General features: G+C 36.6%; 6 protein-coding genes across 8 annotated transcripts in view; 4 read left to right on the top strand and 2 right to left on the bottom strand.

The window, feature by feature from the left end:
• Positions 1 to 6724: 6724 nt before the first annotated feature.
• On the top strand, positions 6725 to 11967 carry LOC121417399 (myb/SANT-like DNA-binding domain-containing protein 3). 2 transcript variants are annotated; one of them, XM_041611088.1, is made up of 6 exons: positions 6725 to 7425; positions 9358 to 9420; positions 9906 to 9968; positions 10503 to 10565; positions 10884 to 10949; positions 11708 to 11967. In XM_041611088.1, exons 1-6 carry the CDS (start codon positions 6968 to 6970, stop codon positions 11964 to 11966), a joined length of 972 nt encoding a protein of 323 aa, XP_041467022.1. In that variant the 5' UTR covers positions 6725 to 6967; the 3' UTR covers position 11967. The 2 variants fall into 2 exon arrangements, with proteins under 2 accessions (XP_041467022.1, XP_041467023.1); XM_041611089.1 differs by lacking the exons at positions 9906 to 9968; positions 10503 to 10565.
• A 14642-nt stretch (positions 11968 to 26609) lies between these two features.
• On the top strand, positions 26610 to 28105 carry LOC121417752. Its single transcript, XM_041611483.1, has 3 exons — positions 26610 to 27452; positions 27991 to 28056; positions 28091 to 28105. The coding sequence occupies exons 1-3, from the start codon at positions 27057 to 27059 to the stop codon at positions 28103 to 28105; spliced, it is 477 nt and encodes a 158-aa protein (XP_041467417.1). The 5' UTR covers positions 26610 to 27056.
• Positions 28040 to 35090, top strand: LOC121417400. Its single transcript, XM_041611090.1, has 7 exons — positions 28040 to 28136; positions 28724 to 28811; positions 30677 to 30838; positions 31119 to 31337; positions 31603 to 31777; positions 32446 to 32549; positions 33886 to 35090. The coding sequence occupies exons 1-7, from the start codon at positions 28117 to 28119 to the stop codon at positions 34225 to 34227; spliced, it is 1110 nt and encodes a 369-aa protein (XP_041467024.1). The 5' UTR covers positions 28040 to 28116; the 3' UTR covers positions 34228 to 35090.
• Positions 35091 to 35112: 22 nt separating this feature from the next.
• Positions 35113 to 36554, top strand: LOC121417401. The gene is made up of 3 exons (XM_041611091.1): positions 35113 to 35390; positions 35521 to 36232; positions 36361 to 36554. Exons 1-3 carry the CDS (start codon positions 35195 to 35197, stop codon positions 36446 to 36448), a joined length of 996 nt encoding a protein of 331 aa, XP_041467025.1. The 5' UTR covers positions 35113 to 35194; the 3' UTR covers positions 36449 to 36554.
• A 2693-nt stretch (positions 36555 to 39247) lies between these two features.
• On the bottom strand, positions 39248 to 46900 carry LOC121417402 (putative nuclease HARBI1). 2 transcript variants are annotated; one of them, XM_041611094.1, is made up of 7 exons: positions 46532 to 46900; positions 44284 to 44381; positions 43548 to 43770; positions 42142 to 42428; positions 41593 to 41670; positions 41522 to 41547; positions 39248 to 39967 (listed from the first exon to the last, which is right to left on the bottom strand). In XM_041611094.1, exons 2-7 carry the CDS (start codon positions 44329 to 44331, stop codon positions 39613 to 39615), a joined length of 1017 nt encoding a protein of 338 aa, XP_041467028.1. In that variant the 5' UTR covers positions 44332 to 44381; positions 46532 to 46900; the 3' UTR covers positions 39248 to 39612. The 2 variants fall into 2 exon arrangements, with proteins under 2 accessions (XP_041467028.1, XP_041467027.1); XM_041611093.1 differs by having other exon boundaries at positions 41522 to 41670.
• A 25134-nt stretch (positions 46901 to 72034) lies between these two features.
• The window catches only part of LOC121417753, a 19726-nt gene continuing 19671 nt past the window's right edge, over positions 72035 to 72089 (bottom strand). Inside the window, exon 3 of the mRNA XM_041611485.1 lies at positions 72035 to 72089. This exon is cut by the window's right edge and continues 281 nt beyond it. Coding sequence (XP_041467419.1) covers positions 72035 to 72089 — 55 coding nt within the window.

Genomic DNA, 72089 nt, shown 5'->3' on the forward strand with positions numbered 1-72089 from the left:
TATTCTGACTCCCCATGTAAAATCACTGCTCAGATCCAATTGAAAAAGTCAAAATGCTGCACTGAAAATTGAAATTCATGTTCATTTATGCATTAAATACCAATTCAATAATTCATGAAAGTTGTTCAAACAACTACATTGATTATGATTGATCATTATTTTATCACGACACCTTTAACGTTTTCCCCAAAGTGACATTTTTGTTTGTTTGGCATCCATTTCAAAAGTGTATAGTGTTTTAGACGCAATGTACATTGGTAAAATGTATTGAATAACTATATTAACATTTAAAAGATATCCGAGTTAAGTTCACATTTCTGACCCTTCACCAAAGCTTTACAAATGCTTCGAATAAATAATACAGATATTTTCACAGACACAGATATATATTTATTAATATAAAAAACGTCTGCACAATATATTAAAAAATCAAAGAAGATTACGTTTAGAGAGATTCTGTTTCGAAAATCTAAACATAAAATATTTCAAATAAATTTGAATAATGCTACAATGATAATAGTAATATACAGTAAGCACTAAGCATATACAAAAACGTTTAGAGAGTGTCTCTTTCAAAAATCTGAAAATAAAGTATTACAATGGCATTTTGGCAATGATGCATCCCCATCAATCATATTTTTCAATATTTTTAATTTATTTTGTTAATTTTTGTTTGCTTTATTTTTCACTTTGCATAATAAAAAATAGATTTGCAAATAGAATGTTACGTTGATAATAGTAACAAACAGTAAGCACTAAGCATAAACAAAAATTGTTTGAAGTGCAGCGCCCTATAAAAAGAATCGTGTGTAAGTAAGTATTTAACTTATGGCTCGCAATAAGCACTCATTACAAGTGGAATGTCTCTGGCGGTCTCACCTGCATCACACGATTCCATATAGCAGCAGTGCTGACTTTGAAAACTACTATACAAATTATTCACCAAAAACACCATTAATATAATGATACAATACTAAGTTCATTGACATTTGACCTTGATCATGTGACCTAAAACTCGTCAGTGATACTTGATTACCCCTATATGCATATTTTATACACTACACCTATTCACTTTGAAAGTTATGACAACAATCTAATAATTACCTCTAAAAGAGCGAAAGTTGAAGTAACCTGTGACTTTGGTCATGTGACCTTAAACTCGCATGACATGTCCAGTGATACTTGATGCCTCTTATATTCAGGTTTTATGAACTACACAAATATACTTACAGAGTTATGATGGTAATTCAACAAATACCCCCAACATGGCCAAAGTTAATTGATCTTGGTCATGTGACCTGAAACTCGCAAAATATGTTCAGTAATACTCGGTTACTCTTATGTCCACGTTTCATGAACTAGACCTATACACTTTAACAGAAATATGATGGTAATTGAAAAAATATCCCTAACACGGCATAAGTTAATTGACTTTAAATGACCTTTGACCTTGGTCATGTGACCCGAAACGAGGATGGGATGTTCAGTGATACTTGATTATCCTTATGTCTAAGTTTTATGAACTAGCCCGATAAACTTTTAAAGCTATGATAGTAATTCACCCCCCCCCCAAAAAAAAAAAAACATTTTGCCAAAGTTCATTGACCTTAAATGACCCTTGACCTTAATCACGTGAATTGAATCTTGCACAGGATAATTAGTGATTCTTGATAATTGTTCTGGCCAAGTTTCATGAATCAGATTCGTAAACTTTCAAAGTTATAATGGTAATTCAGCAATCAAAAACTTAATCTTCGGTTGAGATTTGGTGTTGACGCCGTTGCCGTCGGGAAGCGGAGCCAATAGTCTCTGCCATGCAGGTGAGACAAAAATCAAAACAAACATTAGATTCATACAATCACTGACGTACCTGCGGGGGCAGTATGCCCCCCCTCCCGCTGACAAACCACAACCCATGCAAAAGACGTAGCCCTGCCCCCCCCCCGACGAGCTTGACAGACCTCCCCCCCCCAGACGAGCTTGAAAGACCTTTTTGCCCCCCCCCTTGACGAGCTTAAAGCACCCCATGGCAAGCTTGAAGACTTTTTTTTTGCTTGTCAATTTCCCTTCCCTTTATTTGTGATTTAAGAGCTTCTTTTTTGGCCGGTTTCGCTACCCCTGTAACAATAACTAAAACAATGCCCTATCGCACATTCAGATATGGACAATATGTTTAAAAAAAAATCACGCACCTCAACTGTGAGAGTAATAGAGAAAAAAATGTCTAGGTGTGATATTTGATGAAAATATGGTCATGAACAAGTTTGTTTCTGCAAAATATAAATCAGCATCTTTTGCTCTATGTAAACTTGGTAGGGTTCGTCAATTCTTAGATGCAAAGACTACGAAGCAGCTTGTCCAAGCTCTTGTAATATGTCATTTAGATTACTGCAACAGTTTACTCTATAGGATGCCCGATTCCCAAATTAACAGATTACAAGTAATTCAAAACTCTGCAGCACGACTAGTCACCCGTACTAAAAAACATTCCCACATCACACCTGTCTTAAAATTACTACATTGGCTCCCAGTCCAGTCACGTGTAATGTTTAAAGTACTGCTTGTAACTTATCAATGCCTCCATGCAATGGCTCCAAAATATCTTATTGATTGTTTAGTTAAGTATGTGCCCTCTCGTAATCTTCGATCAGCTCAGAAAGATCTTTTAAAATGTCTTAGTGTTCACACCAAGTGTTATGGAGAACGATCCTTTGCCCATGCTGCCCCTTCACTTTGGAATACCACCCCATCACATGTAATGAACTCTTCTCCATCCAAGTTTAAATCCACTTTGAAGACATATTTATTCAAAGAGACTTTTAAATGAGTTAGAGCCACAATTTCCAGCAAATTCCTCATCTTTTCTTTGCCTTTTCTGTCTCGTTCAACAGCGCATAGGGACGCATTTGGCAGTGATATGCGCTATATAAGCATGTTGGTATTATTTGAATTGAAAAGGTTTTATTCAAAATCATTGCACGTTGCAGCCAAAAGGCTGAATTGTGTACAATTTACAGGTATATACATGTATAAACAGTCAGGGAAACTCCCGGTTTTCCGAGATCGTTCGAAAAGTCCTTTTTCGAGATAGTTGCGTTCACCGAAGCGTGAATCACCGCTGAAAACCTTCGCCCTGTGTAGTCTTTCTCGACTGTTTTCAGACCCTTATGTGCGAAACACTCGGTAAGAGCGGTGGAAATGTGTACGCGTGTATACAACTGTGCATTGTTGTTATCTGTAAAACATGTGCCTCTCTCTCCCCTCTCTCTTTTTCTCTCTCTCTCTCATTTATTGTCAAGCATTCAATTTGATTTTCGTTCATCACTTACCCTTAACCATAATTTTGGATCCACCGTCATGTATATCCGTAATATCCAACTTTCATGTTAATTCCTGAGCATTCATCTTCAGCTTATGATCTGCTGCACAATCCATGATCAATACATAATATTATTTCCACTAGTGCCGGCGGAAGTCATGGAAATTATCAAGTCGATATGCAATTTTAAAACATGCCAAAATACAGGTCTGTACGTCGTATAAAACATGCAATCATTGGCTGGTTGACAAAGCCCACACATTGGAAAAAAGTATACTATATTCACCTTCAAAACAAACATACTGCCAAGTATTGGGGCTAGCGGTCACCAAATAAAGTGCATTATAAAAGTCTGCCTGTCAGCTCGATCCATGTCCAAACTTCCCCCAAACGTCCAGCCCAGATGAGTTAAAAGCAATATCATGATGTCATGTCATTATGATCATGACCATTCTCCATTCGACATGATCCATGCTAGCAGTGAACAGGTGTGAGATCAATGGTTTAGATTATGAACATTATCGAAAACTGCATGTCCATTTTCCATTTAGCCCATGATAGCACTAACCGCCGGAGAGCTGGTTAGAGGTTATACCATGGGAACGAATATATTTTCCAAGTCTTTCTTATCAGATATTATGTAATGCCGTACCCAAAATAACTTTCAGCATGATCATGGAAGGTCCATGGTAGTACCATAGCTCTATGCACACTTTGTACACGCAGTACACACACACACCACACGTTCGGCTACAACATGCAGCGGAGTATCGCGGCACAAAGGCTGAACGCAGAGACTAACGTCCTCTACGAGAACTTTTACTTGCATTTTTTCATCATAAATATGTCTTCTTTCTTCAATAGCATCTAAGCACCACGGTGGCGAATTCTCTTTTTTCGAATATAGATGAGAAATTTAGTTTTCTTTAACATATTTGAAAATAAAAATCCGCCACCGTGGTGCTTTTTTTATATGATTTTTTTTAGTGAGGGTATGTCAGAAAACCCCATTCACTTTGTACAGGAGGTCTATTCGGTGAGATCCTAAAAGATTACGTTATGCGACCATAAATCCCTGTTATTCGAGATTCTGTCGCTCTCGCAAAAGCGGGAGTTTCCTTGAATGATAAATAGGTGATTTAAAAACATCAAAACTTGAAATGATTAAGAGAATATAATGCAACTTAACAAAAGAACAAATAGTAGACTGAAAGGTGGTGGTGGTGGAAGAATGCTCATTGACAAACATCGCCACTCAAATTCAAACAATAAAAACATAGATTTAAGCCCCTTTTACACTTTCACGGATGCAACACGGATCATCACGGATCTCAGTCCGTGATGATCCGGGGTGCCAAATTTGTATTTTCCTAGCATTCCCGGAGTGAGTACGGAGTTAACTGGTTATTAACACGGATATGTACGGAAAAGTACGGAGTCTACAAGGATAGGCAAGGTAGCAATAGGGATCCTGTTTGATATGCTCCCGGAGCCAACACGGAATACCCGGATGATCACGGATGTTACTGGGTCTTTACACGGACCTTACCACTTCTTGTCGCCGGCATCTTGCTAGAATGAAGTTTCGTCCCTTTTTGCAGCATCTGGAGCATGCTCGTGCTTGGTTATGAATACGGACTATTGTTCATGTACGCAAACAATACAAACATTTGACCCCGGATAAAACCGGTATCAACAAGGATCACCCGGTTCTTACAAGGAGCCTCCCGGATGCATTCGGTAGCTACACGGATGTACAAGGAGGCTACAAGGATGAACACGGATGATTATCAGTCCGTGTACTCCGGGATGAAAAATTGAACATGTTCAATTTTTCTCCCGGACATGCCGGTACATCAAGGATGGCGCCGGATGAGTAGCCGGCGCCGGATGAGTAGCCGGAGTGTACACGGTAGTCCCGGACTGTACACGGATGACCCCGGATTGACCATCCGGGATGATCCGTGTTGCTTCCGTGAAGGTGTAAAAGGGGCTTTAAGCAAGTAACAAAAGAACTGAAGACAGGAGGGTGTCTGGGGACGAGCGAGCAGTCAAGTTCAATGCACAGCTCCAGCCAGGGAATGCCAATCCCTCAACAACATGTCACCATTCAACCTGGGCAATGGAATTGGTTATTCAAATCCATCGCTCAGGCGGAACTTAGGGTCAGCTAACCCCACTGGAGCTATGCATTAATAGGGCCGACAAACAATCTCTTACAAAAAAAACATTCACATTCACATTCATAGCACACTCCTCATTCATCCAACAACCATAAGCACGTTAAATCAAACAACTGCACCCACCAACCCAGTAGTCACCCCTCACACCTTACACTCATTAAGCATACAGATAAAAAAAAGAAGAACCAAGGGGGGGGGGGTGAGTGGTCGCCCGTCCCAAGAAACCGTCCTGCTCAATCCTGAGAACGATTACTTAAAATTTGAAGAATGACGCAGTTTGTAAAATAACACATCTTCCACCACATGAGAAATCTTAATAAAAATGAGTAAAATATTGGCATAAAAAACATTGTTTCCCTTTAGTTGTTACAATGTGAAATACATGCATTAAAATCATGACTAATAAAAACCTGTAAACCTATTCAATTGTGTTTGAGTTTAAAAAGTTCTAAAAAAAATAAAATTTTCATCTGAAGCTTGTGAGCTAATAATAATAACAAATTAGTATTAGGCGCGATATATTAGCAAAACACAGCTTGCACAGTATGTTTGTAGACCTATGTATATCAACCGGGTAACTAGCTATATCAAGGAACACAAACTTATTTCAAGTTAGCGTTTAATAAATTTATAAAGGTAATGGGCTGTTTTGGAAACGTTTGGTTTTACAATGAAACTGACGATATTTAAGTCTTTTCCTCAATGAGTAATCAACATCGTTGTTCATTGGTAGCCAATGGTTACAAAGTGGACTGTTGGCAAGGGATACAGCAAAGTTCCTACACAATTGTTTTCGTCTTTCAGATAAAGATTGTAAAGAACACACTTCTAAAGCATCGGTATAATTAGTGTATTTTTCACCGAGCATAATTTTGCATGCTCTTGACTGAATACGTTCTAATCAGGAAATTTGGTTTTGTGTTAGGTTTCCGTTAAAAACTGGTACTCCATGATCAAAAATTGGCCTAATGTAACCCTTATATACTGTTATTAAATCGCAGAGTGGTAATTTATACGTTTTGAGACAACGAAGCATATAGAGCTTTTTATTACTACGACATAAAAGGTCTGATATATGACTTTCCCATTTCAAGTCAGACTGAACAATTATACCTAGTATTTTAGCTTTCTGCACTGTTCTCAAGCATTCATTTCCAATAAAAATACGATTTTGATCAACTTCGGCCCGAATTCACAAAGGTGGACTAAAGTTATACCGGGGTATAAAGTTAGTCCACCGCGCTATTCACAAACGGTGGACTAACTAATCCATGGACTAACTTTATACCCGGGTACTAAAGTTAGTCCATGGCTGAGTTATACCCGGGGTATAACTTTAGTCCATGGATTAAATCATGAACTGAAGCTAGCATACTATTATAACACTGCACTGAGCATGCTCAGTAGTGAGATGATTGTCTGCTTGTACTGAGCATGCTCAGAAGTGATGTGATGCCAGTTTGCAATGGAGTCTGCAAAAAACAGATCTGCCAACTGGCATCACAGCGAGCGATCGTATCTTCTGGAGCTCGTGCAGGACCGTGCCCACATCTTTGCTAATAGAGCAAATGATGCTCTAAACAACAAAAGAAAAAACCTAGCTTGGGATGAGGTTTGTTCTGCAATTATTGCCAGATATGGGAACAAGTGGACCACCGGGCAAATAAAGACCAAGTGGAAACAACTTCGCAGCCAGGCAAAAAAGGAGTATGGCGAGTGGAAGAGACGCTCCCGTATGACGGGAGGAGGGCCACCTCCAGATCCTCCTTCATCAGTAACTCTATTAATCAAGGAGATTCTCCCAAGTGACTTTATCCAGTTGTCTAACCCATATGACGATGATGCCGGGCTGAATAATGAGGCTGTCACAGCCCTGGAATTTCTAAGCCATGGAGGTCTGACCACAGGCGATGATTGTTTGCAGTAAGTTCATTTTAATAACAGTTTGATTTAGAATTATTCATTATTTTATATCTATAAATAGTTTATCATGTAAAACTGGTACTATTTTTGAAATCCTTACAAATAAAACATCAGAAAAATGCAAAAAAGTCAAAATATGACCCATTCATCAAATCTTGAAATCCCTTTCAAATTTATTTCAAAGAATTTTTATTACCGGCGTTCTCTTGTCGTCTGCGACACCGCGTAACTTCAACTTAGTCCCATACGTAGTAATTTGTGTTTGGAAAAGCCATTTATAGCGCATACTCTACGGACGTGACGGTTCAATATCGAAGTTCATCCTCATGTCCATCTGTACTTGTGTTAGGGATCGCAGAGTATCCCTTTTTCTTTTCATTTCAGTCTCTAATATACTTTGAATAGCTTGAGACTTACCCCAAAGCCCGAAAGCTTTTTTGTGCAATAAAATGTTTCCACAATTTTACTCCTATGATAAGAAATGAGCAAAAATACCGGAAAGAAAAATCTCTTCGTTGTCCATATCGTCTTGCAAATGACATGCCGGCATTTGTTGTTGTTTACTTTGAATTCCGATTATGAAACGCCAGCAGTATCTGCACATTTTCTTGAAATGCGCAAAATAGTTCATGAAAAAATGTATTAACGAAGCTTTGCCAATTTCATTTCTTATTTCAATAACCATTGACGAAAATTCAATTTCCAACTGTGTCAACAAAACACAAACCCACAATTCTCCCGTCACTTAATTGTATAATTTGATAATCCATTTTTGAACCCCGTTCATTCAATTTCTTTCAACTATATCTCTTTCCCTCTCTCTCCACCATAAAGCTATAACTCTGACATCTCGCTGTATGGAGTGTCATAAACAAAGAGCACTGGCTGTTCTTTTGCATTTTCTCGTGGAAAATGTCAGCTTGAGTTGTTCACTTGAACAGAGGCTCGATCTACTGTACACAGGTCACATGCAGGGCCTATAAACTACTATCTTCTCAGTCTACCGATTTGCAATTCCCCCTGTACTTCGACAATCAATTACACATAATCCAGCGTGAAAAAATTACAAACTCAGCTCACAACATGCATTTCTTGACCATTTTTTTTTTATAAAAAAGACAAAATATAACAAAAACGAGGCCATGTGGATATTCCTACTACCAATAATCAAACAATTATTTTAAGAAAAAATAGTCATGGTTTTCTATTTTTTTAAAATCAATTCCGATGATGCATACCATAAAGAAATTTGCCCCCATACCTCTATCCTACCTCTTTCATCGTAGGCCCTTTTTAATTTAAAGCCGAACTTTAAAATGTGCAGATCTATTTTTTTAAATCACAAATCACTTTCATCATATATGTACCAGTATATATGTGAAGAAAAAAGGATTGGGGTGGTTAATTCTTCTTAAGTCCTTTCACACTTCCAAGTTATACAAAAAAGCACGTTATGATTTTTTTTGGCAAATTAACTTTCCTTTGAAAGGTTTTTTTTTTTGGGGGGGGGTGTCGAAAATCGCCTGGTACATTTTAAAAAATGTCATAGGAGAGCTAGTAGTTACGGCAATTTTTCAAACCATCTAAGCAACATATGAGATTAAGCAAATGCTTTCAATTATTACCTGCTATGAAAAAATCATGTTGAATGTTTCTCTAAAATTAAAAATGGGCACTTTTTTTTTTTTGGGGGGGGGGCAGACTTCATCTCCATCATTGGTGTTCAATTAATACATTCAAGTAATTTGTAGAACTTCACTTTACCCCCTTCCTCCTAAAACCTATTAAAGGTGGATTTTCTTTTTTTATGAATGTTGATAACCCTATCATACCTTGATAACCCCATCATACTACTTTAGATGACCCACTCCATTAGTAATAGTTTACTCATTCCTTTTCTTTCTCACACACATTTTTTACATTTATTTTCAGGCAAGATGAACAGAACAGTCTTCATCCAGCAACAAGTCATGAACCAGTTCTTGCATCAACAAGGTAATTTCTGTTTTCCTCACCAACACACAAATTTGGAAAGTAAAAGCCCAGTTGCTAAAGCAATATCATCTAACTATCCTTCTTCAAAGGTAGCATCGGGGGGGGGGGGGATGTCATATTGAATAGCCCCAAGAGAGGTGTGGGTCATGTGTTGAAACCGGCTAAGCCGCATATCAGATTGAGTAAGGGCTTTTAATTATTACTTGCTCTTTAATATAAAATAAAACTTTAATTTGAATAGTGATTTAAAATTCCGAACGGGCACTTTTGTTTTGGCAGAGTTTATCTCCATCATTGATGCACATTCAATACATTCAAGTAATTTGTAGAACCTCACATTACCCCCTCCCTCCTTACACCTATTAAAGGTGGATTTTCTTTTTTTTTATGAATACAACCTTGATAACCTTATTATACTACTTAACATGTCCCGTTCCATTAGTAATATTTTAATAATTCTCTCACACATTTTGACATTTATTCAGGCAAGACGAACAGAACAGTCTCCATCCATCAACAAGTCATAAACCAGTTCTTGCATCAACAAGGTAAGTTCCATGTTTTTCCTCCCTAACAATAAACAAATTTGGAAAGTAAAAGCCTAGTTGCTTATGCAATATTTTCTAACCAACCCACTTGGAAGGTGGATGAATTATCTTGTTTAAAATGTTTTATCCTTTATTCATGGTGGGGGGGGGGGGAGGATTTGCTCCAAAAGAGGTGTGTGGGTCATGTGTTTGAAACCGGATAAGCCACATATAGGATGAGTGTTCAATTATTACCTGCTATACAAAAAAGGGGAGAAACTGAGAAAGGAAAAGGAATGGTGCTTTTTGAATTCAAGATGGGCACTTGTGTGTTTTTCAGAATTCAACTCCATCATTGATGCACATTCAATACATTCAAGTAAGTTGTAGAACCTCACTGTACCCCCTCCCTCCTTACACCTATTAAAGGTGGACTTTCTTTTTTTATGAATGCACCCTTGATAACCTTATCATACCACATGAGATGTACTTCTTCATTTCGAAAAAAAATAAATTCTTTTTTTCTCTCTCACACACATTTTTACATTTATTCAGGCAAGACGAACAGAACAGTCTCCATCCATCAACAAGTCATAAACCAGTTCTTGCATCAACAAGGTAAGTTCCATGTTTTCCTCACCAACAATACACACATTTGAAAAGTAAATGCCTACGTGCTATACAAAATAAAGTGAATAGTGCATGAAATTATATGTAATCATTTTTTTTACAAATTAATCTCCTTAAGTGCTGCTAACTTAATAAACCTAAGTAATGTTCAGCTTCAGTTTAACTGTTTCCTCCTTGCCCCTAATAAAAAAGGGGGGGGGGGGGGTGATAAGCAACATTTAACACTCTCCTGAATTACTTCAGATCTTACATTCCATTAGTAATATTTGCATAATTCTTCTTTTTCACACATATACATTAATTCAGTCAAGCCAACATGCAGAACAGTTCCCTTCCATCCACAACTCAGAATGGAGACATTGAAACAACAAGGTAAGTTCACTTCTTTTTTATTATTAACAAGATACACATTTGAAAACAGATGGCTCAGTTGGTAGAGAAATCTAGTCTATAAAAGAATCTACTTTAAAAGTGAATCATCTGAGGGGAATACAGGCATTAAAATCACAATTCTCTATTAACATTAATTCAATTCACACACCCATGCTTATAAAACAGTCATGAAAATCAATATTCATGTGTAGATTATAATTCATTTGACATACTGATATATTATATAAATACTAGATTGTCAGCATTATTCAACATTTACATTTTTATAAAATTTTTATAAAATAATTCCTTTTCCAACTCCTGATGGAACTATATCAACCACACTACCTACATTGTATACCTTGTTTAAATGCCTCTGTTGAACCTGATCCTATAATAAATACCAACACACAGCCTTGAATAGAATCTTTTTTAAAAATCTTACAGTCTGTTAAAGAAGTTAAAAGAAAAATGCTTGCACCATATAAACAAGCGTTACTTGTTCATGAATCTTCATTTTCATGAATTACATAATTTATCACATTGAATTGCTTTGGACAACTTCTATACAAATCACCCGATTGCTAAACAAGTACTTGCACATATCATTTACGACTTGTTTTCTAGAAACTTTTAAGATCATTTACATTTGCAATATGGGTGTGTATAGCTCTGAATATAATAATTGCAATTCACATTCAAATGCCTCCATTTATATATTTTTTTATAATAAGTTATGTATTGATGTTCTCTCCTAGGCAAGACACAACTCGAAAGCTTCAACCTCGTGGAGAGAAGAGGCGATCAACCATTCCCCACCAACCAAAAACTAGACCCAAACATCCACATATCCATTCAAGTGAGGAGAGACTCGTTGAACTGGCAGAGGAAGAGCACCAGATACGACTTGAATACATGAGGATAGAACATGAGTATAGGATGGAAATCCTTAAAGTTCAAAAGAAGACTGAAGAGGTGAAGCTAAAGGCTGCTCTTGCCGCATATTCCGAGGACTAAATGAAAATATCCAAACTTCCTTATTTCTATTCTAATGAACTTTTGCATTTTATTTTGTTTTCATTTCTTCAAAACATTTAGTCAATGCTCAATTGCCACCTAAATTGGTATTAATTATCTTGCCTTTTTGAAAGTATTTAACATACAAGTTCTTTCATCAGAATTTTCATGTACCTAAATTATTTATCAGAGAGCAGAAATGTACATAATCCAGTTCTTGTGATAAGACATATTTTTATGTGTGTACATACATATATATATTTATAAATATATATATTAGACCACCAATGGCAATAAAGTTGAAGAAATATTTATTGTTCATACAACAAATATGTCAATAAATTGGAATTCAGACACTGTTAATGATCTTGTTACTATCATTCTTTTGACTTGGTAACTATGTACCCAATGCATGTGAATATTTAATACTTTCATAACACTACAAGTTGTATATCACTGGATATTAAAGATGGATGACCAGAGCATGATGGACAATTTTAACAAGAAATCCATTTGAATGCTACAAGAATGCCTTTACATACAATGTATATCATCAATATGCTTGAAATTGATTTTTTTGAAAAAACAGGGAATGACCTTAAAATTGTTTTGACAGGACTTCGTTTAGACGAAGCAAATGTATCATAATCATTTTATTCATCAAAGATATTTCTGAAACAAACGCAAGAGGGAGGATATTAATTCATGAAGTTTCAAACAATGAGAGATGAATTTGAACCAAGTCAGCAGACAATTTTACCATTACTGCATGTAACCAGGTGTACTGGGTGTATCAATGAGACATGTCTACATAAAGGCGCTGTCACACCTTGGCGTTTTAGACAGCGTATGCCCGACGTATGAGGAATTTGGCGAATACGCTGGCGTACGTCGAATACGTTACGGGTAAGTTTTGCATACGTTGAGAGTACGCTAAAACACGCTGGTATGCGTCGTCATGCGGCGAGGTCGTCGAAAAGTTTTGTGCAAGCACAAAATTTTTCGATGTATGCCAGCGTATGGCTCATGCGTCCCGCATACGCTGGTCATAAGTTGTAGGCAAGTTACGCGATCGTTGATACACGTTGACAAGCGTTAGTCGAGCGGCAGCATTTTTTTAGGCTACGACACGTGTTCGTCAGCTGCCGCGCGCTATGCGTAAAGGTGGTGTCACACCTTGGCGTTTTAGACAGCGTATGCCCGACGTATCAAAATTTCTCTAAAACGTCAGCATACGCTGAACTTTGATTTTTTTTTAACTCTGGGCGTATACTTAGCGTATTCATATAGAGTTGGACGTATACATAACGTATTAGTAACTTATATCGAACGCTTCGTTAACTTATAAGTAACGTATTCCAACGAATGCTTAGCGTATTGCTGGCGTACACAACTTATGCCCCACGATAGCCTAACTTACGCATAGCGCGAGGCAGCGTATCGCTGACGAACACGTGTCATAGCCTATAAAAAGGCTGCCCTCGACTATTCAAATCATAACCGCACGATACATCACCGTATCAACACCACCGCCATGCCGAAGAAAACTCCTGTGAACCCCACCTTTGTATACCAATTCCTATAAACGTTGTCAATACGCCATTATACGGTACCTGTAAGTTATAAACACGTTCAGTAAGTTTTGTGGTCATCCGGAGGACGTCTTCATACGTCAATATACGTTGGAGTTAAGTTACACAAACGTTCAAAGCACGTTACTCATAGGTTAGAAGTTTTGGGGTACGCTGGATATTATCTCGACGTACATCGACTTATGAGTAACTTACGAGTAACGTGTGTCAACGTGTATCAACGATCGCGTACACTCTAAAAACTGAAATGTTGGATTTTAACACTTTCTAAGTGTTGAAATATGTAAATGTTATTTCACCATTTATCATGTTGCGAAAAGGGTGAGTTTTACAATACAACATGATCCGCAAACCAAAAAAGGTTATACCTATCTCGCTGTTCTAACAATTCCGAAAATGCTGAAATAAATATCGCATTGCCATTGGCTAAAAGTCATACGTATGATGACGTCATGAAGAGCGTCTAGCATTTTACAAAAGGTTGAGTCAGAGGCGCTTTTCCATTGGTCCATACTGATCACGTGAACAAGATCGCCGCGAAAACCTCGTCACTATCTCATCACGACACTCTAGTGCTGGACCGAAATTATCCCCAAAATCCTGTTTTTTAGAAGGTAAGTTGATCTCTAAGTAGTATATTTCCACAGTTTAACACATTATGAGCTGAATCAAGCTATTTTTTTTCTTCTTCTTTCATTTTTCAAGTGGAGTTGCGTAGAATACCCTGGACCTTGCTAATTGTGAAGAAGATCTTTGCTTTGACTCGCCTGCGTCTATTGCCAATAATGTGTGCTGTATAATGTGGGGACCTTCAAGCTCCCTAAAGCTACGCACTGAATTGTATTCAGCAGCTAAAAAGTCACAAAAATCATTGGTTTCTGCAAATTTCATTTCCTTATCCTGATTCAACATATTCTAAAGTTGATTTGTGGAGAAAATTATGACGGGTGAATGCCTAATGGCACATTTTCAGGTCGATATCAATGCCGATGATTTGTTCCGAAAAATGAAGAAGGGGTCCATGTAACGTAGCCTACCGTCTGTAGGGTAGGTCTAGATCTACATGCGAAGTAATGTGCAGTGTGTATCGCGTGTGTATTTGACTGATTTGAACACGTTGCATTGCAGGTCTAACTGTAACATAGGCTAGAGTGTTCTAGATCTATGTGAATTGTGATTTGTATGGTGCGTAGCTTTGGCCTTAAAGGTAATGGACAGTAGTGGTAGCAAAATGAAAGTTGGCATGAAACTGCTCAAATATAGACCTAGGCCTAGTGACTAGTCTGATATTGTTCGGTTTGCATACAAAAATACATGAGTGAGATAATCTGGTATTCTCTTCACGATTTCCGGTGATTTTCAGCTAAATAATTCAAATGATCGTATATCAACCGTCACCTTATATGATGCCTGTCCCTAAATACCGACCTCTTAACAGTTTCCCGTCCTACTACAGAAAAAGTTCTCTATAAAAATTTCTTCAAATGTTTTTTTTGTATTTATGTTTTTATTGTAAAACAAAATAATATATACAATAACAACAAAACTTCATAGCTACTGTACTTAAGATATCTACACAAAATATCTACACAACTGATGACAAGACGACACATACACAGGACAAACACGATTCTCTCAGTAGCAAAAAGATAAAGAATAAATAAATAAGTAAATAAATTAATCAATAAATAAAAAATACATAAAGGCATCCAGATTCCAGAATATGGAGAAAACAATAATTTTGTGAAGGATAAGCATTAATCTACATTAAAGGACCACTTCTTGAAATGCAGTGCCAACTTATCATTCTTTTCAGCTATATAGTATTCTGTTTTCTGTTTTACTTTGACAAAGGTTATAAAAGCCTGAAAGTTTAAATCAATTTCTTGAAACTTGCATCTCATAATATAGAATTTAAGACATAAAAATAGGAAATTAATACACATATCATGTTTGCCACCAATATCAAAACCAAAAATGAAACTGATATCAGGATAGACTGTTGTTTCATGAATAATACTATCAATGTAGTCTGTGAGCTTCTTTCTAAATGGTAAGACCTTTTCACATTCACAAAAAATATGTTTTAAAGTTTCAGGGTATTTACCACAAAAATAGCACAGTGGTGATTCACTTCTATCGATTTTAAATAAGAAAGACTTCACTGCAATAGCATTATGAAATAATTTGAAATAAAATGACTTTAACTGGGTCTCTATAGTACATCTGAAATTTCTCTTGTGGACTGCTGGCCAATCAATGTCATTGGAATCCAAACCTAACCATTCTTCCCATTTGCTTTCTATCCTTTCACAAGACACAAATTCTTTACTTCTCAAGACATCATAAGCATGTTTTGGAACCTTACAAGTTTTTACCAACCGTGATAAAATTGAATCAACAAGTCTTCTGTTACCTGTTTAGGATCAAGAAACCAGTCTAAATAAATAGCATTCAATAGTGAATCATATTTCCTTCTATCCTGAATGGGAATATCAAAATCCAACACTAACTCCTCAAATGTTTTTACCCTATTGAATCCATAATACAATTGACAGATAGTATGAATACCTCTTTGCTGCCATACTGGATAGTAAAAAAAAGGTCTATGTTTTACACTGACATTTTTGTTCCACCATAAATAGTCTTGTAAATGATAATGATGTAAATTCATGTCTTTCATCATTGCAGACCTATACTCATACCAAATACTTAAAGATGCTGCTATTTGACAGTTTCCTATTCTTCTCAAAACGCAATGAGGTGCCTCAGTTTTCCACAATACCAGATGATCCTCATTAAAAATTTTCAACATTTCTATTTCAATACATTTCCAAGAATTACTATAACTTTCATCAAAAAAAAGTTTTACCCACACCATTTTCTGCGCTTTAGCATACAAAAATGGATCAATCATTTTGAGACCACCTTCTTCATACTGGTTACATAATATACTCCTCTTTACACGGTCATTTCCATTACTCCAAATAAATCGAAACAATAAGCTGTTTAATTTCTTGAAGAAGGTTTTAGGAATATCAATACATAAGACTGAAAATAAATACAAAAGTTGTGGTAGTATAAGTGACTTAATAACTGTTATTTTGCCCAACAAAGAAATACCTCTTTGTCGCCAACAATTAATGGTTTGTTCCATCTTTTTCAATCTTGGAGGAAAATTGAGTTCGTAAAGGGACTTAATTTGTAAAGAAAATGTAACCCCAAGAGCTTTGAATGTTCTAGAATTCCATTTTAATCCTTCCTCCTGGAAGGGGGTTAAACCACTATTCTTTAAACTGCCAACATGAATGGCTTCAGATTTTGCTACATTTATTCTGCATCCTGAGAAGGTAGAAAAATAATGTAAAGCTTCAAATAAATTGAGAAAAGAATCAATATCTCCATTCAAAAAGCATATAGTATCATCTGCAAACAAACTGACCTTTTTCTCCAGGTTCCCTATCTTAATACCATGTATATCATGATTATCTCTTAATGCTATTGCTAGAGTTTCTATGGCTAAGACAAACAGATAAGGAGAAATAGGGCAACCTTGAAAAATGCCTCTTGACATTGAAATGGGACGAGACAAAAATCCATTGTTAGTCACATAGCTAACTCTGTTATTATAAAATGTTTTCACCCAATTAGTGAAATTCCCTCCAAGATTAAAATACTCCAGCACCTTAAATAAAAATTCATGTTCTACACGATCAAAAGCTTTTTCAAAATCCAACAGCACTATCGAACCTGGAATATCTACAAAATCTGCATACTCAATAATATCAATAATAGTGCGAATATTAGCACTTATATTACGTCCTGCTAAAAAACCCTGTTGATCCGGATGGATTAGAGAATTCAGCACTTTTTTCAAGCGATTACTCATAATTTTAGCTATCAATTTATAGTCAACATTTAACAGAGATATAGGGCGATAGTTCTTAACATATAAAGGATCTTTACCCTCTTTGGGCAAAAGGGTTATTACTCCATCTCTTTGGGATTGAGAAAGCAAACCATCGGCAAAAGAGAATTCATATGATTTCATCAACATATCTACTATATCATTAAAGAACACAATATAAAATTCTACAGGTAGGCCATCCAGGCCAGGGGTCTTGTTAACTGCCATAGACTTCAATGTTAACCATATTTCGGCCTTGGTTACTGGAGAATTTAAGCGGGACACATCATTCTGGGACAGTTGTGGAATATCAAGGCCAGAAAGAAATCGGGAAGCTGTTTCAGAATCATCTTTAGAGTAATTAGATGAATAGAGAGACTCAAAAAATAAATGTAATTCCTTAAGAATTTTATCAGTAGCCACCTTAATTTCTCCATTATCCAATTTAAGCTGCCGAATTGTTTTCTTTTCATTATTCCTTTTTTCCAAATTGCAAAAATATTTTGAGCTCTTTTCACCATGCTCCGCCCACTTTATTCTTGACCTCACAATTAAGCCTGCTGTTTCCTTATCAAGGATTTCATTCAAATCCTTTTCTAGACTGGCTAACTCTGCAAATAAATCCTGGTTTTTGTCATTTACATAGTTCTTATTTTGGCATTGTGGAAGTTTCTGTTTAAGTTCTGAGATCTGTGTTAACAAATTGTCTTTAGTTCTATTCCTTTCTTTCTGTTTTCTACTAGAGTATTCAATACAAAAACCACTTATATAACATTTAAATGCATCCCAGATAACATTTGGGTTCTGCTCTGACGACCTATGAATTTCTTTAAATTCTTTGATCCTTTCCTTAATGAAACTACAAAACTCAGCATCATGTCTCAAATAATTGCAATTACATTTCCAATATCCCCTTCCTCGAGGAGGGTGACCCAACAAAAGTGTCATAAAAACAATTGAATGGTCAGAGCATATACCCCCTCGTATATCAGATTCTTTAACCATACTAATCAAGTCACTTGATACAAAAATATAATCAATCCTTGAAAATACAGTAGGACTTTGTTGATGTCTAGTAAAGCCATATTCCCTTTCATGCTCCCTCCTCCAAACATCTACTAGATTAAAGTCTTCTGCATATAAATCAAACATTTCTTTAGCATGAACATTGCTATGATGCTTTTTTGAACCTTTATAATCCATTGGACCCAAAGCTATGTTCAAATCCCAGCAAATATAATATTAGAGCTACCTAGTTCACATAAGTTTTCAAATACTTCAATAAAAAAGTCTGGGCTATCTTCATTTGGGCCATATGCATTCACCAAAATAAATACTGATTTATCCATTTCAATTTGTAATATGATATATCTTCCATCCTCATCTGAAATACAAGATAAGATCTTCAAATTTAGGGAAGGCTTAAACAATATTGCTACTCCTCTACTTTGGGTAGAAAAACTACAAAAACAAGCTTGGCCCCCCCCACTGGGTTTTCCAAAAATTTTCATCCCTGGCTTGGGAGTGGGTTTCCTGTAAGAATAAAATATCATACTTTTTCTCATGAAAAAAAGAAAATAACTTTTTCCTCTTGAAATTGTTTTGTAAACCCCTGCAGTTGAAGGTAATGATATCTAAAGCCATTTTACGTGGACTACCAAACACATTTTTTCTCTTACCACTGCACTCTTATCAGAAAACCCATAGTATTCACCTAAAATGCAATTTATCACCAATTCTGGTTGTTGTACATACATATATTCTTTAAGATACATGAGAGACAACATAAAGACATAACAAAAACATGACAGACAGACAACACATACATAAACATTTAACAATGAACACGTAACACCTAACAAAGATCTTGTATAAATGAACAACAAACAAAAACAATATAGTAGTAATCCACTACAAAAATACCGCTCGGACATTGTCATAGCTTTGTAATACCTCACAAATACTGACAAATATAACTTTCTCTTCACAATTGTAAGCTACCAACTCCCTTAACTTCCCCTACTCTCCTCAAAAGTAAGGAGTGTTTACAAAATGCGTGTACTGAAAAACAAAAACAAAAACGGTTAACCATAGTAATGTCACGACGACTATAATGTCAAAGTGTCTATGATGTCAAAATGTCTATGGAGTAAATAGCTTCAGGGAATTTCCCTCCACATACTTTATCTTGGCGGGATATACGAAGAAAGCCTTCTTTCCTTCTTCTCGCAACTTCTTCAGGTGGGGGAGCAATGCCTTCCTCTCAGCTTGGACTCGGTGGCTTAAGTCATTTCCAACAAAAAGACGTCTGCCTTCATAAGTGAAATCCTTCTTGAATACCCCTACGCAGGTCTTGAATACTTTCTCTTTCTCCTGATAGGAAGAGAAGCACACATGGATTGGTCTGTCCTTGACCTTTCCATCTGCACCTGATTGCTGTGGACGGGGTCCTGTTGGTGTACGGTGAGCCCTTTCAATGCCGACTCCAGCAAGACTTGGATCTACCTTGCTCAAAAAGCCAAGCAGGAACTTCTTGCACCCTCCATCACCCTCCTTGCCTTCTGGAATGTTGAAAAATACTACGTTATTACGCCTAGATCTGTTCTCTAGATCGTCAACTTTCTCCCAACATCTCGCCAGCTCCTTCTCTAGTGCTTTCACCTTCTCATCACAATCCGCTACATGAAATTCTAACTCTTCTCTCACCTCTGAAATCTGCACCCGCAGCGAATCGAAGCGTTTCTCGAGCCTTAGTTCATAGGCTTGAAACCAGGCAGGCGCCCGGCTCTCCTCAGCACCGACGATTTCGGCGTGTAAGGTCGCCGCATTACCGCTGCAAACTTCGGCACTCATGGCATTCGAAACATGCATTGAATTCTCCTTAAACAACTTATTTTTGGAGTTACCTTGTGCCTTGGTTGGAGTGTCCTGACGTTTTTGTTTCTTTGACATTGTAGAGGCTTGAAAACCGAAGAGAAATGTAGATCAAATGACTTAATTTGTGAGGTATAAACTTAGCGTGGTGCTTACTACGTAGCCGCCATGACAGTCCTCAATTTCTTCAAATGTTACTGACTTATACTTTTAGGGAAAATACTGCTCCATATGGTCCACTTTAATACATTAAAGTCACGAATGTAGGCCTACGCCAATTTGGAATGGCCGTCAGAACAGAAAACCCTTGCATATTTCTTGAAATAAAAGATGGTGTCTTAATACCGACCTTTCAAATTGACAATGAAAATAATTTGAAAATTTAGATGAAAATAAGTTAAATTTGAAATCAAATAGAACTTCAATCGATTCTCCAGATGTCAATTACCCGGATTCGTGTAGTTTTTTTATAGATAAAATACAGCTTCGAAAATGTAATTTTAATGGTATTTTTCCAAGTTAGACGTTTGACATCTCTTGTTTTCCTTGTAAAAACTGCACAATAATTGACGCGCATATATGGGGATGGCGTAGTTAAGACGCGCTCGGTTCAACGGCACATAGCGGTTCGCACACACTGTTTACACATGTGTGAATTTTCAACGCAGGCCCGCGCTGAGAACTTGACGTATCTTTCGTTGATATTTCAGCCATTTCTAGATCTAAACAAATATTTTTCAAGAAAACGTCAACTATGTTCGAAATGAGTCATTCTACATCAGTTCATGTAGTAATTTTCGTTCCCCCTAACAAAGTAGTTAAATATTCAAAGCGCCACTTTTCCCACTACTGTACCTTTAAGCTTAGTTTAGGACCATACATAGCCTAGCCCCACTCAGGGAGTCATTGGTATGCTGAGTTGTGCAAATTTATGTGACATGCAGCCCTCTATAGTTGGAGATAGATTTCACTATAATAATCAACAAATCCTTGGAAAATATTTGTCTTTTACACATAGGATGATAGAATATATTTTCATTCCATTCCTTCAGTTGGATCTAAAATATCTTGATCAAATGATTTTTAAAAAATATTTTTCTGATCACTGGTCTTGTTCCTCTATATTGGAAATCATAATAGAGAATGCTACTTTCCTACTGCCAGCAATTTGCACTGTAGCAGGCCTAAGTGAGTGCAAGGTTATCTGATGATAACCTGGCTTGCGTGTAAGTGGCCTAGCCCTGGCCTACAGTAGGCTAGCCTAGGATTCTACCCACACAATGCATAGCTTGAATTGAGCAACTTCAGACTGTGTAGCCTACACAGTGTAGCCTTTGACTTGTTGAGGAGAGAGGCTTGCATCTAGATCTAGAGGGATTAAAGTCTGAGGGCAAGGCATTGTATTGTCGAGTGATATTGGGTGAATTAAAGTTCGTTGTTGGCAGCTGGTGTTCATGTTGGGGAAAAATTAGCTCCACCCTGAAGTGAAGGCTGAAATAAAGGCAAAAAAGCTGGTGCTGGGACTAACTTCACTAGGTGTTGAGCTATCAATAATGTGATTGGTATTATTTTTATAGACCCGAATTCAGTGTTGGGGCTAGAATCAGCAGCCCAATTCACGCTCTCAACACCAACACCAACACAGAACTTGAATTCACCCATTGTAATGTCGAACGGTATTGACTATTGTAAATGTAGTATGGAACAAGGTGTTGCTCAGTCACATGTTTGTGACAATGGCTGGACCCCGCATGTGTGTAGTAATCGGCTGCCTTTCCACATACGCCCGTGTTACACTGTAAAAGATAAATGTTAATTTACAGCAATTTGATGGCAGCAGAGTCGCCAGAACAGTGATGTATTAATACAGACTGCTGTTATTTTCTTCTTTCAAGTCGCTTTTATTTCAAAGTTTTGAAAAGTGCTGGGAAATTTAAAAAATGAGTATTAATTCATTGCCAGCTTTGTACTGATACCTTCTAAATTGAATAAATACAATATTGGTATTTAGATACTATAGTCAAATAGTCAAATGTGCAACATTTTTAAAATCCTTAAATGCAAGAAGTGCTTGCAAAAGAAAAATAACACCAATCTGTATTTTTACAAAATTGCCTGGCGACTCTGCTGCCATCAGATTCTGTAAAATTACATTCATTTTTTTTACAGTGTAGTCAATATGTTTTCATGTGCGTTTTGAAATAATTTTAAGCCTAAGCTAAGGCATGCCTTTTGGAATTATGTGTGTTTGTGTGATAGAGCATTGTATTGCCTAACAACTTTTTAAAATAAATGATGCAGGAGAAAAACTAGAGAACATACATGTATGAATATGAAAAATCTACTCTTGATACTCGAAGTCATAATGATAAAGTATCTTTTTAAAAATATAGGTTTTAGCCGTTTTCTGAGTGAAATTTAACCCTAAAATGCACAATGGGGGCACGTTGTGCCCTCCCCCTCCCTCCACCATAAAATTGCCATCAATTTCTATGGCTTGTTGAACAATACTGTTTGTCATTTGTTTATTTTCACTTTCTTCGAGCACTGAATAACGTTTTTCAGGTGCAATTTTTTCTAGACTTCATTTTACAAGATATCACAGACACAGATAGCAATTGGGACCTTGCAACTCAGAATTTTAAAAGTCATATAATTGTTAGCCAATGGCCCGTATTCTGAACTCTGGTTTAACTTAAGCCATGGTCTAAGTCTGTGCTAAAATTATTGGTAGCCAAAATGGCCACAAGCCCACAACTAATAGTGAAGAAAACTATTAAAGTTTTCATTGCCAGACAGTTTTTAATGGTTTGAGTGCCAAATGTGCTGATAAACTGAACATTGTTAGAGATTTAAGCCACCTTTGGCTTCACATAGTTAAACCACAGATTTAGACCACAGTAAAACCTGTGTTCAGAATATGGGCCAATGTCTTTAATTGGCATTTGCCTTAATTTATTTAGTAATGAATCATATTTGCTAATTGATTTAACATTTCAATTTCATGTCAGTGAGGTGATGTAATGTATGGGGCGACATAGCAGAGCTGCAGGCCGTCACTATATGCAGAGAAGGAAGAAGAGGCAACGCCAATGTGATAGATATTTTAGAAGAGGGCAGTCTGAGTCGCAATACTCCAAACTTCAGCTTCAAGGACAGGACTTAAAGCAAAAAAGCTTGTTAAGAAATGTACTGCATATCAAAGATGACAGTGATGCATCATCTAATGATCCCCTCCCACTATTAACAAACGTTATTTGTGAAGCTAGCAAACAAGGCAGTGCTCAATTGACTGATTACCCAATAAGGGATCCTCAAGAAAGTGACTTTTCTGAAAATTGCTTGTCACAAAGCGAACAGTTGGAATTTGAAGAGGACAGTGATTCTGCATCTAACAGTTCCCTACCACCTTTTGTAAATAGAAGTTGTGATGATGACAATCAAAGCACAAGTTCTGTCACATGCAGTGATATGAGCTCAGCTGGATTTTATTCTCGGACTGACGCTTCTGTTACACAAACAGATGAGAAGACTAGGTCAGCAGTATCTGCAAAAAGTGCGAAAACCTCTGACTTTGAATTTCTGAGAGATCCTTTATTTCTTAGATACAAGGAATTTGTACTCTTGTCCTCTCGACTGAACAAGGTGAGTTCAAAGTGGAAAGTCACATGCATTTCTTCCTTTTTATTTTCTGCATGCATATATGGACATCCAATGGCATACTGTATTTCTGTGGATTGTGATAATTATTATGATGGGTAATGGAACTGAAGTGCTTTGTATGTCATTTAATTTTTCATGGACATTCAAAGTTGTTTTCACATCTGCATGTTGCCCATGCATTGTTTGACGGACCTGGATTGATTGTACAGTGTGGTCAGGGGGGATGTCCCCAAACTTTCCATACTTTTAACTCGCTTAGAAAACACTTACTTAGGTCACACGACTATGAGCCTTGCATTCAGCAAACTGTTAATGTTGGCAATCGTGAAAATAGTGATATCGATGATGAGCAAGACCTTGATGACCCTGTACATCCAGCAGCAGTTTATGACCATGAAGACATCACAGTGGAAAGAAATGATGAGAACAATGGAATAATTGATAGTTTACATCTGCAGAAAAGGGCAGCACTTTTCATCACTGCTTTACTCTCTCAGTCTAATGTAACGTACACAACTGTTCAAAGGGTTGTGGAACAGTCAGCATCGTTCATTTCTGATATAGTGACGGATTTAGAGCAAAAAACTAGACATTTTTTACTAACAAAAAACATTGATGAAAATTCAGCTGGTTGTAAGGAACTGCTCGATTCATTTAAGGAAGCTCAGAACCCATTTCCTTCATTATGTTCGCGATATGAACAAGAGCAATATTTTCAACAGGAACTTGGATTAATTAAACCACAGACTATTGTTCTTGGAAATCGTTTTGATGTTCGAGTGGATAAATCAACTGGTGTTGCCAGACAAGTTCTTGTGCAAGACACATTTCAATATATATCCCTGAAGGAAACACTTGGAGTTGTGTTAAGTAATCCAGATGTCGTAGCTGAGATACACTATATGTCCCCGTCAACTGATGGTATAAGGAGACACTTTTGTGATGGTACACATTTTAGGACTCATCCCTTGTTTTCAGAATGTCCACATGCTTTGCAAATTGCATTGTACTATGATGATTTTGAGGTGACTAATCCCATTGGATCCAAGCGAGGCATTCATAAGCTGGGAGCACTCTATTACACTTTGCAAAACGTACCTTCTAGACTGAATGCTACTCTGCCATTTATCCATTTGCTTGGCCTGTTCCATAGTCTGGATCGTGACAAGTATGGATTTCGACCTATACTGGAACCATTCATGGAGGAGTTGGCGCAACTGGAATCTGACGATGGAGCAGAGATCACGTTAAGAAATGGAAATGTTGTGAAAATCAGAGGAACTTTAGTTCAAACACCCGCAGACAACCTAGGTGCAAACAGTTTGTGTGGTTTTGTGGAAAGCTTTCGAGGAAACTACCCATGCAGAACCTGTATGACACCAAGACATGAAATGCAGGTACTCTTTCATGATGACCAGTGTCAAAAAAGAACTCGAGCAGATCATGACCTTCATGTGCAGTCTGTTATGCTTGATCAACACTCAGTATCTAACCATGGAGTGAAAAGTGCATGTGTTCTAAACAATTCACGATACTTTCATGTCACACAAAACTTTTGTCCTGATGTGATGCATGATATTCTTGAGGGTGTTGGTAAACTTGAGTGCAAATTAGTTCTTAGACATCTGATACATGAAGAGAAATTGTTCACGCTTGATCTTTTGAATCAGAGGTTGAGTTCTTTCTCATACGGCTTTGTTGATATGAAGAACAAGCCGTCTCTGATCTCTGCAAGTACTTTGCTTAATGAAGACAGTTCCTTTAAGAACTCTGCATCGCAGATGTGGTGCTTCATAAGATACCTGCCCCTCATTATTGGCGATCAAATTCCCAGAGGCAATCAGTACTGGGAATTGCTTATCTTGCTAAGAAGGGTAATGGACATTGCCTTTGCCAGAGAAGTTACAGAATCCATGATTGGCCACCTTAGATACCACTTAGAGGATCACCACACTTTGTTCAAGAAGCTGTTTCCAGCTCGAGATCTTACCCCGAAACATCACTTCCTTGTACACTACCCTTTCATGATTGAGAAAGTAGGACCTCTTATCAACTGCTGGTGCATGAGGTATGAGGCCAAACATGCCATCGCAAAATGTTTGGCAACTGTTGTTGGTAATTTCAAGGACATTGCCAAAACTGTCGCAGAGAGACATCAAATCAGCCAGTGCCATAGATGGTATACTCATGGGGTTGGCCAGAATCCTGTAATTAGGAATCCTGTTAAACAACTGATCAGAGAAACTGAGGGATGTACCACGCTCCTTGGAAAATTCCCAAACCTGTGTGAAGTTGACGAAATAGTGGTGAACAAGAGTATCAGCCTACATGGCACGGAGTACCGATCAGGAATGAGTGTGAACATAGGTGTTCAGGATTGTATGCCATCTTTTGGAAAGTTGATTGATATGTACTGCATTGGAAGTGATATTTACTTGTTTGGAACAATGTGGGAAACCCATGGATTTGATGATCACTTCTATGCATACGAAGTGCTGTCAAGATATCCTGTGGAGTTTTTCCTCATTAAGCAGGATGAACTAAGAAGCTACCAGCCCCTTCAAGTTGTAAGCTCATATGATGAACAGCGAAAGAAACTTCTGTACATTTCATTGAGAAGTGCTGCTGTCTTAACAGGTAGAATTAATGAGCACATGCTTATAGGCCCTAGAATATGTTAGCTTCATGTACAGTATACAATGTATCCATCCAACTTATTAATAGAAGCAGTTTACTTGAAGTTACTCGACTTCAATAACTCTATTGGTTGACTGTGTAAGAGAAGAAACTAAACTTTCTTCGACATTGATCTTTGCAGATATATGTACATGAACAGTTGAACTTGTTCAAAACCACACTGTAAACAATCTATTATGCAATTCGCTTTCCATGGGTTACGTTCATATGGTCCACCGGGAAGATAGGCATCATTGGTGCATGACAAATACATTCTATCTTTCTGCATTTAAATATGAAATAATGCTTTAAAAAAATTTCATATCAAGATTTTATTTCACATGTTTCCTTTTATCTGTCTCTAATTTCAGCTTAGAAATGGAAGATAATGTCCAAGTTGTGCCTTTCTGCGTGACATGCAAGGATCGAACAAAACTAATATCGGTGCCATTGACTAGTGCTGAGCCGAAGGAGGAGATGTTGAATTGTTTGAAATTCAAAATATCGCAGAAATTCAGCATAGACCTTCAAAAAGATTACATAATCAAAATGAAAGTAAAGGAATTTGATTCCTTTGTAGAAATAGATGAAAATGACACTGATGATCTGGAATTATTGGCCCACGGGGGATCACTTGTCGTGGAAGCATGCAGCACTCAAGCAGTGGGACCAGGAACAAGTCTGGATGAGGCATCAGAAACTAGCACTGAGAAAGAGGTGCCCCAAAAGTCGTTGCAGCAGTCTACAATGAAGACCAGTTCAAATAAAGAACACGTAAGTAAATGTATGGTATTTACTCAAGTTGTAATTGAGGCAGGTACATTTAGTTCCCAGTTGTGATTGATGGAATGATTCCATTCATGCTATAAAGAATCAGATTTAAATGTTGAGGCAAATCTTACTATTTCATAAAATATATGGGTAAATATTTACCAACTGCTGAAAAAGAATTGTCATGATTTAGCATGGTTTTGAGAACTTGTGGGTGCCTGCAGTTTTCACAGTGTACTTAAAATTTAGTGTTGTGCTCTCACCTCCCAGGAAAGGCTATCATTGAAGTTCATATAGTAACATTCAGCTGGAGGCAGTCTATCCGTATAAGTACATGACGTGCTGTATGTGTATGCATGTCCATCCCGCTCTTGTAGTGATCTCAAGAACTTTTTGACGCATCGATGAACACCAAAGTTGGTGTGCACATCTCAAGCTAAAGAGTTCCGGTATTTTTGGCAGGAGGTCAAAGGCTACAGGGGTCACTATGCGAAAATTGATTATAATTATTAATGATAATCTTTCAAAAATTTCATTCTAGAGCTTTGATGTGAAAACCATCACAAATTCGCATCCACGGGGGTATCTAGTGGAGCAGGAATATGAGGCTAACGGCACTCTCACAACCGAAACGCGACAAGTTCTCACCTCTATAGTTGCATCAGAAATGGTTAGGAGATATTCATAGTAAGTGTAGAATGTATTTTTGTACAGTTACATACACTGTATGTATGTTTGTTGTTAATATAGTATTGCAAGAATAGCATGATGTACGTTTTTGTGTACATCCCAGTCCAAAGATAGTGTGTTCAAAACAGGAGATCTTTGCATGTGTTTGTTTAGGAAGATGATTTATATTTGCTGCCCATCCTATGTGTATAATTTGAACCTGAGGATGCGGAACAAGTTTATCCATAGCTGAGATTAATTTGTTATCCATTACCTTGTGCACCCAACAATTCACTACCCTGAATGCTCCTCATAGAGTTGAAGGTGCTTTTCATGTTTGGGATTGATTGCATGGTGTTGGTCATGCTTAGCTCTTATCTCCTTTAACTTCTTAATTTCATATCAATATGCATGTCCCTTCTTTTTGGCTATTTATAGGTCCTACATGTTTACCATATGTATTTTCACATTGAATAGAAAAGCTGAACAATAGTAACATCTCTGTAATTTGTTTATACACATTGCAGTGTATGTCCATTTTCCTACCAAAAAAAGAAAAAAGATTATTTATGCATGTAGGTTTTCGTGCCTTTTTTTCCCCACAGCTACCCTGCCAGAGAAGACAAGATTCTCGTCGCAAAGAGTGTCATAGATGCTTTTCCCAACCTGAAATCCAACACAAAATGGCCTTATGTAAGAAACATAATTTGTAAGGGAATATAGAAAAAATAATTTGAAAGACATTCATAGCAGAGCTCCATGCAAACATTTTTTAGGTGATGGCCTGATCTAGCTCAGTAAACATGCTTTCATATTTTTTGTGGCCTTATAAACAAAGAAAGTACTTGCCCATATGAGAAAAATTATACTTACCAAATGTTTTAGGGAATGTACTCAATTGAACATGTTTTACTCGGCTAAAAGGACACTAAATTAGAAATTTAATTCAAAAGAACAGGAATCTTTAATACCGGCAATCATTTGACTTCACACAATATTGAAGTAGCTCATGCGGCAACTGAAACTTCATATTTATGAATATTTACTGACTTGGATACAAAGTTTACTGTCCACTGGTAATGTTGAGCCATGTAAATAAGGTAAACAATGTAAAGTGACAAAAGCTGGGTAAGCCTTATTTAGATCTTGCCCATAATTTGCCATAAACTTCTGATTTGATTCACATTCAGCTGTTTTGTAAAATGGTACAAATTAGAAATACATGTAACCTATCTAAATATATGTTAAGGAGCCAATGGGTCATCCTTGACACCTTGAAACAAGACTACATGCATACCAGGCTGACCCAACATGACACAGTCTTGTTTTGAAGTATTTTTAATGCTCATCAGCTCATGCATTCAGAACGACATGTAGGCTGCATGGTTTGCATGTGGTCTTATTTCAGACTTCAAGGACGACCCACCAATTTTAACATGTAGTGCTGTAGAAATACCACCAGCAACAGCCGTATCGTGAGCCCTTATTTTTTATCATGCCTCTGTCAGGAAGTCACCGGAGGCATTATGTTTTCAGGCTGCCCGTCCACCCGTCCCGTTTTCGTTCTCATGCTTGCGGTTTTGTGCATCAAGTTCAAACTTGGCATGTGTATACATATAGGGTAGACAATGATGTGACTAGAGTTTGGGGTCTAAGGTCACAGATGACGGGTCATTAAATGCATGAAAATAGCTGGTTATTGCGATATCTTATACATGGTTCAGCAGATCAGCTTCAAATTTTGTACATGTGCACTTATTTGTGTGATAATGAACTTAAGATTTGGGGGTCATTAGGTCGAATGTCATATGGGTCACGTGGTTCCATTAAAAGGATTAAAAATGCTGAATTTCTCATATGAAAAGGGAAAGGGCTTAACTCTGTTTTTCTAGGGAAGTGGATGCATATGTTTTGACTGTGTAGTTGAATTTCATCTAGTTTTTTGTTTTTTTGTTTTTTTTGCCATATACAAATGAAAAAAAAAGATACAGAAAATAACAAGTACAGACAAGAATTATTATTCACTGTAATTATGGAAGATGCATGGTGTGTATTAATTTTTTTTTTCTTGAAACATGGGCAAATTAGTACTTTTCTAAATTTGGTCTAATCTTTGCTTTCCAATGACAACTTTTCTCATATGATTTTTATTAGCAATCATATAAGTCCCAAAAGAGAATCGACACAATGCACAGACAAGCATTATCCAGTCTTTTCCCAGTAGTCTGTAGCATACAGACACTATTTCATTCTATTCCTTTTGCCAGTAACTGAATAGATAAACATGTATTCATATCAAAAGAGGGTACGTGTAGCTGAAAAGGTGTTTAAAATGGTTGGATGTGGTTGATTCATGAACAGCTAAGATACACATTTTAATGAATTTTTCAGAAGTTGATTGCTAAATTGGGTCAAGTATGCACTTTTCATTTGCTAATCTGTCTAGGGAGATTTTTAACTTTCTCTTTTTGGTGTATGATTTCATTTCTTAATATGTTATTTAAATAAGTTTAATTTACATGTGACACTAATTAGAAAAATACTGTTTTATTTAACAGGATCTGTGGTTTGACCCCAATGATGCCACAAAGGGGTACCTTGCTACGAAGCTCAATACAATGAGGAGGAGTTTACCTCCAGATCAGTTGCAGCGTCCACGCACCAAGACGGACCAAAAACCACAGAAGACACCGCAGAAGGCAGGGAATTCCAAGTCCAAGGTAACACCATGATGCTAAGAAGGATTCATTTCCAAATAAATCTCAAAATATCAATTTTTTAAACAATTTTTTTCATTGTCACATGTTTCTTTTATTCATCCTCAGTATGAAGGAAAATGCTAAAATATATGAAATATGAATATCAATATGTGTAGTAATGTCATCACAAGTAAGGTTTGACTTCAAGAGCTTATTCTTGTATCCCTAATTCGATACAAAACATGTTGAAGTTGTTATTTTTTTAATCTTTTAATGTCATTGTCTGATTGGTATTTCCCAGACACCAAAGCGCACCCATGCACATCTAGAGGAAATTCCTCAAGTGGAGGAGGAAGAGTTGATTCTTTTTTGCAAAAGAGCTAGTATTGACAACAGAAAGCAAATTCTTCAAGCCATGGAACAGTCCTTTCAGAACAGGAGGAATTGGATTATGGAGGAATATCCAACAGTCGGAGAGATCCTCGCTCGATACCCTCGATTCCAAGATTTCCCAACTGCGGTAAGTTTTATTCTTGTTAATAGCTAGGGCTACATGCAATTGCTCCCATGAAAAAATATCAAAATACAAAGGACTAGCTAGTCCCTTCCTTGTCTAGCATCTAAGTTCAAATAATTTTAATGACATCAACTCCTACTAAATAAAATGTATGCATTTGTTTAGACCAAATGTTGCATATATTCTTACATCCGTATTTGTAACTATTTCCAGTTTTTAGTGGCTTATAAACTAACTTGCCGCAAATCAATCTGTCTTTCATATACAGTTGCAGCAGGAATTCCATCTCTTATTTCCTGATGCAGCAGCTAGACTCATTTCAACCTGGGAAACGCGGTTTTCCCCATTCATCCTGAAAGTAGGAGAATTATCCAGACTTCCTAAACTCCAAACACTGATGGATGAGAACAAGAAGACCAAGGATGCACACAATGGAACACCTGGTATGAAATATTCATTTTATGACTATGATTTATGACAGATTTGTATTAAGGCACTTCTCATGAGGACATTCTTAGCTATGGGGACCCTGTTATAACAGACCACCCAAATAACCTGCCCAATTAACTCCCTGGGTAAAAAAACAAATGCCTGTACAAGGCAACCAGGATTTGTATTTTACCTAGAGTGTAGTGTACCCTTACCGATGGGGTATGAACTGAATTCTGCATATTTAGCACTATTTCTAATCTTCAGATCCAAAATGGAACTATTCACAAAGAGGATGCAACAAGTCCTACGTGTATGTTCATCCATCAATTTTGGATGGTGTATGTATTTCAGTAGCATGAAACTAATAATTTGTGGATGAATTTCAAGCATGCTTAACTATTGTCACTACTCAGAACTTCATAGCATTAGGTGAAATGTCAGATAATTGATTTTTAAAAATTTCTTTTAGGAAGTTTGAGGAAGCTTTTTAGGCTTGTAAAAATAATTTTAAAGAGTTAAATTGCTGTATTGCTTTCCATAATGTATTTCCTTGTAGGGCCTCTGAATGGAATTCTGCCTTGATAAGTGGAGCTATAGTTATCCATGTATATTGTTATTCGTTCATTCATTTGTTTATTTATTCATTTATTTGTGTATTCTTTTATTCATTTTCTTCCAGATGCCCTGTTTGCTTACAAAGTACTGATATACCTTCTCCCATCACACGCAGGGAAGAAATCTTCAATTTCAGATGCTCTCTCATACTTCATGGTCACAAGACCGGTATGAAATAAATTGAATGTAATTTTTAACTCACTATTCCAATTGTTTATTGAGTAATCATGGAAACCTGTCAACTAAAACTTGAATACATGAAGGTCATTGTGGGCTATTCATCATATGGATTAACAGAGATGGCACACACTCTCTCTGGGACCATTTGTTTTAAACTTCATTGACATTTAATTATAATTGATGTAGCAATAACTTGCAGTAGGTGGAAATGACTTTGAATTTGCATGCCTCTGCCAACAAAGTGGTCAGGGCATAATCTTGGGTTGTCCATTTGCATGTTTGTATCAGGTTGACAATCTAATTAAATTTTTGGTAGTGTTAAAGGTCAGAGTGCCAAATGGCATTTGGCTAATGTTAAGGGTCACAGCAAAGTTGAAATAGCCCGTTCTCCGAGGATCTTGAGAATGGTCTAGCTAATCGGCTTAAAATTTAGCATATAGATTGGGCTGATAATGATAAATCTAGGGTCACTAGGACAAAGGCACATGGCACAGCTATATCAATACCCTGAACCTGCAAAACTTCTTTGGTCGCAATATAACATGTGGGCATAATGTTTGACTGCGTACAGTCAAAATTACTCCAGTTACGTTTTGAATTCCTTTGAATACAGTCAACTCTGCATAAGTCAAAAATCACCTAGGTCAAACTAAATAAATAGTCCCTGTTCATCTTTATGTGCAATATACATCGAGTAAGTCGAATTTCACATAAGTCAAATAATTTTTCATGGTCCCTTGGAGTTTTACTTATGCGAAGTTGACTGTATATGTATCATGTTCAAATTTTGATGGTCCATGTACAGCATACTGGCAAAGACTGTATACAAATGAGCCGAGTGCCTCATTTAAATGAACTCTCGTGTTCTTGACCCGTTATACAAGTTCAAATTTATATTTTTCGAAAGCTTGATAAATTTGCCACGCAGGCATGCACATTTTGTATTGGCCTTATTAAGGCATAGGTGGGAAAAAGAGCACATTATTTCTACAATTTATGTTCCTTTTTATCCCAGTTTCATCCATTGCATTTTATATCTTATAAGACTAATTTCTGATTTTAATTGGAATAGCCAGTAAATATAGAGATTTGATTATAATTATGATTCAAAAGACAGAATGCCAAAATATTGAATAATTTGCAAGATATCACAATTTGAAAATAACATATTTTTCGGGGTCATAGCAATATCATTGCACTGAGTTCTTTTATATTCTAAATCTTTTTTGCTTCACTGCATCTATGCCGTGCACATTGCACCTGCACATATCCTCAACCCCTGGAATTACTGTACTACTATTATGACACTTGTGTTTCCTTGCAGAACGGAACCGCTGTGGCGAGTTTTCTCGTTGAGAAAACGGATCAAAAGAGAACCCAGCCGTACCTGCTTCGCATAGGAGATGGCTTCACATCCCCGTCGACTTTCTTCATCATTGTTGATGGGAAAGCCGTACCCTGCGAGAGTGATGCTACTCAAGCAGTTGATGCTCTATTCAAGAGCCACTACATTTTTAACATTGAGTATGCAGATGAGCTGAAGGGATTCTATGCATTCTTAGAGCACTTCGTGTATGGAATCGGGGTTTCTACTGATCACATTCCTGTCCGTGCACGTGAACTTATGGCAAGCATAACAGCATTGGCTCGCACCCAAAGCCATTAATCATTTCCAACTTCAACTGGAAGAACTGGACATCGGTTTTCTTGCCTATGTATGGAGAATCATTACATTTCAAAGTAAACCTTTCCCTATTCGCAACCATTTTTTAATACAGGTAGTTCCTAGTCAATGCATCTGGGAGAGTATTCCGTATTCTATCCTTGGATTTAGTTGACGAATACAGTATGTATCAAATTAGGGCTTATTTTAGGCCTGTATGGTGTGAAAGTCTCAACATGCTTTTGATATGGCTGTCAATAGTTCCATGGTATAGATCATTCTAGTTTTTGATTCATGTGAAAATGTCAGCATACATGGATTTATTCTGTTAAATTTGTCTCGTAGTTCTGAATACATACACACCTGTATAACATTTGTCTGAATTGTGTGTAAGTGGGGAATCTTTATCATTGGAACCTGTGTAGTATAGCAGTGTTTTATACATACATGAATATTTGATTCAACTGATGACTGTATAATGTTTGGGTACATCAGATAATATTATTCATTGTGAAATCCTGGGGACATGCACAATGAGCCATTCCAACACCCTTTATTAGTAGCTTTTTCTCATATTTATCTTTTTAAGAATTAAAGTAATTTCTTGTCAGTGTGAATTCCCCTTTAAGCAGTAGATAACTGAGACTATGGTATGTATTGTTGAAATCTGTATGTATACAGTATATAATTCCATGTTCAGAACTTTTCTATCTAGTTTCCAGAAATGTAAATTTTATGACATCTGCAACAGCTTATACACATTTTTATTGGATGCTTTTTTTTTTTTTTGCTTTAGTAATTTCCCCCATGGTTTCCCATTCTCTCCATTCCTTCACTCAGTCTTCTAGGAAGCAGAGTGGGTGGTTACCTAGTGTACGATCCTGGCGTCTCTTGCTGTTGTCTGTGTTTTGTTTTGTTTTTTTTGTTTTTTTTGTTTTTTTTTTTTGGGGGGGGGTTAGTAGTTTCCCCCATGGTTTCCCATTCTCTCCATTGTTTCAGTCATCTAGCAAGCAGAATGGGTGGTTACCTAGTGTACGATCCTGGCGTCTCTTGCTGTTTGTTTTTTTTTTGTTTTGTTTTTTTTTGGGGGGGGGGGTGTGGGTTAGTATCCCCCATGGTTTTCCATTCTCTCCATTGTTTCAGTCATCTAGCAAGCAGAATGGGTGGTTACCTAGTGTACGATCCTGGCGTCTCTTGCTGTTGTCTGCTTTTTTTTTGGGGGGGGGGGGTTAGTAGTTTCCCCCATGGTTTCCCATTTTCTCCATTGTTTCAGTCATCTAGCAAGCAGAATGGGTGGTTACCTAGTGTACGATCCTGGCGTCTCTTGCTGTTGTCTTTTTTTTTTTTTTTGTATGTGTTTTTTTTTTGGGGGGGGGGTAGTAGTTTCCCCCATGGTTTCCCATTCTCTCCATTGTTTCAGTCTTATAGCAAGCAGAATGGGTGGTTACCTAGTGTACGATCCTGGTGTCTCTTGCTGTTGTCTGTTTTTTGTTTGTTTTTTTTATTTTTTTTTTTTTTTTTGGGGGGGGGTTGTAGTTTCCCCCATGGTATCCCATTCTCTCCATTGTTTCAGTCTTATAGCAAGCAGAATGGGTGGTTACCTAGTGTACGATCCTGGCGTCTCTTGCTGTTGTTTGGTTTTTTTTTTTTGGGGGGGGGTCAGTAGTTTCCCCCATGGTTTCCCATTCTCTCCATTGTTTCAGTCATCTAGCAAGCAGAATAGGTGGTTACCTAGTGTACGATCCTGGCGTCTCTTGCTGTTGTTTCGTTGTTTTTTTTTTTTTTGGGGGGGGGGGTCAGTAGTTTCCCGCATGGTTTCCCATTCTCTCCATTGTTTCAGTCTTCTAGCAAGCAGAATGGGTGGTTACCTAGTGTACGATCCTGGCGTCTCTTGCTGTTTGTTTTTGTTTTTTTTTTTTTTTTTTTTTTGGGGGGGGGTGTGGGTTAGTATCCCCCATGGTTTTCCATTCTCTCCATTGTTTCAGTCATCTAGCAAGCAGAATGGGTGGTTACCTAGTGTACGATCCTGGCGTCTCTTGCTGTTGTCTGCTTTTTTTTTTGGGGGGGGGTTAGTAGTTTCCCCCATGGTTTCCCATTTTCTCCATTGTTTCAGTCATCTAGCAAGCAGAATGGGTGGTTACCTAGTGTACGATCCTGGCGTCTCTTGCTGTTGTCTTTTTTTTTTTTTTTGTATGTGTTTTTTTTTTTTTTTGGGGGGGGGTAGTAGTTTCCCCCATGGTTTCCCATTCTCTCCATTGTTTCAGTCTTATAGCAAGCAGAATGGGTGGTTACCTAGTGTACGATCCTGGTGTCTCTTGCTGTTGTCTGTTTTTTGTTGTTTTTTTTTTTTATTTTTTTTTTTTTTTTTGGGGGGGGGGGTTGTAGTTTCCCCCATGGTATCCCATTCTCTCCATTGTTTCAGTCTTCTAGCAAGCAGAATGGGTGGTTACCTAGTGTACGATCCTGACATTTCATCTTCTTGTCCAGTGTTGTGGTACTTTAAATCATATTTAGAAGTTTCCTACAGTATTGCATTATCTTTGAACTATCATAAGATTCTTAACCAAGAATGCTGAGGCTATTTAATGAGGGAGAGTATATTTGGTTCAGTAATCAAGTTTGTATAGGTGTTCACCAATCCGTCTGTTACTTGTCATGGTGAAGCTACTCCCTATTGCAGTTGAGTAATCATTTATCCCTTTGCAGTTGATTAATTCTTTATCAGAATCGTGGCTAATTGAAATAGGCATGTGATGTGAAACTCTTGACAATGACTATGCTTTCGACATTGGGGTGGCATGAGCCCCCTTCCATATCATATGAAAACAAGTGAAAAGTAAAAATTTCCATGATACTGTGTAGGTAATAGATTTATTTTATCAAAACAGTATATTTTGTGATGTGGAGCTGATGTTCTAACGTAATGAGGTCAAGGTAAAAGGATAGTTTTAAAAAAAATGATGAAAGAAGTGCTTAATGGATCATTTCATAATTGATTCATTGAGCTCAAATTTTTAAAGAAACATCCACACATCTGTCATTGCAACATTGCTTTTATGTGATATCTTTCATAACCAGGGACACAATACTTGCATGTTAGGCATCCTGGAAAGGATGCTTCATGATGAAGTATGATGCCCACATACAAAATTCAGTCTTGTTTTTATATATTTCTGCTGTTCTGCATCAATTTTACCTACACAAACATTAAAAACATCCAAAGATAAATACAAAGCATCATTTCTGATAGTTGTTTTCATTTGAAATTGTAAATTAATTTGATGCTAGATCCCCTCTATCCCACTACTGAACTTCCCCATTAAGCTGTAGATGATTGAGAATATCTTATGTACAGTTTATATCTGTATGTTTACAGTATAATTGAATGTTCATGAATTTTTCTATCAAGTTTCCAGAAATTTGAATTTTTTATGACATTTGCAACAGTTTATACATATTTCATATTTGATGCGTTTTACTTAGACAAATTTAAAATCGATTGTTATAAAATTTGCAACAACACTCACTTTTTTGTTGCATTCATTTAAATTTGTCAAAGTTGATACTGATTTTTATGGCATTTGTAACAACTTGTATTGGATTAGATGCATTTGAATTTGACAAATTTGAAATGGATTGTCATGACATTTGCAATAACTTATATTATTGATTGGATGCATTTGGATTTGACAAATTTGAAATGGGTTTTTTGTGCATTTGCAACAACTTTCACATTTTTGATTGAGTGAATGTAAATAAATATTTAGCTCTTGCAATCATTTGAACTGACATGTTTTGTTGAGCTTATCTGTACAGTATGATGTTCTGAATGGCAAGTCACCCTTTTAAGTGTTAAATTTAACATATTAAAACAGTTACATTCAACATTTTCCCCCAACATTTTCAAAACGCTGAATATCTAACATTTGTACAAACGCTGGAACATTTAAAAAGTGGTCATTCCTCGGCCCTTTTCTAAATGTTGATTCACCATTTTAACTGTTAATTTTAACACTTTGACAAAAGGTACATTCAACCTTTTTTCCAACATTTTCAAAACGCTGAATATCTAACATTTAACAAAACGCTGGATTAACATTTAAAGAGTGGTCACTCCTCGGCCCTTTTCTAAATGTTGAATCTAACATTTATCAGGTTAGATTCAGCATGAGTGTTTTTAGAGTGTAACTTGCCTACAACTTATGGCCCGCGTATGCGGGACGTATGAGCCATACGCTGGCATACGTCGAAAAATTTTGTGCTTGCACAAAATTTTTCGACGACCTCGCCGTATGACGACGTATACCAGCGTGTTTTAGCGTACTCTTAACGTATGCAAAACTTACCCGTAACGTATTCGACGTACGCCAGCGTATTCGCCAAATTCCTCATACGTCGGGCATACGCTGTCTAAAACGCCAAGGTGTGACAGCGCCTTAAGTTAGGCTATCGTAGGGCATAAGTTGTGTACGCCAGCAATACGCTAAGCATTCGTTGGAATACGTTACTTATAAGTTAACGAAGCGTTCGATATAAGTTACTAATACGTTATGTGTACGTCCAACTCGTTATGAATACGCTAAGTATACGCCCAGAGTTGAAAAAAAACCCAACAAAGTTCAGCGTATGCCGACGTTTTAGAGAAATTTTGATACGTCGGGCATACGCTGTCTAAAACGCCAAGGTGTGACAGCGCCTTAAGGAGTCGCTGATGGGGAACATGTAAATGTAGATTGCATGTGAAAGGGCTTCCACACTGGGTATGCAGAGTTGTAAAGTAGAGTTGTTTGGGAAAACTATTTGGTGTGCAAATCACAAATGACAGAATTCTGGCATCTTTTCAATCATTTTGGACTTTTAAAACATGAAGTATTTACTTTAAAACTCTTTTTTTTTTTAATTTTCATTTGACACATGAAAAATGATATGTATTGCACAAGTTTAACTTTGGGGAAATAAATTGGTATCTTAAAAAGGTGTCTACATGTATGACAAGGAGTTCCTTAAATTTAATATTTTTAAAAAAATGCATCATGAATAGCACCATCAGAGAATTGAAAGAGCAACTTTCAATTTATGACAATGATGCCAATTTAAAAAATGAGGCTGTGACAGTGTAATCCTTGAATTCAAATTGTAAAAGCTAATATTTTTCATGCTCCAAAGTGCACGTAAAAGAGCGACATGGTCTCAAAGAAACAATGTCCATAATACGGTAGTAAAAATGATTGTATGCGTACTACCTAACACTCTGAATGCCCAGTGTAAAAGCCCTGTAATGCTGGAAAATAACAAATACCTTGTCAGCATCTCAATTCAAGGATTTCCTCTAAGTGGACTGGAAGAACAGCTGGTACCAGAGAAGATGGTTCTGAGTGGCTACTTGGGTTAGTTGGAAAAATGGTCCTCAATGATTTGCTCTCTCCTGAGCCTACCAGCGACAGCGTCATGTAGGCCAGGAGGAAGGTGGACAAGTGGAGGCATTTCCTCTGGCTCAGGTCCTGGAATATCTACCTCGTTATGGTCGAGGGAGATGTTCCACAGGACCGAGCAAGCCACTATTATTGTGAAAGTAGTATCCACCTTCACGCGCAAATCATTGAGGCACGGGAACCTCCTCTTCCAACGGCCAAAGGTGCGCTCGATAACGCAACGTCCTCTTTTGTGGGCGCTATTGTAGCGCACCTGTGGCCGTCCAAGAGGATTAAGGAGGGGAGTCAACAGAAAGGGGAGGCAGGGGTACCTGCAATAGAAAAATTAAGAAAGAAGCATTAGAATTTCTCTTACATATTTATTCATTGCTTACGTTAACATTCCTTATGTAATTATGTTTCTCATTACATTATTTTGATGGAGATTTTGTTTATAATTTTAAACCAATTATTTTGAGATTCAAATTTATAATTAGATACATCGAAATCCTTTTCATGGTTGATACTTCATTTCATCTTCTAGGCTTGCATTACTTTGAATTCAAGACTGGTGAATCTTAACTTAATCCTAACCACACCAGTCTTACAGTGTTTTATGTGACTGTAGGGTTGAATCAACCAACACCGTGAAAATTGGCATGATAACAGTGTGGGATGTGATGTAAAGGCTGTATGATAATTTTTTTCAAAATAAAGATTTTTTTCATAAGGCTTTATCATGCTTATTTATGCGTTAATCATACTTTTTGCTCTAATTCACTAAAAAAGTTCCTAGAATGCTAATTTTGGGTGTTAATATTTTTCAAATACCATTGCTATCACAAATGAGAAAATTTCTTGTTTGAAAATGAATGAGGACAGGAAAAATACTCAAATCTTTATAAACAAGGCAAGAGCGATTTAGTGTCTCGCCCACGTTTGAAAAAGACCAGAAATATTGTGATTTGCGAGGACACGTAACTTCATTGTGAAATGACTGGGATGATAACACTTGTCATAAGAGCCTTGCACATAAACTTTAATGTTGACCTGAAAATGACCTTTGACCTTACCATGTGACCTTCGACTGCAGCATAACATGCAGGTCCCCCAAGTCCATCCACTTTCCAAGTTTGGTTGAAAAGCGACTTGCAGTTGCAGAGTTAGGTGTCATAATAGAGTCTTACATGTAAACTTTAACGTTGACCTGAAAATGACCTTTGACCTTACCATGTGACCTCCAACTACAGCCTAACATGCAGGTCCCCCAAGTCCATCTACCATCCAAGTTTGGTTGAAAAGCGACTTACGGATGTGGAGTTATGTGTCATTCGGTTTGTGACGGACGGACGACATTTGGATCCCTAAGTCTCGCCTTCACCTCTGGTGGGCGAGACAAAAATGAGAAAACTCAATTTACATTGTCATCACAAGAACGAAAACAAGATGGGCGGACAGCACAGAAACCTAATTCCTCACTTATAATCTACCAAATGTTTAAATCACTTTTGCTCAAAAGAACTTCACATACATTCATGAGGTAATTTTACACCCATATAATACATAAATTCATTCTCACAATTTTTTTGTAATTCATATATTAATTTCTTATAAATAACATAAATAATTTCCAAGTCAAAATGTGATTCTTAAGAAAAATACAGGTGTATGTATAAATTAGTATATTTAATGTTTTTCAAAATTCTGTGTAGAAATTTTGTATCCCCACCTTGAGCTATCAAACATGTGTATAAAACAAACAGAATTGCAATTGGACTTGAAATGAAGAAGCATTTTGAAATTGTGGACGGCCGACACGCCACGGCATAAGCTCATCTGGCAATCTCCCTCTAATGAAAATTATCTTGAAAAAATAATTGACATACCCACTATCCCCAAGTAGCCACTCAGAACCATCAGCCCTAGCTTCCAGCTGTCCTTTCAATGCACACTCAGAGAAAATCCGTGAATCGTGGGTGCTGCCCGGCCATCTGGCAACGATATTTGTTATTTTTCCAGCTACATCACATACAACCTAAATGTTGTGAAAGGATAAATATCCATTAAAAAAAATCTACCATCATAACCTATAATTTCATTTAAACTCAATCTAGAAATTGACGTTTCATAGAAAATGTATACAGAAAACACATGAAATCTGTTTTGAAATGTAGAATTCAATGAACTTCTACAAGAAAAGCACATGTGTGAGAGAAATACAGATTTTCTGATTAACCAGTAAATCAGAAAATCACTATCCCTATGTATCAAGTGATATGTTCTTCAGGGAAAATGTTTCTCAACTATTTTTAATTTCCACATAGGTGTTACATTTATCTGTTACTATCTTTAAGCAGTTCTGTATTGAGGGCAATAACTTCCATGAGAGAAGAAAATGAGATAGACAATAGTACTATGTCTTTTTTGGGGTCATTATCAAATTATTCCTGAGTCCAGTATCAATCAGTTCAATTTCAAATTGAAAACAGTGTAGTGTAATACTAACCTGTACATTTACAGAGTACCTGTTCTTCCTGTTTAGGAAGTACAGGGCTTGTTCCCCACCAGGACTCCTGATGTAGACATGGGTCCCATCGATAGCACCGATGACCCCTGGAAACCCGCAGTAATCGTAAAATTGTCGCTGGGTGGTTTCAATTTCATCTCTTGTCGTCGGAAACTTCATGAACTGTCTCTTCCTCCTTGCGATTGCCTCAGAAACATCTTTGATGATTCTGCACACGGATGATTGTGATACAGTTGCTTCGTCTGCATGCATCTTCTGAAAGGTGCCTGCAATTATGAATAAGTGATATTAAGTAATGGGTTTGATATGGAAGCCAGTCATGATTAAATAATCCCTAATCCTTGATCCTTACATTATTCTGAATCAGAAACCCTCTTACAAACCTAACCCTAGCAATATATCCTCAGAAGGATTAAGAATGAAGCATATGTTGCAAGAGCATAGGTCGTGTTATCATGCAGCAGATTTATTTCTCAGATGAATAATAATAATATGGACCATTTACATAGCGCAGTTAAATACCATACTGCGCTTTACAATTGGTACCATAATTATTACCCCTGCAGTAGCTGATCCACCATACAGACGCTCAAGCATTCGAGGAATTTATTCCTTCCAGGTACCCATTCACCTCACCTGGGTTATTGAGTGCAGCACAACATGGGTAAATTTCTTGTAGAAGGAAAGAATGCCTAGGTTGAGAATCGAACACAAGTCTCTCAGATTGAAAGACAAGTGTCTAACCACAAGACCATGATGCCCCCCCCCCCAAAAAAAAAACATGTTTCGGCAATGATGATCATAAACATTTATTTATTGGTGTATATAATAGACATAAAAATTGATCAGCTGCACATGGTGAAAGGGTCAATATACAAGAATTTATGAAGTATGATATAACAAGGCAAATGAGCAAAAACGTATTAACAGTGTTATGTATCAAAAGTAATAAGTCTACTTAAAAAGATATGATTATCTCATATTATTATTGATAGAAGATTGAGGGAGAGGTAAGCTCAGGGAAAGAGACAGAGAGAGATGGAGAAAAAGAGAGAGAGAGGGTGTAACGGGATTTAAAATAGAAAGAGAAATTTGAGTGAGGTAGAAAGAAAAAGAAAAAGTGGTGAAGAGGATAATGACATGAAGGACAAAACAAGAGACAAAATATTGTAAATTATGATTGAAAATACATAAGGATTTAATCAGCATTCAGCAGTCTAGTCAATTTTACATTCCTGGAAGAAAGCATGAATGACTGGAGAAATTTGAAAGCACATTCATCTAAGTGATGTAACCCCACCCCCCCCCCTATTTTATAGTTAGAGGGCACATGCAAACTTCCAAAACTCAAGGGATCTTGATAACAGGGAAAAGGATTAACTCACCAACAGCATAGAAACGAAGTCCAGTCAAAACCTGCAACATGACAGGCAATGGGTCATTCCTGTCTGTCTGTCTCTCTAAATCCCCTTCGAGCATATTGATGATATACATCGCAGTTTCTTTGGAGAAGCGGTACCTTTCTCTGAAAGGTTCATCCTCGTAGCATTCAAATGGATTCTTCCTGTCCCTTAATCCACGCTCTGGTCTTCCAATGTGTTGCTGAATCTGCAAGAAAGTTGAAGTTGGAAGATTGTGTTGAAGAGTCAACATGAATGGGTAGTTTACTCTTTAAAGTTTTAATTACATTACAGTAAACAAGGCAAAATCCATTTTGTGTCTTGCCAACTAATAAAAATAACCAGAAATATCTTGATTTGCGAGGGCAATCAATAGAATTGTATCAAAACTCCATTGAGAAATGACTGGGATGGAATAACACTTATCATAAGAGTTTTGCACATAAACTTTCATTTTGATCTCAAAATGAGCTTTGACCTTACCATGTGACCTCTGACTGCAGCCTAACATGCAGGTCCCCCTAGTCCATCTTCTATCCAAGTTTTTTTTAAATAGCTTGGACCAGCTGCAGTTTTGTTTTATTTACTTTTCCTTTTTGTCTATAAGGAAAAAATAACATGCATCTAAATGTATATAGAATTTAATTCATAGAGGTTCTTTGTTTCTTCAAAAAGGATATTCTAATGAAATTAAAGAAAAAAAAAGAGAACTCATACATACCTCCCTCTCTCTCTCAACACGGCGCAGCTGTTCAAAATTGCGAGCCATGACTTTCACAATCGTAGGTACATGTATGGTATGTTGCTGAAGTGTTAAGACTGTTAGGAGGAAAAATAGAATGGGGAAAAATACTAATCAATCATACTGCAATGTCACGGTATATAAAGACAATGGAGATCTAAATGTGGCCTAATGTGAAATTAAAATACATTTGTACGGTCACCAAGTGGAAAAAAGAAAGGGGTGGGGAAAAATATACATGTAGCACACACAAAAAAGAAAGAGAACCTTTAATCAAAGTTGGATCTGGCTAATTATACACAGACTGACAATAAATAAATCATGAATATACAATAATGATTTACGGGGGGGGGGGGTAGGTATAGAAAAGTTCACTTGTATACAGGACCACTTGTATACCATTCTCACCAACCTGATTCAGGCTGTGTTAAAATTCAATCAGTACATCAGATACTAGTACAATTCAATAATTAGAGAAACAACAAATTCCAATAACTCATTAATTCATGATCAGTCTAATATAACAAATTTTGACTGTGCACATACCATCTTTTAACAGACAAAAAATATTAAAATAATAGGGGGGGGGGTAGGTATAGAAAAGTTCACTTGTATACAGGACCACTTGTATACCATTCTGACAAACCTGATTCAGGCTGCTAAAATTCAATCAGTACATCAAATACTAGTACAATTCAAAATACTATAAATAATTAGAGAAACAACAAATTCCAATAACTCATTAATTCATGATCAGTCTAATATTAATTTATTATGGCAGTGAGTCCAAACTTCGCGCGTGTCCATACTTCGCGGACGGTCATTATCTAAATAACTAGCCAATATCCTTAAAATCTGACATCATCAACGTGAAAAGCGACCTAAAATTACCCTTTGGTGTAAGTTTCTTTAGGATGAGTTCAGTATTCATGAAAATATTGGCAAAAGATCGGCAAATTTGTCACCGCGAGCGCCCGTTTTGAAGAATCAACAAGCATCACGATATCACCATTTTGCAAGCAAAAATCATCAAAAATGTGAGTTAAATTTGGTACTAACCGATTCTATAGCATTTTGCCATCAATCTGATATAAATATTTCACTTTTTGAGCCTGAGTTTTTGTTTAAATCTCCACAAAAGCTTTGGTGCGCGAAGTTAGGTCACACTTTTTCTGAACGGTTTTCCAGCACAGCCCGCATTCGCCGATCGGAATAGAATTTTGAGATCGCGATAATGGCAAAACCCCTTGACCTACCTTACATTTTTGTCCATGATTTTATAGTTTACGATCTTGCCGTCAATGTGGTAACTATTTCTTGAATTGCTTTTGTATAAATTTTGAGTATTTTGTGTGCAAAAATTAAGCCTGATGAATATTTTTGAAAAGTGCGCGAAGTTTGGACACCCCATCATACAAATTTTGACTGTGCACATACCATCTTTTAACAGACAAAAAATATAAAAATAATAGGGGTCTGAAGTGAAGCAAGCCACACCGAAAAATCAAGCAATATAGATCTAACATTAAAATAGAAGAAACTAGATCCATCTCCAAATCCGAAAATTGCAACGATTAAAATGGATATCAATTAGATCTAGGCCTATCATGACTTCAACTTCATTTCTAGACTCAATTCACAAATATTATTGCGAAGAAATATTGGCATTTTATTGGGGGGGGGGGGGGTTGATAGCAAATATAATTAATATTTCCGGCATTATCGTGATATTGGGAACCACCGTTCACTTCATACAGCAGCGCTTTATTCAATCACACGCAGTTCCCCATTTCCACCTCCATTCAGTCTTTGTAAAACTACAACTACAAGTGCACGTACACAAATCTACGAGTGGTTCCCAAAACCACGATTTGGCCATATTTCCTTGCAAGAATGGCTTAAGATAACACAGAAGATAGAGTAGGCTACGGTACCATGTGTACGTGATTAACCCAGGCCAGGGAGCTCCGGCCCGCAGAGAAGCCGAGCAGGAGCTCCCTGGCCTGGGTTAGCGTACCAGCGGCATCGTTGCATCCTCGCACTGTTAAACACACAAAAACACATTGCTGGGACTGAGCAGCTCTACACACGACGATGACAATGATTCAGATACAATATTGAGTTTTGGAGCATACTTTTAGGACAGTTTAAGCAATCATTAATAGATATAGATGAATCTGAAGAGTTCTTACTAATTAAACTTCAAGTAATGATGCAATTTACTTACAATCTTGGTCGCAGTCGTGAAATTCGTAGCGTTATATACGGCAACAACACATGAATTGACTGCCGAAAAAAGTTAACTTTTTGGCGGCAAACTGACGGTAACTTTTCCGCAATAGAAATGCTGCTCTCTGATTGGTTAAAACCGTGGACTAACTTTAATCCACCGATTTAGTCCACCCCAAAGAGCTGACTAAATCGTGACGTCAAATGACGCGTTTTATACCCCGGTATAACTTTAGTCCACCTTTGTGAATCGCAAAAGTTAGTACCTAGGTACTAACTTTAGTCCATGGATTAAAATGACGTCAAATGACGCGTTTTATACCCCGGGTATAACTTTAGTCCACCTTTGTGAATTCGGGCCATTATTTCTAAAGAAAATTATATGTATGCACTGACATTTAGATGGATTAAGTGTCATATTATTGCTAACGGACCACTGGTCGAATTCAGAGAGCACGTTTGGTAACTTGGATGGTTGAAATTGTTTGCGACTCTCAACTAGTGTGAGGTCATCAACATATTTAAGATATGGAACTTGAGATTTTATACATGCATCATTTATCATTATTAGAAAGAGAATAGGCCCAAGTTTTGTACCTTGAGCTACACCTGCATGTGATGCTGACCAATCTGAAAACTGACCAAGGTATTTGACTCGTTGTTGTCGATTTTCGAGGAAGTCCAAAATCCAAGAAATATTATTATTATTATTACAGAAGAAAATGTCATTTACACTATTTGAATAGATATAAATCCTCAACATTCTTCTTGGATGGCGAAATATTGTTACAAATCCATATGTGTAAAGGTAAAAGACAGGAGTTGCAGCATTCAATTATTTCATAAGACATTTTTTTAAATCAAGGTTAATTTGTGAAAATTTGATCACTTATTTAGATCTGGTACAGATTTTAACTTATCTGTGTAAGATCATGCTCAACATCGATAGATAAAGAAAAGCATTTGCAGGACACTGCATCAATATTGCTTCGAAAAATAGCCGACTTTTGAGCTATTTGGCTTTTTTTATTTACACATACAAACGCTTCTGTGATCGAACCCTTTTAAGATCAATACCACAACTGGTATTTATTTTCAAAGGTATTGAATTCCGAATGTTAAAGTCCTTTACATATTTTATCAATTTTCTGGCTAAAGCTCTTTTGGCAGTGAATAAATGAAAATCAAATGAATATCCAGTTGAAAATACTATAAATATCTTTACTCAAAGTAGAATCTTTTTGAAGTGATAAAGGTAACACATTTTATTAGTGATACATAAAATATGCCACTTGCGTTTTATGAATATTAGTAATTTTCAGTGTTTTCACTCTACAGAATACATGATTAGTACACCTGTTTTATAATCTTGAAATGCAATCTGTATTTAATTTCTTGTTGGCCCATGCTTTATTGCAATATTAAATCCGAGAAAAAAAATGTACACTAGAAACAAAATACGAAGTGGTACGGCCGAAGGTTCACGTACGTGCTCGTGTCAAGAAAATGCCCTCATCAATTTGTAATCATGGGAATGTTGTATTCTTTTCTATTGTTGGCTCATAATAATGTCTATGTCTAATGAAATGTTTATTTCTTTAGTGTAAGCAAGATTTTTAAAGTGGATGAAGTTGGTCTTAGCCTAATTCAACGACAATTTGTTGCATTTAAACCAATTTGATAATTCGGGCAATTATGCATTCAATGTATAAATAGTGGGATCAAAAAATATTAGTGACACAGCAAATTGATTTTTTATGTAAATCTGTTAGGTTTCCATTGAGAAATATATGTCGCTTACGAAAGTACATAACAGTAGATGCATGTCATCATGCGGTACGTAGTCATGTACTCGGATCGATTATTGCAATAATTGATCTATAGTGTAAAGCTATGATATACGTAGTATACTATGTATAGCGTTACTAAATGCCTTATTATTAATAATATTATTAGTGTCATCTGCAAACAATATGTATTGTAATAGAGTTGAAAAACTATAAGTATTATTGGTATATTGACATAAAATTACTGAATCAAGATCATTCATTTTAAAATCCAAGCTGTTGAATAAATACCATGATGTGATGTGCATTACAATAAATCAGTAAGATCTATTATGGCAACATGATAAAGGGAAAACAAAACATTTCCATCAGGAATAGAATAGCATTTAAACGCATAAGAACAACACGTGAGGTATCTGCTAAACCCAATAACCTGAAGTTACGGTTACACATGTTATTAGCACAATTCAACTAAATTGGATCAATAGCAGTAACGGAAAAAAAATCTAGCATCCATGTTATCATGTCTTTCATAAATATACAGTGTATAATCTGCCATAAACCTTTCTTTCCTCGAAACATACATACTTTTATACGTTTTAATTAATACAATTTCAGGGTAGAGCCTGAAGTTAACGAAGCGCATTCTTCTTTATCCGAAAAAAAAAATACTTCATCAGTGTTCATATCGTGGTCAAAGTTAATATTTTCTCTCTAAGAACACTGTCAAACATCGAGTAGAATGTATATTAAGATATGCGACTTAGAATATTTTCCATTTCAAGATAAAGAAATTCGATCATTAACCATTTTCCCGAAGAGGAAAACAAACAAAAGCGAACTTAAAACTCTCATTATCTTTTTTTTTTCTTTTTTTGGGGGGAGTGGGTTATAGGAAAGGCATTAGATCACATCTGCAAGTTTTCAGCGGCATAGAAAAAGATGAGGTCTATATAATAACTCTTTATATAAAAAGTAAGACAAAATGTAATATTTTGTCAGTAAGTATTAAAGAAGAACAATTAGCTACTTGCACATTGATAATATTACTTACTTCCTTAACAGAATAGTGTATTCAGATCAATATCATTAGATGATGATGGAAAATGCTAAGCCAACAGTTCTGTCAGATTATCAGAGTTTGTGGTTAATTGAGATAAACTAGTCTATCAGATCAGTACCTTGAATTTGGGGTGAGCTATCAGTCTTTGTAGTCAAGCTACATGGTCGTGCTCATGTCTTCCTCTTTAAGCACACTTCACTAGCTTTAAAACAGATTTCGTAGACAGCCCAAGCTCTTTACGCATCTTCTATGTCTTCTTTGGTTATAGTCCAGGATACGTGTGAGGCATGACCTTCTTTTTTCACATATACAATTTTTTTAATAGTTTCTTGTCGATTCAAGGGTGCTGATTACGAATCTGAATGATGCCACTCGTGTTACCTTTAGCATTTTCCGCAAATTGGCAAAATCATATATGGCCGCCAAAATATGCAAATTATCCATGAAAATCACAAAATTGCCCGCATATTGGCTATAAAATGCATGAAATTGTGTGGCAAGAGTGAAATACTCTCCGAGAAAATAGTTTTGAAAAAATAGTTATTTTCTTGCCAAATGGCCGCCGTAGGCCCATGTATACTCTTTTATGTACAATACGAATAGGGAAAACTAATTTTCACAAAAATGAGCACTAAACTGCAAGAAATCGTGATATGTGAACTACATGTAAGTACTGTATGCAAATACCATTACTAACGAGATATATGATCTATTGCGTCATGCATGGGAAAAATGCTGTTTTTTATATTTAAAATAGCCACCACTTGCCCAAACAGTACTATATACAAATGCAATAGGGGCCAAAAAAGTCACAAGCGTGAGCTCTCAAATGCACATAATTATAATAAATGAGTGGAATGCTGACTAAAAACATAATAATTGTATATATTCATGACATGCGTCTTCGGAATAAGAGTACGCATGTGCGTGGATCTTTACCAAATTAATTGTCAGTGCTCGGCCTTCACGTTGCCACGAATTAATCAGCACCCTCAAATTACCGGTAGCCTTACATTTGCTACATAGGCCTCATAAGCTTAGATCTATTTCTTATGGGGCGCCAAGTGTCCACCAGTATTTTCGTCCAAATCAAGCTATTTCGTACACAAAATTTGTTTTTATTCAGACGAAAATCATTTCGTCATGACGCTGTTTTATTTCGTACACGAAATTTATTTTTGTCACATAAAATTTATTTTGTCTCGACGAAAAAAAAATCGTCTAGACGAAATGTAATTGCGTCCACAAACTTTTTTGGCATGCCATACTCCATCCAATTCACGCCATTCCGTACACAAAAGTTTTTTTGTTCATATGAAAATGATTTCGTCATGATGCAGTTTTATTTCGTATACGAAATTATTCTTGTCACACAAAATAAATTTTCGTCGAGACGAAATGTAATTTCGTCCACAAAATTTATTTCGTACACACGAAATGAATTTTGATCTAACGAAATGGCACCCCAAGTGTTCAAAGTAAATTTATGTAGGAAAATTTGTGTTTCACTCCAACGAAATTCATTTCGTCATGATGCAGTGTGATTTCGTATACGAAATTTATTTTGTGTCACACTTATAATCAATTTCGTCGAGACGAAATAAAATTGCGTCCTCGAAATTCATTTCGTTGCGATGCGAATATCTATTCCGTCGACGAAATGATTTTGTGTCACAACACAAAAAATTCCGTCCATGTAAAATAACTTCCGTCTCCTCTCTCTGGCAGGGAATATGAGATCGTCGCTGATTGGCTGCACCTTGCTCAAGCCGTCTTCGCTCGATCGATATCCGGGCGGCACGGACGGTCACACTCACACTCACAGGTCGGCATGTTGGTGAACCTTTCCTGTTTAGCTTAGATTTCACGTTATTCATGCCAACAAGAGCTGCAAACAACTTCTCTAATTGGTAGAATGTGGACGGACATTGCATTCGTAAGTTCAGCTATGTTTGAATTACGTTGAAAACAAAATGGGAAATCGTTAATAGTGGTTGCCATACCTACTTTCATTTGCAAGTAGCTGTGTAACAATATATAGCCTAGTCCCATGTATTCAAGTTTGTGTACTGTAGTCAGACAAAGGGGGGATTGGTCCTTTCTGCACACCTTAAATGGTGAGGAATTATACAGACTGAAGATATTTTGGCCTAGAACTTCGCAAATAATGTAAAATTCATACAGAGCAAAATGCTGAAAATTTCATTGAAATCAGATGACAAATATATTTTTTTTAAATTTGAAATAACAAATTCATTCAACAGTTTGGGCATGTTGGGCTAGGCCGCAACTTGGCGCAAGTTTACCCAGCCTCACTAACCTCGTACCCCGGGGCCGGGGCACTTGAACAAAAAAGGCAGTGGGGGTGGGCCGCAGGAAAGACAAAAAACGGGGGCCTTGAAGCGGGCGTATTGTAAAAAGGAGGGTCCTCGAAACGGGGTTTGGAACTAAAATTTTGTGAAAATGGGGGTCCTTGGAAGTTGGAACGGATCGATCGCCAGCGTGTGAGTACGTGCGTATGCATTCCTATGAAACGGGCATCCGTGATGCAGCTAGCGCAGCCTCCGCCGGGTGTGCTCGCTCAGAGACGATGGTCGGACAGCGCTCTGTGGCCGTTTTTCAACAAAATTGCAGCAGATCAATGCGACCGGAATGGCGCAACGAAAAATATGCGAAGCTTTGGAGCGGATTTCTTTCTTCTTTTTTCTAGATAAGAACAAAATGCTTTGCCTTGGAGCAGCTTTCTTTGTTTTTTCTCAATAAGACAAAAATGCTATGCCTTGGCTTGGAACGGAAATTTGGGTGTAAAAATGGGGGTCCCCTCCGCGGCACATACCCACTATGCATTATATACTGAGTGCCCCCCCCCCCCCTAACCCCGGGCCTCGTACTAGTGTGAGTGCCCTAGCCTAGGCTACTCCACTTACACGTATTGTGATGTTTCAGTCTTGATTCAGGCTTGCTTCAAATTCAGCTCCTCTGTAATTATGCTCTCGCAGACAAAGTCCGGAGGGGGCATTAAGCGTTCCCCCTGTCCATTGACTTGCATGCCTCCCCCACCCCCACTTGGTTTCAGAGCAATAAATTGAAACGTATTGGATTGTTTTTTTTTAATTTTGGTGTGTTGGTAGATGACACTTTAGGCACCGTGCCTATTAATTCCTGTGTTAAAAAAGTGAGTGCACGCGAATTAAAAGTTTGACTTAAATTACTAGATTTTAACATGGAACTCCATTAAGAAATCTATTTTTAATTAGTCCCTAGATACTACTTCTTTTCTTGGGGTATTGAAGCCTTTTCGTCCATAACTTGCTCAATTTTTGCGACTAGCCTTGTCGCCATAGGGTTGTACACATCCTCGTTTAATACTGATTGTCACGTGACACGGCAATGCGTGTGTGTGTGTCGTTAGGCTGTTTGGCCTGTATTCAAGGCGTTCTATCCGTTATGATTTTGTATTGAAGCAGATTACATCAGGTATAGGCCCATGTCAAGTCAAATCGATACAGGGATCGAGGAGGGGGGGGGGGGGGTAGAGCCAACAAATTCCCAGTCACATGGTATGAAAATGATATTTTTTAATGATTGTTCATGCATTAGGGCAAACCCCTGTGTGGCAGGAGCGTGATGAGTAAAAAAAATGAAATAGTAGAAAGAAAGAGGCCGAAACATATGGCACGTGGGAATAATGTTGCTTTATATGTTCCAAGCGAATGAAGCAAGCGAGAAAAAAACCTTTCGTGCAAATCTAAATTTGAGACAGATATCTTACCTTACACTTTTCCTAATTTTGGTTTCTTTAATTCCCTAAATTTTTTTTTATATCTTAATTGGTTTTAGAACATTCGGTGGGCATGCACTGGGCATAACCCTTGATCGTGTACCCCAGTGCTAAATCAGCAGGTGGGTTTTGATATCTCTGGATATTTAGCAATTTTAAAACTTTTTATAGAATGGATGAGAAAATCCCTGCAATCTGATTGGTTGAGAGCAATGCAAAAATTTTACTGGGCTGCATGAACGATATCCCGATAATCAAAACGATATCCACTGTAAACAAGCAATCGCCCGAAAAGGTCATTGTGATGTCATCGCGCATGTACTGTTACCGTACGCTTGTTTACGTCAAAATTTTGAATTTCGATCAAAGCAGAATGAATCAAAGGATGCAAAATGATCTGTAAGTACAAATACGGTACCTTAATTGTCATTGGGATTAAAACTGCCCACATACTCGTTAGTTGAGAAGTCCAGACATACGATCTAACGTTAGATCTATACTGCCCTGGGCTGGCTGTGCACAGCCAAATATCCACTGCAGGCCCAGGCAGGCGCTGGCCCCCGGCGCGGAACGGGCATACACACACACACATCTATTGGAGGTCGGAGGCTGCCTCAACTGCTCAAGATATAGTCAATGCAAATCTGTATCTGGCATTTTGGGTATAATAATGTCTTTGTGGCAACATATTATCCAGTTAAGCCCATATTTATGTTGTCCAGGGTTATCAAAGTGTCTGCGCTCTGCATTAGATTTTGGAATTTTCATGCATCCGGTAAATAAATCATGCGTCCGGTAAAAAAATCATGCGTCCGGTAAATTAAATTTACCGGACGCATGAAATTATCATGCATCCAGTAAATCATTAATTTTTGTGGTTTATTAAAAAAAATTCCATTCTATAAAACAGATGATGCATGGGTTTCTATCGTGGGTCAGTGGAACTGTGTGCACACGGTAACTTTGGCATTATGGTCTAAACCCATGCCCAAGTTACCTTGTACACAGAGTTCCTACTGACCCTTTCTAACCCATGCATCATTTATATATAGATGGCTATTTTTTATTAAATCGCGAGTGTAGACCTAAATGTAATTATAGAAAAACATTTCGTTAAGGTTTTTATTTTTTTGACCCCCCCCCCCATAAAAGAAGGAAAAACAATTATAAACAAAGTTAAAATATACACCCCTTTAATGATTTCACTTTTTCTTCTCTCTTTTCCCTCAATTTTTTTTTTTTTGGGGGGGGCCTTTTCGGTGGGCACCACCCCTAGCCAGGCGCCTACCAAATAAAGAGACGAGCGAGCAAAACTTTTGTTACCCAATACAAATATCTATTTTGTGATATATTTTGACACTACATTTGGGATGATTCTCGCATGAATTTTTCTTTCCTTTGCTTTTTTATGGCAGTTTATTTCCCAGTCTTCCCTCCACCCCCCCTCTCTCTCTTTCTTTCTTTCTTTCCCTTTCTCTTATCTGGATTTTTTTCCGGTGAAATCCACTGGGGATCAAGAGCCAGCCCGCATGCCCCTGCAGCGGTTTACGCCTCTGCCGTGGTATATACATGTATACACATGATCTTAACCCTAAAAAGACGGGGGGGGGGGCTGATTCAGCCCCCCCCCCCCTCGACATTTTTCGCGATAAATCCGTCGCGCAAATCTTTTTGACCGCTTTGCTCGCTGACTTTTTACTTTCAAGTCTCGCGCAATTTTTGCGACCAAAATTGTGACCCCCGGGTACACAGTTCCGAAATCACGCAACATTTCATTAGTGCATGCAGACCCAAAATTACTCCAAAACGTGAATTTGTGTACAAATCCAATACAAATAGTGTTTTAGCCAAAATTCATAAATGTATTATTATTTTTCCTTTTACTGCTTAAAATCAATTTATCTTATCTTTTTCATGGTCAAAATAAAGTCCCCGACAAATTCCATTGAAAAAACAATGAAAAACAATGAAATATGTAAGAAATTTAGAAAACAATGGAATACATAAGAAAATAAATGTGATATTGAAATTTTTTATGAATAAATTTGATCAGATGCCTATCTAGAGTAGGTGAAACAAAATTTAGCATTTCAGGGGCATTATTTTATTAATTAGAGCAAACTAATGATTTTGCGCAAAACTTAGCATAAAGGGGAAGTTCACCCTGACAAAAAGTTTATTGTAAAAATAGCAAAAAAAATAATAAAAAATATTGCCGAAGGTTTGAGGAAAATTCATAAAATAATTCAAAAGTTATTAGAATTTCAATTATTTGATTTGTGACGTCATATGCGAGCAGCATTCCTACATAGCGAATGGTAAAAAATCAATGAAATGTCATTTTTTCAAAAAATTGAAAATGGTTTTCACTGTACCTTTTGTATATCAATAGACAAATCATTTCACACCCGATCATGAACAGAAAACAAAATTAAGTCATACAAAATTTGAAATTCATGCATTTTATAGTACATAATACATGGGGCAGCTGCTCGTTTATGACGTCACAAATCCCAAACTTTAAACTCTAATAACTTTCATACTCTTGAACGGATTTTCCTCAAACCTTCACCAATATTTTTTATATTTTTTTTGCTATTTTTACAACAAAGTTTTCTTCAGGGTGAACTTCCCCTTTAATGAGACATGAGATTTTTTGCCGAATTTGATGTGATAATTTTGTAGATTATGCCATGGGTAATGTGTGTGCCAATTTTCGTCGCGATCGCGCAATCGACGGCCGAGATCATAAGGGGGTTGGGCTGAATCTGCCCCCCCCCCAGTCTTCTTAGGCGTCGAAATAGCCCAGTCTATTTAGGGTTAATCATGATTAAAACTAGAGGTAAATCCAAGATTTTCCAAAGTAGGGGGGTGGGTGAATTTTCTCAAGTAAAATTAGACAACTCCCAAAAAAGGTTCTCACTTTAAAACGGTCATTTTGTCTCACGTAAAGTGATGGTCACTAAAAAATGAAAGTCATTTCGTTCGCGTGATATTCGGCAAGCTTCCCCACCCCAAAAAAAAAAAATAAGAAAAGGGAAAGTCATTTTGTCCATGTTATATTTGGCAACCCCCCCCCCAAAAAAAAATTAATTAATTAAATTAAAAAAAAGTTTTAACTGTAGTAATGATCGAAGGTAATTTTGTCTCGCGTAAAATTTGACAAATGAAAAATAAGATTGTCACTAAAAAAATGAATGTAATTTTGACCAACATAAAATTTGGCAAGCCCCCCCCCAAAAAAAAAAAAAAAGGAAAAAAAGGTTTTAGCAAGCAAAAAAAAGGCTAAAAAGAGAAAGAAGAGACAAGAATATGAACGAAATATATCCCCATTACAAATAATGCTGTGATCATCATAAGGGAGGGGTCGCATAACTAATATAATTCCAAAATATTTACTATAAATCTCAATAGGGGATCGGGTAGAAATGATCACCAACAGTGTGCATTATTATTTTAATTTCAACTAATTTTATAAAGTATTAAATGTCTTCCCACCAAATGAAAGTCATATCGCATAACTCCAATTTGTATTAAGGCGTACATTTACCAAAGTCTTGGGTTTGAAATCAGATTCAGAACAGCATTGTCCAACCGGCAACCCATATTTTGGGTAATGTCGCCTATGAGGTCCATACATGTTAATGTTTGGACCTCATTGGTACTAGGAGTGTGTGTGTGTATTTTGAGTTTTTGACAGACGTATATCAATCAGGTTTGATTATTTACGTCTGGGACCGACCTTTAACGTCACAATCCGAAAGACGTGATCAGGGCTCGAACCTCTGCATCAATGTGTAGTTTCCCCACAGCTTGGAGTGGGTGACACCATAGGAGTGGATGACACCATAGTAATGATAATAATATTATTCCACATATTTATATAGCGCTTAATGCATCGGAACGACGTCTCTAAGAGACTAAGCGCTTTCCAGACTTAGTATTACCCCGGTCATCAGAACCTTGTATGCCTGCGTACAATGTATGCACTTCTCCACTCCCTGGGGAGCACTCCAACAAGAGTTCCAAGACTCAATTGCTAGGCATACTACATTATACATAGGCTTTCACATCCTACCAGGTACCCATTTAACACCTGGTGGAGAGTGGCAAAGTGGATTAACGCGTTGCCAAAGGACGCCAGGCCATGGCGGGATTCGAACACACGACCCTCTGATAGTACAGGCCAAGTTTGAATTTGGAGTCGGCAGGTCAAAACTCATTAAATATGCAATTTAGTTTCCGCATGATAACGTCTTTTTTATGAGTTACAAAATATTCTATTTATTTGAACAAATTTGGGTGTGTAGGTAGATGATACCAATACAGGCTAAGTTCGAATTCGGAATATGCTGGTCAAAGATCACAGCTCATTAAATATGCGAGTTGGATTCCTCACGATATCTTATCAAAAAGTCATCAGATTTTTGTCTCACCTGTAAAGCAAAGTGAGACTATAGGCGCCGCTTTTCCGACGGCGGCGACGGCGGCGGCGTCAACATCAAATCTTAACCTGAGGTTAAGTTTTTGAAATGACGTCACAACTTAGAAAGTATATTGACCAGGTTAAAAAAACTTTACCATAAGGTTATTCAAGTATTACTAAACATCCTATTAGAGTTTCATGTCACATGACTAAGGTCAAAGGTCATTTAGGGTCAATGAACGTAGACCATGTTGGAGGAATCAACATCGAAATCTTAACCGAGGTTAAGTTTTTGAAATGTCATCATAACTTAGATAATATATGGACCTAGTTCATGAAACTTGGACTTAAGGTTAATCAAGTATCACTGAACATCCTACATGAGGTTCACGTCACATGACCAAGGTCAAAGGTCATTTAGGGTCAATGAACTTTGGCCAAATTGGGGATATCTGTTGAATTTCCCCTCATAACTTTGAAAGTTTATGGATCTGATTCATGAAACTTGGACATAATAGTAATCAAGCATCACTGAACACTTTGTGCAAGTTTCAGGTCTCATGATTAAGGTCAAAGGTCATTTAGGGTCAATGAACTTTGGCCGAATCGGGGGTATCTGTTGAATTACCATCATAACTTTGAAAGTTTATTGGTCTAGTTCATTAAACTTGGACATTAGAGTAATCAAGTATCACTGAACATCCTGTGCGCTTTTCAGGTCACATGACCAAGGTCAAAGGTCATGTAAGGTCAATGAACTTTGGCCATGTTGGGTTTTTTGTTGAATAACCATATCTCTGTAAGTTTATTGGTCTAGTTCATAAAAAGTGGACATAAGAGTAACCATGTATCACTGAACATCTTGTGCGAGTTAGAGTAGTATTCAAAGTCAGCACTGCTGCTATATTGAACCGCGTGATGCAAGTGAGACGGCCAGAGGCATTCCACTTGTTTAAAAGTTGGGTGTGTTGGTAGATGATGATGCACAGCATTTATATAGTGCCATATATCTGTTAAAGACATTCAAAAGCGTATTGGAGGAGCCAGCCAATCTGGGTCGCCTACAAGGGTGCGCACACAGAACTGTGACCCGCAGGTATCTCCTCCCAATTACTGGTTGGGGGTATCCAGGTGGACCACTACACTGGGTCATTAAATATGCGAGTTGGTTTCCTCATAATAACTTATAAATATTCAACAGATTTTTTTTTAAATGGGTGTTTAGGTAGATGACACCAAAATACAGGCTGAGATCGAATTAAGAGTTGGTCGAAGCTAATTAACGGCTATATGCGAGATCAGCTCATAAAGAGAGTTGCATGTGTCATACCTTGATTTTCTGCTGCACGGCGGCATATAAAGTACCCTTGAGTGGCCTAGCCCTAGGACTATGTCACAATTGTCATGAATATTCATTACATGGGCTGATGATATCACATCCCATTTTCCTTTTCCTTGATAGTTAATATTGTACACAAAATTATAATTGCTTCATTTTGTCATGTGTAATTGATATGTCTCCATTCTAATTAAATAAGTTGCTGTAAATGTTGTCAATCCAATTGTAACTTGTAAATTTTTTTTGAATAAACCTAATTTCATACAAAATACAAAAGAACAAGTGGGGGTATGACATCAGTTTGCTCACTGAATATTCATGCATGCCTAGAACTGTTCCACAGGAATATATTTTAAATTCAACAACTTTGCTATTTTCCGATTTTGATCAAATTCCAGCATTTTTCTCTGTGAATTTTACTCTATTTCTTGAGACATAATCAATTATGATAATCTTCAACCCGGAGCAATCATGTTGGTATTGGAATAATGTTACATGTAGGCCTATTAAGCACTAACACCTATTGTCCTACTTGGCCCGGCCAGAGGCAAGACTTCCAGATTGATGCTCTTTCAAGAATTGAATTACATCCTGGATAGAAATTATGAGCTTGTCTTGCAATGGTTTGGGGATGAAGGGATCAGACCAGTGCCGTAACTAATACCCCTTTCATAAACCCAATTATGTGGCTAATAGCAGTATAAATTGGTCGTAAAATCGGAGGACCAGAGTTACCCGCTTTATTTTGATGCTGCAATTATCCGCAGCAGCATCGGGACCAGATTTTGACTTTATGAACGCATTTCTAAATGCGGATAATTGCCATGGAGCGGTCACAAGGTCACCCTTTTCCGATCAACCGCATCGGAGGGGGTGTGTGTGTTTGTGCAATTGCCATGAAGATTATCCTCCTTTTTCAGGACGGGCGCTTGTAAAAATCGTGCGGATTATTTTTCAGAGTTTATGAACACAATTTTTATTGAATTATCCGCATTACTCCTAGGCGGCTAATTGGAGGATAGGTTTATGAAAGGGGTATAAGATTTTTTTTCTCAGGGGGGGTCAACTTGGGGTCCTTGCTTTTTCAGGGGGCACCATTTTGTTCTCTGTGTGTGTATATGTGTCACAAGGGTGGATCAGACTTTCGCCAATAGGGGATGGGGCCCAAAATTATCTTCAGGTCTATATTTTCCCTGATCAGTCACTTCTTAGCTTTATTCTTATAAAATAACATCAATATGAAATAATCACGTACCTGTAGGCCTGATATAAAAAGTGCAAAGGCAAGCAATTTTTTTTTTTACTTTTTTTGGAACTTTTATATATGTATTTTGTCCTGAAAATTTAACATTCTAGGCACTGTTTGTGATCCTGAACAAGATGTGTATGTTCTAGATAATTACTGAGAATGCCAAGCACGAACATAATTTTTTAATAAGTGTTCTAGCATGATCCTGTTAAGGACTGTTTAACCATGAGGATGGTACATATTTCAATAATGGGAATGCGAAGCACGAGCTGAAAATTGTTGACATTCCGACCTAAAAAAAATGGTCATTTGTTCTATGCACTAGATCATAAAATGATAGGTACGTAACTAAATAATTGATGCGAGTGCAAATTGTGAATTTGAGTGTGGCGAACTGATTCTGTTTGGTTCTGCTTGCGTAGACTGGGGCCCGTTTCTCAACGCCGTTAAGTCTTCTAACTTCTTAACTAAATTGGAAATAGTTACCTACCTGTCAGCGAACTGTTTCACGAATCCCTCTTTGCCAAGATCGGGGACAACTTGAGGAAATAGTTATGACTTCTCCAAACCTGTCATAACTTAATTCTTTCTTAAGGGTCAAGTCCACCTCAGAAAAAAATGTTGATTTGAATCAATGGAGAAAGACCAGACAAGCACAATGCTGAAAATTTCATCAAAATCGGATGTAAAATAAAAAAATCTATGACATTTCTAAGTTTCGCTTATTTTGAACAAAATAGTTATATTAACGAGCCAGTTACATCCAAATGAGAGAGTCGATGATGTCACTCACTATTTCTTTTTTTGTTATTGTTTGAATTATACTATATTTCATTTTTTACAAATTTGACAATTAGGACCTCCTTGCCTGAAGCACAAAATGTTAAAATAATGTAATTCCACGTGTTCAGGGAGGAATGACACTTCATTTCACATGACAATGACGAGAAAATAAAGATAATTCATATTTCATATAATAGATTACAAAAGAAATAGTGAGTGATGTCATCAGTTTCTCATTTGCATACCGACCGAGATGTGCATAACTGTTTTGTGAAATGAAGCGAAACTTTGAAATGCCATAACTTTCTTATTTTTACATGCAATTTTGATGAAATTTTCAGTGTTATGGTTGTTGATTTTTTCTCTTTTTATTCAAATAAAGCATTTGTTGGAGTGGACTTGTCCTTTATGTAGTGATATCATGTGGATAGACTGTGACATTCAAATGAGCCTCGAAATTTGAAAATTATATTACGTAATAATTTAAAGAAAAATGAATTATATAGCAAACAAGTGGGATAAATCATTCAATAGTAATTGTAATGCACAGAAATTATAACAAGTGTTATTTTAAGGTAGTAAAATAATTGAATTGACAAAGATTCTACCACTTCAGGTCATCCATAATTGGACTCGTTTTCAGACCCTTATCAAAATTTTAATAGATTCTTCCTCTAATATACGCATAGCATTCATAAAATTGTGCGTTTAGGTATCTAAAGAGTTTAACAATCCATGATAATATATTTTTTGATGATGTTTGGAATCCTGAAAATCTGTTTGATTATCATCATGTTAGGAAGAAAGCCTTATGGTTTACTTACGTAAACTATTCAAATTTTATATCTTGGGATAAATATCTCAATGTCCACTTACATGTGATTTTTTTATCATGATATGAATTAGTGTTAATTTCATTTCCTCAGAAATTTAATGCCCATGTCTGCATGTTTAAGTACTTTTTAAGCATATTTTGCCTCTATTTTTTGCAACTTTTGGAAAATTTGCTATTTTGTGACTAAGGCTACGTCTGGTATGTACTTTCCACCAATAGTATCAATATGATGATATTAATGGATTCTATTTAATCCTTTTGGGTAAAACTGGAACTAATTCTGTGTTTGGTAGATAAATAGTACTAACTTGTCCAGGTGTTGAGAAACGGGCCCCTGCTGATGAGTAGGCCTAGAGTTTTTATGCCCCTGCAGATGAAGCCCGGAGGGGGCATTAAGCGTTGCCCCTGTCAGCCCCCCCTTGGTTTCCGCGCAATAACTTGAAAAACATTCAATGGATTTTAAAAAATTTGGTGTGTAGGTAGATGTCACCAAAATACAGGCTAAGTTCACAGCTCATTATGCAAGTTGGTTCAAAATTTATTTTCTTGATTATATTTATATGCATATTGATTTCTGCATGATATTAAGTTCAATCATATTGAATGGATTTCTGATCGCGTTAACTGGGGCCCGGGTTGGCACGTTTTAACCAGTGTGTTTTAAAACACATTTTTTTTACTTGTGTGTTATAAATTTTCCATGGATGTGATTTTAGATAAATGTTTTTTTATACTGTTATTTCTGCAGTGGTGTATTATTTTCTTATAACTAAAACTCTTTCAACACCACTCCTTTTCTCCTCTTTCTCTTCCCCCCTTTACTCTTTCTTGATTGCTTTGTCATGTTCCTCTTCTCCCTGTTCAATCTTGCACATCAATCAATATTAAGAATATTATCATTTTAACAAACAAATCTATGTGATTAGCTCACTTTTTTCTACAATAAATTCGTAAACATGGCAGGGCCACACAACATTCAAGACTATTTTTGGAATGCATGCATGGTTACGCAGTTATGATATACACAAGTGCATATTATCAGATCCCGAATTGCTTAAAAACGTGATTTCATGTACAACTCAATGTGAATTATTGCCAAAATTTGTATCTGTATCATTATTTTTACTTATTGTTAATGATAGGAAACATTGCCGAAAATTTCTATTAGTAAAAAAACTGTTAAAATCTGTACATAAGAAAAATGAAAAAGTAAAAATAAAACATTACCAGTAACCTACATAGACTGGGCTATTTCATTTCCTAAGAAGACTGGAGGGGGGCTTTATGATCTTGGCCGTCAATCATGGGATCACAGCGATAATTGGCAAACGCATTACCCATGGTATATTCAAAAAAACTATAATCAAATTTTGCCTAAATCTCATTGCTATTTCATGCGTAAAATCAAAAGTTTGCTCTAATTAATTAAATAATGCCCCTGAAATGATCACTTTTGGTTCACAGACTCGATATATTTCAACATCACACTTATTTTCTTATGTGTTTATTGTTGTTTCAATGGAAATAGTCGGGGACCATATTTTGACCGTAAAAAAGTTGAAATTAATTGATTTTAATCAGTAAAAGGAAATATAATGTCACATTTATGAATTATGGCTAAAAACACTGTTTCCATAGATTTGTACGCAAATTCACATTTTTTTCCAGCAACTTTTGGTCTGCATGCACTTCCAAAGAGTTGTGTAATTTCGAAAGCACATACCAGGGGGTCGCAATTTTGGTCTCAAAAGTTGCGCGAGACTCGAAAAAATGAATGAGTGATGCTGTAAGTCTGTGAGTGATGCGTTAAAAAAAAAATGCGCAGTGGATTTATTGCAAAATATGACAAGGGGGTAAATCAGCCCCCAGTCTCATAAGGGTTAAACATTATATAGGCCTACTGATTGTTTTTAATATACATTTGATCAGAATTCCTGAATTAAAAAAATAAGTAGTTCAAGGGCTATATTTATAGGTTTGAATTGAATTTGTATTTCATGCCCTAAAATTGGTATAATTGATTCAAATGAAATAAAGCATATTGATTTACCCGTAATGAAATAAAGCTTTGAAACCCAATGTATATTAATTTTTCCATTGTGCCAATTCTCCTCGCCCCCCCCCCCTCTCGATTGACAAGACTCAGGATACTTAGGGACTACATGTACATAATCATGTATTAGGAATGAAATGTCATATTACTTATAAAGTGTTTTTTTTGTAGACATTCAATTTCCATGATTTAGTAATTTGGGGGGAAATATCAACTTTTTTGTTCAAAATTCATAAACAAAATTGTGGTAATCTCTTATTAAAACATCAAGAACTGAAATCTTATTTTATTTAGTGTCTAGTTTAATTGATTTACAGAAAAATGCATCATAAAACAATAAAAAAAAACATTTGGTACTACAATTATGCGGGGGTATCTGTTTCCTTTGGACACGTCAAACTTTCTTAATTATGTGTAATTGATTCTATGACATGTGTTTACATTTGCTGCAGATTCCCATTCAGCCATTGGACTGAACCGGTACCAAGACCGGTACTGTAACACAGTAAGGATGGTCAATATGAAGCGAGCTTCATTGAATTCCTCCAAGAGCTCTGTACTCTGTTCTGATCATTTTGAAGATGCTTGCTTTGACCTGGGCAGACGATACGTCTTAAACAGGATGCTGTCCCAACCATATTTGATTTCCCGCCTCGTCTTCAGAAGGTACAGTGGATCTATATCATACATGCGTTCTAAAGAAATATATATTCTCTGTTTTATCTACCTTTGTTTTGATAGAACATTGCTTTAATTATTCAATTTTCAGTAGCAAAATAGAGATGAAAATTATCCTAATCAGGAGGATAACCATGGACCTGGGCCTATACTGTGTATTTACAGTAAACTACTAAATAAATATATTTTTAAAAAATTGGTTTTACTCATAATCCTGGGCTACATTGAGATTGCATAGCCCAGGGAGGGGGAGGTGGGCATTTTTGGTCCCCCTCTTCAGATCTTGCCTCCAATCAAAACGAAAACTAATGCACACATCAACATCAGTGTAATCTGCAAGCATGGAACTAAAGGTTACAGAATTCATTAAAATTTATTGGTAATAAATTATTAATTGTTAATAAATTAGTAATGCTAATTTATGCGTAATAGAGATTTATTTGCTTTAAGGTTAATCTCTAAAGAATTCCTGAAATTCTATGATTTCTAACAAAGTTGCTCATAAATAAATGGTAAATGACATTTCTAATCTTATGTATTTTATTGTTTCTATAATTCCATATGTATTTCTTTGTTCTGGGGCCTTATGTATTCATAGTTTTTTTATGGGATCTGTTCATGGCACTATTATGATTATAACAAGAAAAGATTTGATTACTTTCAACCAATAAGTGCAAGAATAATGATGAATTTGTCAATTATGACTGAAAATACAATTTCCATGGGATTAAACGTGTATACAAAATACTATTTTTGAGCAATATTTGGTCCGACATAAACTCATAAAATGTTGCGTAACTGAATATCCGGGTGTCTCAAAAGCTCTGCAGAATTGACCAAAAGTAATCATGGTACCTCATTTCTCATTGTGGACTTATCATGAAAAATGTGGATGGGGAGGGGGGGCTTATTAAGCCCCCCCCCCGGGCTAGATTGGGTTTATTTATCATCATGTATATTTAAAAAAAAATATCTTGTTGCAAGTCACTGCAAAAGGTTTGATTTCTAAACGAATATTGTTCGTCATGGATAATCGAATATTTGATTGAAAAATTATCTTTGAAAAGTTATCTTTTCATTCTTGTATCTGTTGTGTTCAATATTCTTTTTTTCTTATTTTTTCATTAATTCGTCTCCTACAGAATGCTTCCAAACTAAGATATTTCCCGAAAGACTTTTCGATTCAGCAAACAACCTCCCAGATACTGCAAAGACACCAGTGCCAAAGTCTTCAGCACCTTAATTTCTCGAAGGCCAATCCTACTGAATACCAGAAAGTCCAAGAGGGGTAAAGTGGAAGTCAACAACAATAATGGACTGTATTAAAACTTGGAGAAGAGGCTGAAAACCACACAGAAGTCCTACCTTAAACATTACTTGCTTTTAAGTTTGGACAAACATTGATTTGCACAACTTTACAACAAATAATTAACGCTGTGTGCATTCTGATTATTTAAAATAGCTCAATGAAAACATTATCACTGGGCATGTAACAAAAATGAATTCATTAAATTTGATGATGTCTTACAGTATATTCATTCTGATTTGAATGTCAGAAGAGAAAAAAGTTTGTGAAAAGTAGGAATAACGGCAAGCTGACGGAAGAATAGAATACATGTAGGATAGAACAAGGCCACAGTTATAAATGAGCTGTTGGATAGAGACAAAAAGATGAATTAAGAATGGGGGTGATAGAGAAATAGAGACAGGAATTGGGGAGCCTGTGATGAATGCATGAGAAATAAAAAATTACCATATTTTATTTTTTTTAAGGATTTGAACAGTCAGGAAGAATGTGGTCTTTTTTCTGTTGTTATTTCTCAAAATACGTGTTTGTTTTGTGTACAGAAAGGGGTATAATCTTTTGCAATATTCACTCTCACAGAAAATATTAACTGATCAAAAGAAAAGTCAAATATTTCACTGATTTACAATTGTTCAGTCACTCTCATATCTAAAGTACCCCCCCCCCATCATTTCAAGGTATTAGAGAGAGAGAGGTTGGGCAGGACATGGCTGTCAGCAGAAAAAAAATGCAGGGTGGGGCAAAACAATTTTGGGATATGTGCGAGGGAGCGAATGCGACAGAGCAGAATTTTGTGGGGGGATATATGCGAGAGAGCAAAATGACAAAGAAGGAAAATGCAGGGGCCAAGAGATTTGAGGAATATGTAAGAGGGAGCGAAGTGACCAAGCAGAAGAAATGTAGAGGACAACAAATTGTTGGGTACGTGAGGGAGCAAAGCAACCAATTAAAAAAGGAGGTTAGTGAAAACGTTCTTGAATATGAGTAAGGAAGCAACTTGTTCACTTCCGAGCAGTAGGACTCGTTGTAAAATAGCTTAGGAAATATGTGTTTCCTAAGCATGGTAAACACATATTGTAGGCCTATAGTACAATTTAGGTGCTCTAAGAGTTAAATTCTGAATGAGGTGCATTTGCTGGTAAATCATGCGCAGAGGATCTTTGTCTTTTATCTATTTCTACACTTTTCTTTAGATTTCAGTTTAAAGGCGGGAAGGATCCCACCCTCCTGTGGATGCTAATATTTTGACTGACCCTGGGTAAATAGAATAATTACAAAAACAAAAATGATGTTTTAATATGAGATTTTTTAATTCCCCTTGAAAGTCCACCATCTTTCTCACTCTCTCCCTCACTCCATCTTTGATTTTATTCATATTCACTTTCCAATTCTTTCTCTCTTGGTATCTATAAAGTTCAGGTTCTTCCTTTTAACTTGCACTATTCCAAGCCCCCGCCCAATTGGCATCCACAGGAACGGGGGAGTGGGGCTTCCCCCTGGAAAAATAAAGTCAAACAAAAGACAAATGTGGAAAATAAAAATGGATAAAGACAAATAATTCTCTGCGCATGTCTTACCTACCAATACAGTTCATTCAGAACTTAACTCTTGCAACACCTTAATTCTACTATATGAGTTTACCATGCTTAGAAAATGCATATTTCCTATGCCATTTTTAAACAAGTCCCTATCGGTGGGAGTGAAAGTGTTGCTCACCAGCACAAATTCGAAAATATTTTGATTGACCTGGGGCCCGTTTCATAAAACATTTGCCGCAGCGGCAACTCCCATTTTCTGCGGCAAATCTCAAAACAGCGGCAAATTACAATTTCTGCGGCAATATTTGAGCAGATACTTTCAGGGGCAAATGACAATTTCTGCGACAATATTTGATCTATTTGAGTTGCGTCAAATATTGGAGCAGAAACAGCTTTTTCATCAAAATATCAACAATTTGGAGGGCCTAACAACCATATTGCTTAAGTTTTTGATGATATTGAATTGATTAATTGCTTTTTGTCGTTCTAAATAGAAAATACAGGTATTTTCACTCATTGACAAATAAAAGTAGATATTTATTGAATCACTAAATTTATTGAATTGAATTTACTGAATTTATTAAAGTCAAATTTATTTCATTAAATAGATACATAGGAACATCCATTGTGTTCCTGCAAATTTACACTTTAAAAAAGCTTTTCTTTATCCTGTAAAAGAATGAATAAATGTCTCAGTTTGTCAAACACGTTGCGTCATTGGCTTTTGAGTTTCAATTAGATTCATTTCATTATTCATAAGTGCTTTTTTTGCTGCTGTTGGTATTTTCTGATGTGTTTGTTGAAACTCCAGCTGAAGTTGTGGTTGCTGTTAATGTTCCCGGAGTGGTTGTTGGACATCTTGATGTTGTTGAGGTTGCCAGTGTGGTTTTTGCATCTCCTGCAGAAATTGTTGATGCTGGTGTAGTGGTTGCTGTTGGTCAATGTAGTTGTTACATCTCCTGTGTGTTTGCTGCTGTTTTTGCTCCTACTACTGTTCATGTGATTTAAGTACCTGAAATAGTAATTAATTTATAATGCATATGACCAAGATAATAAACTTATTCCTAATTTCAATTTCATTGTTAACCCTTAATAGAGTGGGGGGGGGGGGGTGGGGGCACCTTTTGGTACTTTGCAAGATTTATCCAAAATGGACAAGATCCTCAGGCACTCCCGGGATGACCTACCATAATAGCCTCACCTAGTAAGGTGTATTAAGAGGATTTTGTACTCATAACATTCAGTTGATTTTGCATGAACTCAATTCATCAAATGAATGTAAAGGGTCTACCAGTAAAAAATTCTGTGAGCTTTTTCGGGTAATCTTTCTGAGTCCTTTTACTCCTTTAATGAAATATTAATAATTAAATACATGATGAAGTGAGTTTGACAGTAATTTGACATGTTGCATCTTATGTGCTAGTGGTGGGGTCAATCATTATAGAAATGCAGAATATACATGTACATGTAACAATTTGGCATGAGACAGCAAGTCACATTATCTATTAATGATTGCTATTGGTTTATTGCTTTTGCAGCTGAAAAAAAATCATCAACACCTCAGACCTAGAGTTAAATTCTAAAATTTGGATTCCTGACAAAGAGCAAATCAAGAAGACAAAAATCATTCAAATTGTTATTATGACTTACTTCCTATGCCAAAATGAATCAGAATTATAAATAAGATTAACTTACGGTTAAATCACATTTCTAGGCTCTTTATCTGGCTCTTCAAACCCTTCAGCTGTTGATTGTGGCATGACTTTCTGATACTATCTTGTGTCCTTCTGGAACTGTGGACAAAACCTCACCTGAAGGAATAATTTAAAATTTTCAAAAAATGTTTTGCACTATAATTTTTTTTTCTCACATGGATACATTACATGTATATCAAAAGAAAAGAAAAGGAAACTTCATTTGACTACTAGGTTTTTGTCAGGGGGGGGGTCAAGATGGGTCAATATGATGAACAAAAATGCAAACATGCAATAGTAAATTATATATAAGGAATCTCTGGTTGAAAAACGTCACTTCATGCAATAATTCCTCATAATTCATCTTGCACACACATATACACATAGTGAGGATGGGTGAGGGAGAGAGAGCGAGCATCGTCATCGTACATGCAAAAAGTATTCAATCCATCACTCATGAATAGATGGGGGCCATGCCCCCAGTCAGACTGCAGGTCCCAAGAAAGTGGCTTCTTTCATCCAAATGATATTCATGACTTGAGATGTTTTGTATATTTAATGAGCTTGATGCGGACCAAAACACCTCTTTTCATTCGGTCATTGCTGCTCTAATTGTGCATCGAATTTCATGAATTTGGTACCGTTGCAAAGAAGAAGAATCATTCTTTCATGTCATATGTATGGATTTATTCAAAGATTTTGTAATATAGGTTCAAAATTTGATCTAAAATATGCTATAAAGTAAATATTTTCACCTGACAAAAGCTGCAATTTTCAGACATTATTTGTGTTTGAGCCCAAATGATTTTTATATCATGATAAAGCTGAATATGTATGCTTTGAAACGATATAGGTTTCAAAATAAGAATTGGTTTAATCGGGTCAAGATCACACTTTTCATTTTCCAAGTACATAAAGCAGTTTGAAAACAAGAATATTGCACTCTGATTGGTCAAAGAGACCACCCAGTGGCAAATTCCAACGGTTCCAGTGCCAGGGTTCGTAGGAAGGTCACACTTCCCATGTGGTAATCTCCTCAAATACCCGCGCCTGTTGTTCTGTGAACCTTATCCAGCCAATCAGAACTCTGGATTTTATGCAAGTACAAAATTACAGAAATCTCGTATTGTACATTAGTGGGAAAAGTGTGATCTTGACCCGATTAAAAGGTGCCACATATCAAGAGTGGCATTGTGAGAAAGAAAAGAAGTTCAGCTTTATGGTGATATAGATATCACTGAGGCTCAAAATAAAAAGTTTTGCACAATTTGCAAAAGAAAACAGAAGAAGAAAATTCAGATTTGAGGCACACTTTCAGGCGAGAAATTTACTTATTTAACAAAATATTGTATACAAAATAAATGACCAATATGAGAGAGTAACTTTTACTCTATCTGATAGTGCAATAATATTTGATTAAACTTGAGGTTAAAGAGAAATGCCAGTAGTTGCAGTAAACACTGATTTCATGAGAAAGTCTGGCTTAATTGTCAGTATACCATCGAGGATCTAGATTTGGTAAAGTTACATAAACTGAACTTTGTGAAATCTTGAAATCTACGCTGAAAAATGTTCACACTGAAGATCACCAACACAGATAGGCACACGTGGGACAGTGTATTATTATTGCTGGAATATGCGCTTATTTTGCTTATTTCTCAGCAATTACACAATTTCTTCCAGAATCCTTTGGCACATATTTTTTATTCATACAAACAGACACTTGGGTGGTCATTATATTAGATTCTGTAAAAAGTCATTTTGAGATCGTTACCAATACTGGAATTTATCTTTAAAACAGGTAAATTCTTAGACTCGAGAAAGAAAATCTCACGAATCACAAGATTTTGCAAGGAGGATTCAGCCATGAGATGATTTGGATGTATCTGGACTTTTTGCTCATTAGCATAGGGACCTGCGGTCTGACTGCCCCCCCCCATGTTTAACGACCAAGAAAAAAAAGGAGAAAAAGAAAGAAAGCGAACGAGAAAGGGTGAAATAGAGAGTATTTACTGAATATTATTACGTCAAAATCTTTCCAAATATTTGATTTCTGTATTAAAAAGTTCAAAAATTTTGCACACTCCCTTCGCTCTCTTTGGAGAACTTTTGTTCCATTCGCCATATTTAGCCCTCTCAAAATATTTCGCTAATTACGCCACTGAATTCAATTGTAAGAATTTTATATTTGCTTAATGTAGACTTAATCTAACCCTAATAAGACGCCAGGGTATTTTGGAGGCAGGAAAGATGGGCGGAAGGGGAGTGGGGGCCCTCAAGATTGACCGTTAATTGCGCAATTGTGAAGAAATGCAAAATGCCTGCCACAGATGAAAAAATTGTATATTTGATCATTCTAAAATTATTTAGAATTATATATTTTACTAAATCATGCATGAAATTAGAATTAGGCTGGAAATCTATAAACACAGCCCTTGAAGTTTTTGTTCAGACACATAAAAATTAATTGATATCAAATACCTTTCATCTGTATTTTTTTTCCTTTCTTAAGTATTTCTTTGTTGTTTTTTTTACTTTTTTTATATTGTTGACAAAATTTTCTGATCATAAGCACAATGAAATTAATTGATTTTAATCAGTAAAAATAAACATTAACCGGTATGATACAATTATGAATTCTGGCTAGAAACAGATTTTGCATTGGATTTGTGCATGAAATCACATTTTAGAGCAATTCTGACATGTGTACTTACACAATGCACAATGTTGCATAATTGCAGAACCAGGTACCCAGGTGTCACAAATTTTGTCTGAAAACTCATAAACTTTTTTTTTAAAGGCATATAATGACGCGGCACTATATTTCACGTTGTAGATTTATCGTGAAAATTTTTGGGCCCCCACGGCCTTTTTAGGGTTAAATCAGATAGCACATCATGATGGGTTTTACTGATATTCATTCTGCAACCCATATTTCAAAGACTATCCATCATATCTGACATTGATTTTTACCTGTGGCAGTAAGTTAGTCTCTGCATTTCTACAACTGTGGCCAAATATTCT

This window comes from Lytechinus variegatus, chromosome 6, assembly GCF_018143015.1.
Source record: "Lytechinus variegatus isolate NC3 chromosome 6, Lvar_3.0, whole genome shotgun sequence".
Lineage (NCBI taxonomy): Eukaryota > Metazoa > Echinodermata > Echinoidea > Temnopleuroida > Toxopneustidae > Lytechinus > Lytechinus variegatus.

Excerpts from the sequence above, each read along its gene's own strand:
- LOC121417400 (XM_041611090.1), top strand. The coding sequence starts at position 28,117 with ATGGTTAGGAGATATTCATA. Across the intron at positions 30,839-31,118 it reads CAGGGAATTCCAAGTCCAAG|ACACCAAAGCGCACCCATGC; the intron begins GTAACACCATGA and ends GGTATTTCCCAG. Across the intron at positions 31,778-32,445 it reads TGCACACAATGGAACACCTG|ATGCCCTGTTTGCTTACAAA; the intron begins GTATGAAATATT and ends ATTTTCTTCCAG.
- LOC121417752 (XM_041611483.1), top strand. The coding sequence starts at position 27,057 with ATGGAAGATAATGTCCAAGTTGTGCCTTTCTGCGTGACATGCAAGGAT. Across the intron at positions 27,453-27,990 it reads CCAGTTCAAATAAAGAACAC|AGCTTTGATGTGAAAACCAT; the intron begins GTAAGTAAATGT and ends ATTTCATTCTAG.
- LOC121417401 (XM_041611091.1), top strand. The coding sequence starts at position 35,195 with ATGGTTTCCCATTCTCTCCATTGTTTCAGTCATCTAGCAAGCAGAATG. Across the intron at positions 35,391-35,520 it reads TCTAGCAAGCAGAATGGGTG|GTTACCTAGTGTACGATCCT; the intron begins GTTACCTAGTGT and ends GCAGAATGGGTG. Across the intron at positions 36,233-36,360 it reads TCTAGCAAGCAGAATGGGTG|GTTACCTAGTGTACGATCCT; the intron begins GTTACCTAGTGT and ends GCAGAATGGGTG.
- LOC121417399 (XM_041611088.1), top strand. The coding sequence starts at position 6,968 with ATGGAGTCTGCAAAAAACAGATCTGCCAACTGGCATCACAGCGAGCGA. Across the intron at positions 7,426-9,357 it reads ACAGGCGATGATTGTTTGCA|GCAAGATGAACAGAACAGTC; the intron begins GTAAGTTCATTT and ends ATTTATTTTCAG. Across the intron at positions 10,566-10,883 it reads CCAGTTCTTGCATCAACAAG|TCAAGCCAACATGCAGAACA; the intron begins GTAAGTTCCATG and ends ACATTAATTCAG.
- LOC121417402 (XM_041611093.1), bottom strand. The coding sequence starts at position 44,331 with ATGGCTCGCAATTTTGAACAGCTGCGCCGTGTTGAGAGAGAGAGGGAG. Across the intron at positions 42,429-43,547 it reads ACTTCGTTTCTATGCTGTTG|GCACCTTTCAGAAGATGCAT; the intron begins GTGAGTTAATCC and ends TCATAATTGCAG. Across the intron at positions 39,968-41,521 it reads TGGCTACTTGGGGATAGTGG|GTACCCCTGCCTCCCCTTTC; the intron begins GTATGTCAATTA and ends TTTCTATTGCAG.